We start from the raw sequence: 72,089 nt of genomic DNA, 5'->3' as shown, positions 1-72,089 counted from the left end.
GTGGAGTGGACGAGCAATTCAGCACAGTTGGTCATTAGTGATTCTCACTAATTGTGATATATTTTGAAAACCTGAGTTACTTTGAATTACTTTGAGCATGTTGTGCCCTGCTTTTATATGTATATGGCTTTCAATCATGCTGTACAGTATACCCAATAATGTAAAAGCCCAGAGAAACACCAAAGATCACTGCGAGAAGGCACTGTGTTGGACACATTCATTTTGTCTAGGTCTCAAGACAGAACCTTCAGGTGCCCCTAGAGTGTTTGGGTCGCTTTCCCAAGTCTCCAGTCTCTCTAGAATGTGGTCCTTTGAGGTTGGATGTTAGCTCCAGGGTCTCGACCTAAGTGCCTTCAGACTGCTTCTCATCAAGTGTCCATTTCCAGCCTTCTCAGTTCCTCTCTGCATGGAGAATCAGCCAATGCATGAGATCAATGTGTTACTCAGAAAATTCTGCATACAACTTAGCCTCATCCCTCCTGGCTACCTCAACAGCTTTCTGCTCCCTTCAAGAAGATTTTTTCAATTAAATTTAATTTAATTTTTGTTCTCAGCAAGGATAGTGGCTTGCTACAACTACTGCATCAGAACCAGAAGTGGAAGCCACATATGTTTTTGAGATTTGTATATATAGATCTAGGTCATTCTTTTTAACAGCTGAATAAAATTTATATATATAGTACAGTGTATTTATTTATAGGTGGACATTTGGGTGTTTTCCAATTTTTTAAATGTCAAAAACAATGCTGCAATGAATATCCCTGCACATGTTTTCTTGTGCACATCCTTGAGAATTCCTCTAGAATGTACATCTGGAAGTGGAATTCCAGATCCACAGAGGATAGTCATTTTTAATTTCGCTGTATGTTGCCAAATCACTTTCCAAAGTAGATGAAACACTTTTTATTTTCACCAGCAGCGTATGAATGTTTGTGTTTACTACTAATTTGATAATGTCTGATTGTGAGAATATTTAATTTTTGTCAAGTGGAAGTGAATGTGTATCTTATTTTGATTACAAGCAGGATTCCTAGGTTCATTGTATTTCAGGGCTCCTCTTCTGAAAAGTGCCTACTTGTATCTCTGGTCTATTTTTTGATTGGGTTTTTGTCTTTTCTTTATGAATTTATAATTTATGAGATTCCATTACCAATTAATTCTTAGCTTGCCATGTATGGGGTAATGTCGCGTCCCCCTTGCCCGCAAGGAAGACGCAACACCGGGAATCTTCTTCCAGTCGTTTATTCAGGTTCTCGAGATCTCTTACACTCTACTCTCTTCTTCATCTTCCTTCTCTCATCTTCCTCTTCATCTTCCTCCCCGAATGCTCCTACCAGCCTTAATAAAGCATCTCAAGCCCCAATGCGAAGCTGCCACGTGGAGCTTTCTCATAGGGTGTTAGAAAACCACGCACCAACTCTCCCAATTAAGGAGTTGTTTGTCACAAACCACAGTCGAGCCAGCGCCATCTTGTAATGGCGACCGCAGTCCGCAGAAACGGCTCACTACAGTTCCCCCTTTTGTTTTCTAAAAACAATACAGGCGAGAGTAGAGGTCCTATCCCACTGTGCAGAAGTGGCTGCATAGTATGGCTCAGCCCCAAGGAGGCGCCTTCCCCAGATCTGAGACCATATCAGCCGACGCTTTTCTCGTGGGACGGGGCATGGACGCGTCTAACCCGCATGCAATAGGACATGCTCTCCTTGAGGTCCACTTCAAGGATCACTCAAGTGCAGTGCCTTGCCTCGCATCCTGTATCGTGACGATGGTGGACGAAGGGGGATGGCTGAGGCTGAACTGTGGCTGTATAGAAATACAATGACAAACAAGTTGGTAACACCCTAAAAGAAAGGCACGGGTAATCTGTGCAAGCCAGACTTGAGGTGAAATGCCATTACTCATACTAAGCCTTCAACCAGGAACCTTATCAGACCCAAACAGGTCAGGACGTTCCCACATGATCGTTATTGGCTGAATACGAAAACAGACACCACAAATCTTTCAAGGCCTTGTGAGCTCCTTCAAGGTCTTGTGAGCTGGCCTCTTTGACATGCACAAAAATCAGGGCTGGATCCAAGCCCTGGGGGCCGGGGGGAATCCGTGCCAGCAGTTCCCCCCCTTTTGTTTGTTGCACGTCAAAGGGAATCAAGTAGCCCCTGTCTTAGGTCGTTCACTGCCCCTACACTGCTTACCCGTCTTTGGGGAGGCCCCATTCCCCTGTCTTAGGTTGCAGTGCAAGCGTGAAAGTTGCCCGTCTCTGGGTACTACAAGATCAGCTTGTTGTTACCAAGGCGTTCAGTGGTATCTATTCAGCCAGTCATTATTGGGTCTTTAATTGGTTCCGGTTCAACAAGGCATAGAGTAAAAATAAAGAAGAAAAAGGGGGCAAAAGGAGGAAGGCATGAAGCAGGGATCATTGTAGAAAAATCATCTTCGAATTGGTCGGAGACAAACTTCAGCAAGATCATCCTTGGTCTGCAGGCGTTGATAATGGATCTGTATTGGCTTAGAAGTCAGAATGTTAATTTGGTCTTTAATAAATTGTGTCATTCTCTTACCTAGGCAGGGGCCTACAGCAGCTATAAGGAGGAGACCGAAAAGCGGTCCCATTACAGTGGATATCAAAGGAGTTAATCATGGGGTATTTTTAAACCACTGTTCAAACCATCCTTGTTGTGCTTCAAACTCCTTTTGTCTTTTAGCCAATCTTTCCGTGACCTTTTCCATAGTTTCACGGATTACCCCAGTATGATCTACATAAAAACAACACTGTTCCTTTAAGGCTACACATAGTCCTCCTTCCCTTAGGAACAATAAATCTAGTCCCCTCTTATTTTGTAACACAACTTCTGAGAGGGAGGTGAGGGACTTTTCCAAAGCAGTAATTGACTTGGCCATGGCTGTTAAATCTTATAGCTGGGTAGAGAATAACATTTAGGATCTACAGTGGTATTAGAGGATAATTTAGACAGTATTACTACCCCTTCATAATAGGGCGGCCTGGAGGTCAAGCATAGCCAGCAATCTTGGGTCCTGTTAGGACTAGTGGCATTGAGAGCGAAAAAGGCTCCTTGGATCAAATCAAAAAGACGATCTCCAGTTCCAGGGTGTATGGGCCCAGGGGCACAATCAAAGGTTTGATAGCCCACAGTTATTGTTTGACCGCTGGGGGAAGATATTACTGCTGGGGCTATAGGCTGTTTGGGTCCAGATGGGGCCTTTTGATCTCCGAGCACCTGATTGGGTCCTATTAAACTTCCAGTAGGCTGTTCTGTGGTCAATTTAAGCCGAAAAAGCAGACCAGGATTGTACTGTCCGGGGGTGCAAACACCCAGCCCCCAGAGATATCCTTAAGTCCAATCTGGCTGCTGTTTTCCATTGGAAGTAAACTGAATAGTAATATCTGATTCTCCCTCTATTGTTTGCCAGAAGTGGGTAACATCAGTTTACCAGACATCATTGGTGTGTAAGCCTCTAGGATTAACACTTAGACTAGGGGAATGAATGAATGGAGCACACACTGGGCATAAGAAAACAATTTGTAGAGTCTGATCACGTGAGCACCCCGCACAGAAGCGTAAGGATTGTGCATTTAGATGGAATTTAGCATGGAGCTAAGGAGTTGATCCGTTTGTAATTGTTCCATGATAGTAAATTGTCTGCCAATATAAGGGGTTGCCTCAATAACTGAGGCTAAATTAGCAACATAGAGACTATCAGTATACACATCAAGTGGGATGGAATTGTATAGTTTAAGGGCCATAATTAGAGCCTCAACTTCTGATATTTGGGCAGACAGTCTAGGAACAGGGTGTCGAATTACTTGAGATCCATCAAAAACAACAGCAAACCCCCCTCTTGCTCCGTCTGTATAAACAGTCTGAGCTCCCGGGATAGATTCCCCTTTAATAATTTTAGGAGAAATAATAGGACATTTTTTAAGGTCTTCTAGAAGTTTATGTCGGGGAGAGTGATTATCAATTTGACCTTTGAAATTACAAGGGAAGAGACACCAAAGATCATGTTCTTATCATATCCTGGGTATAAGGTTGAATGAGAATGTCAAAAGTCTTTCCAAACAGTGCATCACCCAAATATTTGGCCTTCCAGATCAGATTCATCACCAGTTCATAAAAGGGAGTTATTACCCGAGAGTTAGAAGCAGGTAAATGGACCCAATAGATGGGACCTATTTGTCAAAACACTGTAGTAGGAGTTAATTTTGATGGCAGGATTATAAATGATAGGGGCATAGAATAGTTTATCTGGGTAACCTGCATATCTTGTAGGGCCTTCTCTATCAGTCTTAATGATTGTAGAGCCTCAGGTGTGGGATTCTCTTGTAGGGCCTTCTCTATCAGTCTTAATGATTGTAGAGCCTCAGGTGTGGGATTCCTGGCTGAGCTGGGGGAAGGGTCTCCTTGGAGGAGATCATACAGAGGCTTAAGTTCCTGGAAAGAGAGGAGTTGGCACTGTTGTCAAAGTTATAAACATACCTCTTAAGAGAGGGGGAAAAGGAGAAACCTTTAGCAACTTGACGTTTCTCCCAAGAATGATCCTGACAAGGCGTAAATGTTGGGGGGAAACCAAGATTAGGGGTACAGTAAGGAGAGGCTTTAAAATGAGTGGCATTATAAAGACTATTAGAAGAAGGAGGCACTGGGATTAGTACTTCGGAGATAATAGCCAAGGTAGTTATGTTTAAAGCAGAGCTATTTACGGGGGTTCCTGAGCCTGATTGTTCCCCTGAGGCTACTTAGCTCAATACAGCACTGAGAATGCTCCCTGAGACCTGACTGGACCGCAATGGGTCCTTCCAGTTAATCAAATTCTTGGTCTTAAGGCTAATACAATGAGCGTTCCCGAAGCCAAAACAAGAAACTCCTGTGAGATTAACTTGAGATTGATTAAAAATGCTTTCCACCTGAGTTAGTGTGAAGGCGGCATCCACTCCATAAGTGCGCAGAGACTCCGCCAGGGTCTTCAATTTATCATCTTATGAGTTTAACATAGAAACCTGTGGAATCAAATTTTGTCTGAAAAAGATATCTTCCGTTAGCATTTACAGGTAGGCATTTTTAAAAATACAGTTTCTGAGTAGCTCCGGTAGAAATCTGAAATGCAGCAGTACAGGTTAGTGGCTGGAAGGCGGGACTAGAAGTCCTGTCTGAGTGACTGTGGAAGAACCAATCGGTAGCCCCCAAGAGTGTGGGAGGTGGGACCAGGAAGCCGCTCTTCCGCCAGGCAGCCCATGGTTACCATGGTGATGCAAGCAACACGGAGTCCGTCGCTCACCCTCAGGGCAAAAGTTCCCCAAGATTTCCTAGCCGACCGCACCTTGCCTGATTTTGTTTGCATTTTTCCCCGCCTGGCCAAGCTCTTACTGCGGCAGCAGCCTGCTCTGTTTCTGGACCATCCCCGCACACTCCGGCTTCCGGGCCGGGGCGGGCTCCTGTTCCCTTTTCCCGGCTGCAGTGGGCGTCCCTGGGCATAGATCCCAGGGTCATAATTAATCTGCTGCTGCGGCACCCATGGCACAGCAACAGAAGGAACACAGAAAACGAAAGACACAGACGACAAAAAAAGAACACAGAAAACAAAAGTGAAAGTACACATAGCAGCTGCAATAAAATATGAGGCCTACGGGGTCCCGCTCTCGGGGACGAGGAGTCCGCTCCGCTCAGGGACGAGGGGTCCGCTCAGGGACGAGGGGTCCGCTCAGGGACGAGGGGTCCGCTCAGGGACGAGGGGTCCGCTCACGGACGAGGGGTCCACTCAGGGACGAGGGGTCCGCTCACGGACGAGGGGTCCACTCAGGGACGAGGGGTCCGCTCACGGACGAGGGGTCCGCTCAGGGACGAGGGGTCCGCTCACGGACGAGGGGTCCGCTCAGGGACGAGGGGTCCGCTCACGGACGAGGGGTCCGCTCAGGGACGAGGGGTCCGCTCACGGGACGAGGGGTCCACTCACGGGACGAGGGGTCCACTCACGGGACGAGGGGTGCACCACTCCTGACGACTGAAAGCTCCGATTTTCCCGGGTTTCGGCACCATTTGTCGCGTCCCCCTTGCCCGCAAGGAAGACGCAACACCGGGAATCTTCTTCCAGTCGTTTATTCAGGTTCTCGAGATCTCTTACACTCTACTCTCTTCTTCATCTTCCTTCTCTCATCTTCCTCTTCATCTTCCTCCCCGAATGCTCCTACCAGCCTTAATAAAGCATCTCAAGCCCCAATGCGAAGCTGCCACGTGGAGCTTTCTCATAGGGTGTTAGAAAACCACGCACCAACTCTCCCAATTAAGGAGTTGTTTGTCACAAACCACAGTCGAGCCAGCGCCATCTTGTAATGGCGACCGCAGTCCGCAGAAACGGCTCACTACAGGGTAAGTCAATCCACAAGTAACACTGGGGACATGGGGATGAGAGAGCCAGGTCCCCAGTTCACAAAAATCATAGCAGATCAGAAGAAATGCTAAAAAATTAAGCAGGAAAATGGAATTATGCATGTAGGAAGTAGTGCTTTAGCTTGGAAAGGTACATAGAGCTTCAGGAAGAGGCTTGGAGAAGAAGAAGATGGGAAGAGAATGCTTCCCCACAGGGATGAGAATCAGCACAAGGCCTTAAGGGCACCCAGAGGAACATTCTGAGTTTTCTTTGCTGTGTGCTCCTCCTCCTAAGGCCAGGACTTTCCCTAATGGGTGCATTACCATGGTTGCTATCAAGGACACGATGATTATTGCTGGTCTGAATCTGGATTGTGGTGGGAAAAGTGTAGATTCACTGGCAAGCAGACCCTAGTCCGTCAACTCAAGTATCTGGGTAGTGGTAACAGCTGAGGAGGAACCCATCTTCCATAAAGCACAGATCATGCTGCCTGGAGAGAATCCCAATTCCAGGAGAGAGCGTTCACACATATGTTCTTCCATTCTATCAGCTGTCAGACCCGAGAGAAAGTTCTCCACATTTTCTGGGCTTCATTTTCTTCTGCTGTGCAATGGAGATCCCTTAGAACGTGTGATCTTGTACAGGCTCCATGACATCTCTAAGCCTGTTTCCTCACCTATGCTGTGAGCATGGCAATACCAACAGAGAGGATTGTTGTTAAGATTAAGTGAGGTAATATCTACACTGTTAGCAGAATGCCTAACCTGATATTCACTAAAACATGTTAGCTGTTTTTATTGTTATCCTGACTTTGTATTTCCTCCCACCCTGGTGGAATGCAAGGCACCTGATTTGAACTCCACGGATGCTTTCTTGGCCTTGACTCTGGGGAGGCCTCTTGGGAGCTGATGTTCACTTTCTTACATTACTTCCTGCTCATTTGCTCTTCAGGTCTTCCCACCCTTACATCTGGACTACAGTGTGCCTGTTAGAGAGTTTGTATCTGGAATGATTCCCAAAGGCTCAGGTGTTGAAGGCTTGCTCCTCGGTGAGGCAAATGTTTAGAGATGGGGCTTCTGGGAAAAAAAAAAAAACCAACAACAAAACTACATCATGAAGCTCTGAACTCACAATGGATTAACCCACTGATGGGTTCATGATGGAATAGACTCTTGAGAAATGGTGGACACTGGAGGAAGTGGGTCCTATTTGGAGGAATGAAATCCCTGGGATCATGCCCTAGAAGGGTGTACCTTGTCCCTGGACTTTCTTCCCACTCCCTCTCTGATTCCTGACTACTAGGAGTGAGTAGCTTTACTCTGCCACACCCTTCTGCCACGATGTTCTGCTTTGCCCCGGGGCTAACCACAGGGAGACAAGATGATTACAGACTGAAACCTCTGAAACTTTGAGCCAGTATAAATCTTTCCTCCTCTAAGTTGATTTTTCAGGTATTGTTTCATAGCAACAGAAAGCTAACACAATGGCCTACCTATTGGCAGTGCCATGGCAGGGAATGGGAAGCATGTTTCTGGTGGTGCTTACAGGTCTCGGGAAATACATGAAACTCATTTAATAGGTTCAAAAAGACAAATAGTCTCACTGCCTGGTTTCCCATATGGAATCCTTTCTATCTCATGGACCCCAGCCTCTGAATGGCCCACTTGGTTGCTGTTCCAACTGAGCCAAGTCTATGAAGCATTTTTTTCTCTCTTTTTTTTTAAATCCAGGTGGTAACCTTTCCAAAGTCCAAAGCCTCCCTGAGATTATTTGCTTTGTAACAGTAAGAATCCCATATATTTGTAGAGCAATTTACAATACACAAGGTACTCACACTTCTATGATGTTGTGCAGTCTCCAGCATAATGCTGGAAGATAGTCAGGGGTTGTTAACCCCGTTTCACAGATGACTTGGAGAGGGGAGAAATTGTCCAAGCTCATAAAGATGAGAAGGGACAGGACTGGGCTTGAATACAGGTCCTTTGCCTCTAAATAAATACTGACATGGTTAATATTCAGAGTTCTTATCTGTGCCAAGGCCCTACATTGAGTGTTTTTCACATTATCCCATGTTTACTCGTTTTGCATGCTGATGTGATAAGCTCAGGGAGATTTGTAACTTGGCTGGGAGCCCACAGCAAGGGGAAAGCAGAGCTGAGATTGGAACCCGGGTCTCTGGATCCACACCCTCTGCTTTTACACGAGTCATGCAGTTCTCAATCCAAAGACACTGAGCTTGCTCACACTGTGTTGGTAATGAGGCTCTGGTGAGGAGAGGGGCACTATTCCTTTGCCCTGACCACCTTGTTCACCCACTTCATGCCTTTGCCTAAATGTCCCTTCTTAATGACTCCTGTGAAATCATTGCTATTCCTGACCACACTCTCCCCCAATTTTCCTAACCGCCTTCTTATTATATAATTGATTTATTAGTTTTATTCTTTATTGATGTCCTCTTTACTAGAATTCAAGCTTATATATGGATGCAGGTATTTGTTTTGGTCAATAATAGACCCCAAGGACCTAGCATAGTGCTTAGTGTTTGGTAAGTGCTCAATAAATTACAGTTGGGTAAAGCCACAGCCACTCCCAGCTTTACTCTTCTCTGAATGGGAATAAAAGGAGTCCTGCGATGGCGGCACAGAGGTGGAGCAGTTCTGGAGGCTGGATGTCTGAGGTCCAGGTGATGCAGTTTTGTTCCTTCTGAGCTTCTTTCCTGGTCTTGCAGATAGCCATCTTCTCCCGGCGCCCTCGGTGGGTGTTTTCCTCTCTCATGTGCATCCTTGGTGTCTCTCTGTTCCAAATATCTTCTTCTCTGAAGGACACCAGTCAGATTGGATTAGGGCCCGTCCTACAGGCCTCACTTTCGTTTATTGACTTTTATTTTCAAATGCCACAGAGTGAAGTACTGGGGGTTAAGTTTTCAACCTGTGCATTTGGGGAGGGAACTATTCATCCCATAACTGCTATTTCCTTCATGTTTCCTCCAAAAAGTTCCTTTAGGTCACTTTGAAGCTGCTCAACAAATGTTTGATGAACAAAGGATTAAAATATAATGAGTGTAAGGAAAACATCACGTGACCTCTGGGGAAGCAGACCCTTCCTTTGTGCCAAATCATTAGTCTGGGCTTTCTTCTGGTAAGCCTGGGAGGACCCAAGGAGCTAGCTTAAGTCCTCCAGGAAAAGATTCTCTTTGAGGTTTCTAGAGTTCCTTCAGCCCTGATCAGGGTGGGGCAGGACCTCTCTCTCTCTCTCTCTCTCTCTCTCTATATATATATATATATATATATATATATATATATATGCAGTCATATATTCCAAAGATCAAGAAACAGACCCACAGACCCATCTGTCACCTGATCAAGACTCTGCCTTGGCCTAAACTCTTCCCACAGCCTGCAGTCCTCACTTTCCCCAAGCAACTGTGCTACACAGGCCAATTCCAAATCACATGCTTAAAGCTTCTCTAACTACTGCGTTAATTTGTCCTTTGAGCTCTTGTCCTTAGGCTCTTTCACTTTGTAATATAGATTTTTGGATGCAAGCATTTATCTACAACTGCTAGACTGTGAGTATATTGATGGAAAAAAGTCAATTTTATTCATCAATATATTACCAACACCTGGCAAGTTCCCTACACATAGATCCTTCAAAACAATTGCTATTATTCTGGTTACTTAGAATGCGCCAGGCATGAGACAGACACAACATAACCACAACTTGCAGGAGTGTGCTAAGGCTCAGATGGAGTTGCTGGGGATGGAATTCCTGTGGCCATGGCCTGTGATCTGGGGCTTATCACCTGGGTCACAGGAAATAAAAATTCTTGCTGCACAGATAAAGACAAGAGGAAACATTCTCATGGGAATAAATGGCTCAACTGAAGGAAAATGAGGAGCAACCAAGAAAAAGGCTTTAAGAGTAGCAAGTGGCTGAAGTTAGGTGAGAAGAATCGTGGACTGACAGTCTTCATGCTGAAGTAAAGGACCTTGGCTTGCAACACAGGTCACCTGTTTCCATGAACTTCCAGAGAGCAGAATGAAAAGTGAGAGCCCACATATGGGATGACTTAAATTGGTGCGAGGGAATGTGTGTGTCACTCTGATCGGGGGTGGTACGTGCTGCATTATTAGGCCCAGCCTGAGGCCACGGTACAGTCATAAATCAAGAAGCGGGTGTTTAAAAAACGGTGGAAGTGTTAAGGAAACATGAAGTGGCTGACCTGTGGGGCTGGGCTGTTACTCCCTACAAGAATTTCGATGACTAATGGTGTGGATAAATAAGTGCTTAGCTTTCTCATAACCACACGTGTAATTTATTTAATTCTGGAGGTATAACGCAGTTCTGGAAGCCCCTGAAGATGATGGTGATCAGTGGGAAAAGGTTTCCAAGTACTCAGAAGGGGCTGGAGCCTTGTTCTCCTCAACAAGATCTTTTTTTTTTTTCTCTGATAACTGGGACTTATGTACAGAAAGGTGGGATTTAGGATAGCCATCCCCCTTTCTAGTGTAATTTATCTTTTTTGGGGAGGAGTACTGGGAATTGAACCCAGGAGCACTCTACCACTGAGCCACATCCCCAGCCCTATTTTGTATTTTCTTTTGAGACAGGGTCTCTTTGAGTTGCTGAGGCTGGCTTTGAACTAGAGATCCTCCTGCATCAGCCTCCTGAGCCAATGGGATTACAGGCCTCCACCACTAAGCCTAGCCTAATTTATCCTTCTTGTCATTCTACCAGAAAATAATCATTTCACTGGCATTTTATGATCCTTTAAAAAGAAAATCAAAATTACCTGGAAGGTTCTGGGTCCTACCTTAGGATTTATTGAAACCCATTGTTGGTGAGGGAAAGACCTAAAGGCTTGTGAGTTCGAAGAACGACAGTGATGAGAGCAACCTCCTGCAGCCCCTGGTCAGCTCCCACCCTTCCATTTGAGCCTCACTTTCTTCGTCTCTATGATACATACTTCACATGAGCTAAAGACGACCAAAGGACAAGGTTAGATGCCTATTTCCCAACAGGATGTGCTTCTTAGATGTGTGTGAAAATCAAACATATAAAGTGAATAAGAAATACAGATATAAGTGAGGGCTTAACTATAAATTACAAAATCTTTAATCATACTTTATTATTTGAGTGCAATCTTCCATCTTAGAAGAAGTACTTTTGCACTTTATTTCTGTTCTTTAATAGTTCAAATTTTCTTTTTTCTTTTATGTTTGAATACAGCAATAATGAGCTAAAGCCCAATGAGTTCTGGGGTTCACTGAGATAACAGATTGTTTTCAGTACACTGGATTCATCCCATGTATTCATTTATCCAATCATTCAACAAAAACAACAGAAGTGAGTATCCATTACTTGACAATTTATTCTCAAATGGGTTACAATTATGGGACTTACATTGATTGATCTATCTTATTCTCTTTTCAAAAAGTTTAACTTATTTTAAATATTGATAAATGCAGCCAATATATAAGGAAAGACATGAGCATTGCAGATTATGGATGATAGAACCTTTGGCTGCGGCAGAACAGGAGGGGTTTCCACAAGCCATGGTGAAAGTCTAAGTTTAGCATAGACATGAGTTTAAAGGGGACCCATATAAAATACAGAAAATGGAAAAGGTAAAGACCATCAGTAAAGGTTTTAAAATGTTTTGGTTCAATCTTAAGAAATCTTAGAAATGGGGCATCAGAAGATGGTGCCAGAGTGAGAAAAGAAAGCAAGAAAAGCCAAGTGCACATGCAGGAAGTGGAATTCCTGTTCAAAGATGACGTGCTTCTCTTGAGAGCCAGCTTAGTTCCACAGGAGCACACCTGCTTGCTCCATGATAGATCTTTCTTTTCTTTGTTGCTCGGGGTAGCATCCTTAACCCAGTACTTTTGAATCATGGCCACATCTTCAAGACACTTAACATTCTTTTAAAAAATGCCAGTTCCTGGGACCTGTCCACAGTTGATTAAATCATAATTTCTGGGTTGACATTATAGGCATGAATTTGTGCCCAGGCTTTCCCAGTTGCTAACAATATGTGTCGGATGAATGAATCCACTTCTGTATAGCAGACTGGATGTTAAAATGGCTACTGATTCCTATACAGAGGTAAGCTCTCTAGGTTTACGCCTGATACACAGAAATTACTCAGAATATGCTAACTTCCTTGCTAATAGGAGACACTGCCAAAACACCAAGACAGAGCATTTTTGAAACCTTATAATATCATTGAAAGATGCAGGCTGGAAGGAGGAGGGGATGCAGATTCCAGAAGGGATCAGGGAAAATACCATGCACCTACAGGAAATCAGGCCACTCACAAAGCCCCTGTCTTGCTCCTCATCCTTGATCATAGCACCAGCATGGCCCTTCATCCCTGTCCCTTGAATGTTTACCTTTCCCAGTCAACGGAAAAAGACAGCTTGCTGGTCAGAGACGATGGGACAGTCAGCATCCCAGAGCACCTCTCAGGGCAGAGAAATTGAACCAAACTATTTTTAGCAGCTTTTCCTAGTCCTCTGAATATTTGATTGGATTACTTCTTATAATAAAAGGTCACACAACTTTTGAAATAGAAATGTCACTCTAAAATCAAGCTTTTAATTTTGAGATAATGGTAGATTATACTTGCAATATGTAATGCAGAGATATTCTATGTATACTTTACTAATTTTCCCAAATGGCAATATCTAAAATGTGAAATGATAAACCCAATATTAACTCTGGCATAATTAAGTGATAGAACAGAGTGATCCTTAACATTGCCCTTTGTATAGCCACATCCCTCTACAAGAAATTCTCAATTATCTTGAAAATAATTATTAAATAAAAACAATAATATCCACCAATTTTTAGAGGTCTTAGTCACTATTTTTATAAAACAATTACTGAGGAGTGAAATGTGTCTGCCCTATCGCCCATGTTTTTGAATCAGTTCTGTTGTCATTACTAGAAACTTACTATGTGAAAATAAAGTAAAATAATAAATATATTGCGGTAGATTCTGTGATGTGCTTCCTAAAGTCCCCTTTTCTTGGTCTGGGCATTCATTCCCCATTCCCACTTACTTTGTGAATTATTCTGTTTGCTGATACTTTACAGCTGAGTCCTTCTCCAGGAATTCCTCTGGTTTGAAGGCCTTGCCCACCCCAAGGTTAAGCTACCTCCCAGGGAATGGTTATGCTAAGTAGATGCAAGGCCCAACTCCCTGGTGTTAGTCAACAGCACATCTGAAGGGTCACCTCAGGGAGAACCCATGGGACTGACTGAGGCCTCTCTCGTTTCTGTGTCCTTTCCCCCTGCTGCCTCTTTTTCCCCTTCCCTACTGTGTTGTTCTTGAGAACAGTTAAACCACCTGTTTGTAGACTTTTGCCTCAGACTCTATTTTTCAGGTGTCTCTTCTTAAGACAGTTGATGCCAGAGTGGTTCAAGGAAGTAGACTTGAAAATGGGATTTTGGAAATGGAATACTGACCAGCCAGAGGCCAATGAATGTGCCACTCATCACTGGAAGCAGGTGGAGGATGGCTAGCTTGGGGCGTACTGTGCGGTGCCCTTGTGAGTACTTCACTGGGAGGGGCCACTGGGCAGTAAATGCACTGATGAGAGCAACATCTTACACATCAGGGGTTTGAGAATTTTGGAGAAAGTTATTATAAACTCGGTGGAATCACATGGCTTTTGCTGAGTGCCATAGACGCACTGAAGAAAGAGAATGAAAGACTTCGCATGGTTAATTTCCAACTTTATGTAAAGTGTGAAAGTCAGAGGGATTCTCTGACAGCATACAAATAAACCGTAATTTCTGGCAAACAGGGCCTTGGGTCGTGTGAGGAGGGTAGGGGAGTGAGATTCAGGATATAAGGGTCGGAGAGCCCCAGAGAAGACTGCGTGTACAACCTTGCAACCCTGCCATGCTACACTCAGGGAATTTGATCAGAAGGAGTGGTTCATGGAGAGAAGGAAAGAAAGATTTCACTGAGTCAGTGAAATCAAAACTTGTAAGCCTCCAGGTCCCCTTGCAGTCTCTGACTCTATAGTAGTATATCTGGTTATCAGCAGTATAGAAAGAAAAACACCAAGGTAAGAATATGTATGATTCATAAAGAGAAATAAACAGCGTCTTTATTTGGTTAGGCATGATAATATGGCAAAGAAGCCTTCAAAGAGACCCACAGTAATGGGTGCAAATTGTAAAGATCTTTGAATTACAGGTTGATTCTCACTAGTAAACATCTGCTCTGAGTCACTGAACAATCAAGTAAATAGAATGGCAGAGAGTCCATGTAAGCTAGTCTCTCACTGGCCACCGGCACAATGGGCACATGGCTGGCGTGCCCCTGCCAGCAGTGATGGAGGATAGAATGAACCCAGCTGCTTAGGTGAATTTCTTCTGTGGTGAAAACCATTTATCTTGACCAGAATAATCATCACAATGCAGTTTTGGTTGCTTACTATTATTTGTCTTTAGGGAGTCTGTAGGTAACTCATTTCATCTCCAAACATGCTACTAAAATTTCTCAGTTAAATTTGAATAATGAAATTATTTTACTTCAAGTACAGTTAAGTTAGGAAAAAGGTGTATTCTAGGATACAAATGTGATGGCTCAGTAATATTGTTGTCAAAACATAAGAAAACTAACTTTAGTTCTAAATTCAATTACTTTTCTTTTTTGCATTTTTATTTTAAAATAATATACATTAAAAAAATCAAAGCACATATGCAAATAGTTTAAAGTACTTTTACCCAGCCACTCAGGTTAAGAGGCAACATTTGCAACACCCCCAAGGTCTCCTTCCTAATCGACACCCATCTCCTTCCCTCCTGTGTTATTGAAAATCCTCAGAAATTTCCTCATCTCCCCATTTCCCCACTTTGCAGTGCTGTTCTACCACCCATGTACATGTGGCAAATTGCAGATGATCACAAATTATTTGAAAGTCTTCTCTCAGAGACCCAGGGTCCTCTCTAATGACCTTCACCTTGACTCTGGATGGGCTGTGACTCGCTTCTCCAAGGAATCTGTCAACAGTGATGCCGCAGCTTTCCAGGCCTAGACTGAGGAAACAGGCAGCTGCCACTTAAAACCTTGCTCTGGAAACTCAGATGCCACACCTGAGAAGTCCAAGCCACCTCATGCCAAAGCCCACAGGGGGAGTGAGCAAGGCCCCAGGCAACTAACTGTTCGTGGAAGCCAAGGGCATGTAAATGAACCACCCTGCAAAGTAGACCTTCTGCCCATCAAGCCACCCTGGGTGGGGCTGGCTATGAAATTGGTGGGACCAGCAGAAAATGAAAATTCAGAGATCTGTGTTCTTAAAGTAGGAGAAAAGCTTTTGTCTTTTCTTCTGTGATCTCAAATGATCTGTCATGGGGCTTTTTTATGTAATTAAAAAAAAATATAATGTGTGCTCCCTTGTGCACAGGGATTCATGCCAGATGAGTGTGTTGGTCTCTGCAAAAGTAAGGATGGTTGAGGTGGCTGCCTGGTAGAGGCAGGAATCAGGCTGCTACCATCTTCATCTCATCCTAAGGGGTCTGGGAAGCAGTGGATGGCTGAACTACATGTGAGCCTAAATTTTAAGCCCTCACTGCATGCTACATTATCCCATGAACTTCTCTTAAAGCACAAATTAAAATTTGAAAACAAAGACTGCAGAACATTAAAAACCCAAGCGTAGGAGGTTGAGGCAGGAGGACTGAAAGTTCAAAGCCAGCCTTAGCAACAGCAAGGCGCTAAGCAACTCAGTGAGATCCTATCTCTAAATAAAATACAAAATAGGGCTGGGGATGTGGCTCAGTAGTTGAGTGCCCCTGAGTTCAATCCCCAGTACCCCCCCCCGGCCCCCCCCCAAAATTAAAAACATCCACTCTGATTTCTTAATTGACCCATTGATGATTTAGAAGGATATTTCTTGATTTTCAAATGTGGGAATTGCCAATTATTCCTTAGTTACTGTGTTTACCTCAGCTGAATTGTGTATTCTCAAATCCATAATATAAAGTCACTTTTTGAAATTCTTCTGCAGATGTTAAAAGTTGATGTATTCCATAGTCAAGGAGTTCAGTATTCTATTTCTAGCCATTAAATTAATTTTGTTAGTCAAATTGCTTTAATCTTCTATAGGGTCATTGACATTTGGTCACCTCAATCAATTACTGAGATGTTATTTTAAAAAAATCATGTACAGAGGTTGCCCAGCTCTCTGAAGATTTGGATCTTTTCCTGCTACTCATGTAGGGTACCACCTTCCCTATTAGCCTGTCTCGAATTTCCCTGGTGAAATCAATTCATACATCTGCTGGGAGAAATAGTACTTAGTTTATACCTTTCCAGAGATGAATATTTCTTTTTTTCTTTATATGTTCTCTTATTTGCTTGGTATTAAGGGAATGTCTCTATGCATGGAAAGCTGGAGCATAATAATGTTAATTCATGCACACTCTTACCTTGAGCATTCAGTGCTTCAGAATGCAGTTTAATGAGAACTGGTGTGGGTGACTTCCAACAACACCCTGTCCCTTGCTTTTGTGGTTCTGTGCAAATTTTTACTTCTATTGTTCTTCATGTGCTAGCCAGTCAAAACAGCAGTTCATATTCATTGTTGTTTCTCCTAGGAAAACAAATGCCTTCTGAACAAGAGTAATTGTATTCTCTCTGAATTGGTGTGTTCTTGCCTTCATGATGGCCTGATTTTGATTAGAAAATTTCTCACTGGCTTGTAGCATTTTGTTGTTTTCAAGAAGATATTTTTTAAAAAATTTCATTCAGAATTTTTATTTATTCTCAAACAATGTTTGATCTAACTTAGCTTGTTGTGTTCAAAAGTCAACCATCCTTCAAATATTTTGTTTTTAAACACAAAGAAATATTTTCTCGGTCACTTCTCATTTATTTAGCAGCTTTTACATGAAATAATATTGATATGCCTAGTGTGTTATCAGTTGCATAGTAGGAAACTATTATAAATATTTGGAGTCCTTAATTAGTGGGGTTTCACTAATTGGATGTGTCTAATCTCTTTCAATTCTCAGCATATGCTGGTGAGTTATAATTGTTGCATTTCAAAAGAAATGAATGTATTTACTATAAAGTACTATAATATGGTTCTTTTGATCATTGTATTATGATTTAACTCAGACATCTTTATTGTTTGTGCAATTTCTCCAAACCCATGAAAGATGATATATAGCCCTCTGGCAGGAAACCAACATGCTGGGTTGGGCGCTGGGTTATTTAACCACCCTGATAAATAATTTACACTTGGGGATATTATACAGAAACCTTTTCAATTAACTTCTGTTGACAGAAAAACTAAATATAGTATAGTCAGTGAAAGAAATTTAACACATTCTTGTCCTATTAGGTAGAAATAACCTTATTTAAAATAATATCTCCTTTAGGAAATAAATATATTTAAGGCAAAAATTGAAAATAGTAATTATAGACATAAGAATTACATATTTACTATTGTTTTGGTTTTAGAGAAATTTTTAACATTTTGAATATACTTTTAGTTTACTAAAAGTACCTGCTAGTAGAGCAAAATAATTAAAGGCTCTAAATTCTGAAATATTCTGGCTCAAATCCTAGGCCCATAAGGCTTTGGACAAGTCACTTAACTTTTCTGAAGCCCCTTCTCACTACAATTTAAGAATAAGGATACCTTGAGGTGTTCCTACAAGGATTACCAGTAATATATGTAAAATATCTCTCATGAATAATGATTATTATTCTAGAAAGAACTTTCCCTAGCGAGTTTAATCACATGTTCCATTTAGTCCTGTTAATTGGTGATCTGCGGTCTTAGAGATTAATTTAAAAAGAAAATAAGCTGTCTTAAGCTTTTTCACTTATACATAAACTTAATTAAGAGTCAGAAAATACTGAGTATTGCAGAAATAATTACATTGGCTTTTGCAAGTCATATTTAATCAACTGAAGGTATGCTGCTTATTGGAATATGCAGGATCTCCAGAAAGACCTGGAAGGTAGGAGACAAATACAATTCGACTGAACTATACAGAAGTGTCCAGGGGAATTTGTGACAGGATTTGATTTTTTGTCAGTCTGTGTACTTCTTTGTAGACATTCCAGCTTTCTTCATATGAATTCCCAATAACCAGTGCGTGTATTTGTCAAGAGTGAGAAAACACGTACTCACAGGTTCTGTTATATTTCCCATTCCTGCTGCTGAAGGAGAGTGTGCAGGAGAACCCTGCAGTGCCTTCACCAGTCAGAAGGGCTCTCCTCTCCTTGTGAAGACTGAACACTTTGCTAGGGCACAAAAGTGTCCTTCTATCAGAGCAGCTAAATTAGCTCCATCTACTAGGACCATCAATGGAGTGGTAGGCATTTCAGCTTTCAGGCTATTAATTAACTAATTAATTAGTTGATTAGCCTATCATTTTGTGAGTAATTGACACATGACAGCTTCATGCCAGATGTTAGTGTGTAGAGAAGGTTGAAACACACTCCTGCCTCAGTGGTCACAGTCTGGTACTTGAGAACTCACACTAGCCTTTGACTCCCTTCTTGCCTCTACTTTTCTGGTTTGATTTGCAGCCAAGAAGTAGAAATAAACATTCCTAAATATTCCAGTGATTCTGTTATGAATGTCTTTCTAATCCATTCATGCCACCCAAAGCCCTTATGCAGGATTCTCCATCACCAGTTATTCTGCAATCTTATCACATTGCTTGCTAAAGGAAGCCCAGTATTTATTACATTTGTCCCAGATGGAAAACAGCTGTGATAAATTAATCCAGAAATCTCACACTGTGAAAAGTTATATAGATATTCTCTCAACTGTCAGTCTTTCTAAATATGAATAATGCATTCCCTATCCCTACCTATTTTGGAGTGTGGCTGGTTCAGTCACTTCTGTTTCTCTCTGAGATACAGTAGAGATAAAATGTTTCTTAAGCCAGTCTTGCAATATTTAAATGATGGTGGAACGTGATGGACATTATTATCCAAAGTACGTGTATAAGAAGACACAAATTGGTGTGAACATACTTTGTATACAACCAGAGATATGAAAAATTGTGCTCTGTATATGTAATAAGAATTGTAATGTAAGAATTGTAAACTTATCTATCATATATAATTTTTTTAAAAGCTAATTAAAAATTTAAAATGTCACACCTAAGGCAAATAAGTTCAGCAAAACAAAAGTACATAATTACAAGGTCTACCTTACGAGTCACTTCAGGAGTATAAATTCTGTTCAAGGATTCATCTACTACAAATATTCCTGGTAATGTCCCCAAACATTCAATCTCAAAATTAACTTCTTCTCCTCCAATTAATACCTAATCAAGGTTCTGGTTATCATTTGGCTCTCCAAATAAATTTCTTTACTCGGATACAATTTATTACTAAAGGAAAGAGGTTTTCTGCTCCTTTGTTGATGTTATTCTTCATTATGGACAATTATTTCAACAAATTTAAATATATGAGGCTAAAGCTTATACTTTGTACAACTGAATCTCCACAAAAGAAATGCCATGCTGGCCACCTTTCTCATTGTCTCTTGGCCCTCCACCTTTTCAAGCTGCAATACTTAGTTTCTTTGCCCATGTCTTCCATATGTACCTTGGCTTGGTCATTGGCAAAGTGGCTTTTATTTGCACATTTATGTTTTTCCTCTCTGGTCAGTAATCCCAGTAGTTTGTTTTCTTTGTAAGAAACAGAATCCATCACAGATATTTTAAGGGCAGAAGGATAGACTATAAAAAGTAGGTGCCTACAAAATAATGGGAAGGGTTAGAAGAATGAGATTAATTATGAAACAGGAACAACTCCAAAAATAGTGAAGAACTGACCTCTGGGGGAAGTTCCTGCTTTTGGCTATGATCTGGAAGGTAGGAAACCTGGAGTTTCAACACAGCACCACAGGAAATGATCTTGGGATCAGGAAACTGGGATCAGGATGCCTCCACAACCACTGCAGCCTTGTCTCCACTAAGAGGTGAGCCATCACAGAATCATCAACAGTTTGCCCCTGTTGCCTTCTGTCATCAAAACAAACAAAATAAAACACAAAAAGAAAATCTGAATGAAAAGAGGTGGCTGACTCCATGACCGTTCTTTCCAGTAGAAAATGGCCAGAACCACTAGGAAGAAGGCTTCTTTCTCAATTCTTCTTGCAAAATCTCACCCTAGGGGCATCCGCCTGGTGGAAAATGGTTTTCCACCACAATGCAGGCAATGCAGTTTGTGTTTTGCTTTTGTTTGTAAACTTTCTACCCTAAGCAAGATGAAAAGGACACTTTTAGATACGAAAGAAAATTGAACAACAATCTACCATATCCAAATGTTTCACATCCTATCCATCTCACAATATTTCTATAAACTTAATATAAATTTATGCGAGGTGGCCCATCTGGCACACACTGTTTTCATGTAATCTCTGAATGCTTATGTATGTATTCATTGTGGATATTATAAAAATAGTGCCCTAGAGTTGATTGTAAGTTATACTTCGTGTAATTACTGCTGGAGATTTGGTTTACTACGATCCCCTGAGGATATTGTACTAATGATTAGGTATTTAAAAAGCATATCAATAAACCTACCTGTATCATATGAACAATGAAAAACAATAGCAAGACAAATCCCTGCTGAAAAGAAGAGCACACTCATTTGGGTTCCTACCTCTCACATTTACTTTAATGGAGATGGAGAACCCCAAATCAGTATTCCTTTTATTTCTAGTTTGCTACATATTTTTCTTAGTAAAATATTGCCACTTTTGTAGTATTCAATTTTTTTCCAAAATGTCCCAAAATACAGCCGTCTTATTTTTTTCTATTTCACTAAAAAAAAAAAAAAAAAAAAAAAAAGCATTCAGAGAGGAATAAAAAAATACACATCCACACCTTCTCCAAAAAGGCCTCAGTGACTTTTGCAACATCCCCAACTTCATTTATCTATAGGATGGCTCTTGACAGCTTTGTGCGAACCTTTTAAAGTTCAGCCAAGCCAGCTGCATGATCAACACAAAGACAATAGCTCCCACACAGGGGGTTACATGGATTAAAGAACCCGATCCATCAGTAAATCTGCCAGATGGCAGTGGAAGAAAGCTTGTAACTCTCTCACTTTCATTTCAACAGCAGCAAACAATGTTCAATGTTTAAAATAAACTCTTCCAGATGAGCTAAAGATAAACTCTGAGGTGGGTGGACTTGGGCTTGCTGGGCTGCAGCTCTGAAGTGTGTGATTACATTAAGGCAAAACCCCCGGGTAGGACCCGCTTCTGTCAACAGATTGCTTAGACTTGGACACTTACTACGTGAAGCCATTTCCTGTGCTTTCATGGGTTGGTGGCAGAAACTTGCTTTGTTTTTTTTCACAAACTAATAATCATTATACTTTCCTGGGCTCAGCATTTCCTCAAGCCATGTGGACATCTTCAAAATATACCTAAAATGCCACCATGTATGTAGGTCCATTCAGATAACATCTTGAGTTTATTTGCAACTTAACATTTGACTTATTCATCTCACTATTTTTGTACTAGTGAAAGAGGGAGTTATTGGAAGGGTTTAACATCAATTTACTCTGCCAATACCTGAATACCTACCTAGATCTATAGGATGTATCAAAATAGAGAAAGTTACCAGTACTTTCTTGGGTCTGAATTTATAAAGAAAGTTAGGAACACATTTTTGTGATTGTTTTATAATACACTCAAATACCCCAAAAAAGTAAGGGCAGGTTGTAATATATCATATATAACATGGCAACTTCTAAAGAGATACATTGAAAAAAAACTATTAAATATTCAGAAACTCACTTATCTAACAAAACCAGTAAAAACTTTTTTTAAATGGAGAAACAAGGCTGATAATAATGAAATTCAATTTTAAGAACCAACTATGAAAACACTTTAGGACCATATATATAAAATAATCATTTCAGTACATTGGTATATTTTTTAAAATACAATAATTCCCAAATTTAATTTAGAAGTCTTTGGAGAAATATGATTCACTGCACAGAAAATATTTGTCTCCAATTCTTCCAAATTGAAACTAGACTGAAATGCAAATGATAGCTCTATTTTATACAATAGAAGCCCTCTTATTTGAAATTGGTTGGTTACGTGAAAAAGTTGATCAAAGAATGTAATTAGAAAGGATGAAACATGCATCACAAAAATGCTATTTGAACTTGAAAAGTATAGATTGTTCATTCATTTGCCTGTCTGCTGATCTAAAGCTAAGGGTTTATTTGCCATCTTTGGTTGTTTTTTCTGAGCATAGATTTAGTTGGAATTCCATCTTCTTACACTATACTCTTAATAGTACAATCTATGATTTCCAGGTATTATGTTTTTTAAATAAGCTTGAAGTTGTTTGTGAAGGATGAAATGCTGATCTCTTTTATATTTTTATGATACTTATTTTTAGTATATGAAGGTTAGAAACTTTTTTCACAATAAATTTCTAGAAATGTGCCTTCGTTTATATGTGGCAGAACACTTAGCTTACTTTTCAGACATTCTTTTTGTTTGGATTCATATTTCATTGGTTTGTACTGATTACTAACTTGTGTGATGATAAATAACAAGCACAGCTATTACATACCCATGTTGGTCTGAGTTCCTGTTTTGTCTCCTGTATCCTCAGACATTAGGATAATGCCTGGTATATAACAGGTATTCTAATATTTGTTAAAGGAATAAATGAATGGTACACAGCTTATTCTTCCTAAGTACATTAATAGATTAGGAGGATGCACAGAGGTGGGCATGTCATAGAGAAGAGCCCATCAGCCTAGAATATTCATATGTTATAGGACAACAGTCAATATATTTGTCAAAAAGAATGGAGAATCAGTTATTACCGCATGTTTGTTAGATGGAGATCGCTTGTGTGATTTTACTATACTTTGACTAAACATCTGGCTTAGCAAAATATCTTCCTTACTGTCTGCATAAAACTGAGTACACCTTCTAAATTTCCTCTAGAAATTAAATACCTTCCTCCCTGTTAACCTGTAACTAATTTAACTCCCCATCATCTGTAGTTTTGTGAAACATCTGAAGCTCTCTTTAGGGGCAAAGCTCTTAGAGGGTGATTAGTAACATGTTCTCTCTTCAGTGTTCCTTAAGACATTTGGAATCAATTAAATATTTAAATACAGATTTTCTCAGATCTCTGGCCAGGCCCAGCAGGTTTGTCAGGAGAGGGAGTTGGAGGCAGATAACTGCTATTCCTCACACCAGAATGTATATCTGGAGATATATTTAAAAATACAGACTTCCTGGTCTGCAAGCAAACAGTCGTACAAGATTAGAAATAAGGAAAAAGAACAGCAGCATTACAGAGTCAGAGGAGTTGCTATACACACAACAACTACTACCACACACCGTTCTTGAGGACAAACAAAAAGTGAAAGCACTGAGTTGGAAGACTACTAGTTGCATAAGTACAATGGGACAGCCTAGACTAGCTCCGAATGGATTTTACATTCTCAAAATATTGTAAAAAAACAAAAAACAAAAGCAGAACAATATGTAAGAATGTCACACAGACTCTGTCTGACCCACAGAACCTTAAATATTTACAACCTGGCTTTTGACAAAAAAAAATATATATATATATGCATATATATATATATATATATATATATGCATATATATATATATATATATATGCATATATATATATATATGCATATATATATATATATATATATATATATATATGCATACACACACACACACACACATATATATATATATATATATATATATATATATATATATATATAGGCTGGATCTTCCGTTAAGAGTTTTGTTTCTATCTCGAGTACTCATCTAACCATCACTATTGCAAATTACTATGAACAGTAATGATCAGGTGCAGGAGGAAAGAAGAAATGAATATGCCATAGGAGCCAAACACTTTTTCTAAATGCTTTAAGTTCTCTGTCATTTTCATTCACGGAGTAATCCTTTAAAGTAAGCATTTCGTAGTTCAGTGATAGAGCCAAGAAAAAAAAAGTGCTCAGAAATGAAGTAACTTGCCAAGGTCACTAGGGGAGTTCAGTTGGGGAGCTGTCAATTAAGCCCAATGGGTTTTTTGCATGTACAAATTGGTCACAATGAACTCTACTATTATGTATAATTAATTATAATACACCAGTAAAAATACATAAGTGAAACCTATTTTCTAATTAAATGCTACTTAGAACACCACTATGTAACATAATTCCTCTGCATGAAGTTGAGGCAGAAGCTCAGCAGAACAAGCTGCTTGCAATAGAAGTCAGTTTTTCAAAAAATGAAGCCAAGAATCAGCATGAAAAATAGGTTTTCAATTCTATTTCTTCAATTATCTGACAACATACAGGGAATACTTTGCCGAGGGTCAGAGTAAGTAAGTATTAAAGTAAAGAGCTCTTTCCTATTTCTTTCCTTAGTGAAATGGTTAGAAGTGAGTCAGTGTAAGGGAGAAAGCAGAGAAGCAAAGGTCTGGAAGTCTTTGAAATCTAACTAGTCAGACTGGCGCTATTTGTCCTGGATTCCTATGGACCCAGTGGTGGGAAGGACATCTTCCTAACGGCAGCTCATTTTACCTTAATAGTTGGTGTTCCCAGACAAGTTTTTATTTTCCATCATGATAAATTAATATATCCTATTTTATTGTGGTGCCACAAACAAGCCCTCTGAAAGACTCAAAAGGCCCAAATCCCCTGAAAAGCATCAGGTATCAAACTGCAGCCAGAAAAGATGGTATTAAATGAAAAAAAGAGGCTCCTTTTTAATGAAGTAGAGGTGTAGGACAGATTTATTAGCTTCCATTTTTCCAAGTTGCATTGTGTGTATTTCCTGCCCACATTTCCAAGTTCAGCAGGTCTCTTTGTAGAATTACTTTTTAAAATAGTGTTTTAAAGAACATGATGCAGCTACACCTGCAGAGACACACCTGTGATGATAGAAACAGTTTCTTGTATTCATAGCATAATGCTCTAACAGAAAACAGACTTTCTGTGTGATCTGCCAAGATCTTGCCATTCTTGAAAATAACTGATACTGGTAACTATGTATTAGAAATGGCCTTAAAAATAATAACCAGTCAAGGATTAGTCCAAGCCAAATGGTCATTAAAAATCAATGGAGCTCCTTATCTATGTCATAATTCCTTTTTCTAACATCAGGAGATGACAAGACAACTGAAATTATAGTCCATACTTGTGATGCTATAACACAGATGCCTACAATATTCCTATTTGGGCTCAGCTACTTTTATGCACACTCATCATCTTTTTTCTTACTCCCTATTAGATACTATCCTATGATTCTTCAAGGGGGGAAAGCTAATAACAAAATAAATCTTCCTTTGGAGAATTCTTATTCTAAATGTCTAACTGGATTTATGAATGAATACTTAGTGCACTTTAAGCAAAGGTACAAACACTAAAGGAAACAAAGTGGGAAGAGAATTGTTTCTGCCTACAGGGACCAGAGAAAGCATACTTGAGATGCACCTAAGGGTTAAGTAGTAGTAGTCCCAAGGAAAAAGAGAGGGTATTCCAGCATGAAAGAACATAATGAAAGGCCCAGAGGCAAGAGACTATTCTATATTCAGGACTGAGTTATCCAATGGAATGACTAAGATATTCTGTTCAAAACAATAGTCACTAGAAATGTACCTGTGTAAATAAACATTAAGATCAAAAATTCAGTTCTCAATTACACTTCAAGTACTCAGTACCCCACATCTTTTGTCTATCCTCTTGAACTGTACAGAACCTTTCCATTATTATTGCAGTAAGTTCCATTATATATGGCAAGTCTGTCCCTAGTTCACGGAGACTCTCAAATGTATACTAAAGAATTAAATAAGATTATATAAACTGCTATATTTAATAAAGGCCCTTTTGGAATAGCCTTGGAGGACAATATCCTGCAACTTTACTATAGCTTGTTTGATCCTCCCAATTTCTTGAGTAAAATTCTTTTGAAGAAAGAATTCTATAGTTAAAACCAAACAAACAAAAAGACCCCCAAAACGAAAAGAAAATCATCATAGGTCTTGAAGCAGGGATGTGAAGCCATGACAGATTTGAGTTTTACAAATATCACTTCTGCGAGCAGGGTGCAAGGTATGCTAAAAGGAGACTGGATTTAACAAGACCAGATAAGCTAACAAGGACAGGACAAAGAACCGCATTCAGTGTCACTTATAAAGAAATACAAGTGAAAAATCTGCATCAGTAAGTTTATTTATGTGTACACACCAGGCATATTATTGCCACACAAAAGCCATAGTAGTGAACACTTTTAACTCTTTAGCCATGAAGCACAAAAATATTTGAAATACATCTTAAGATAGCTATTTTAAGTAACCAATTCTTAAGCAGTTGTAAAATCTGCTTGTCCAATTATAATTTTTAAAATATAATTGCATTCATTATACTCATACATTTAAAACATGTTTGCTCAAAATTTGATACCCGAAAATAACCTTTTCAGTACCTTAAAAATATTCCCATGTATTTTCTTAGCAGTACTATTGTAAACCAAAATTGTTTTTCCCAAGTAGCAAGAGCTCAAGCCACACCATTCCTAATCACAGATATAACTGATATATTTCATAAACAGCTCTTTCACTCCTTGTTCCTATTTTAATATGCCAACCATCACTTCACTGATATCCCAGAGTTTTCTTGCTACAGAGTCATCCATTGCTTTGGGCAACAGTTCTTCCTCCTTACAATCCCCAAAGTACCTTCCCGACACACCTTCCACCTCTGGTGAAGAGGCTAAGTAGATGGAAGTCTGGGCACCTTCTAGCGGCGTTTTGAAGAAAGCCCATGACACCAAATTGAAAAGTGGTTTTACCAGCAGCGGAATGTGAATGTGCCTCCCCAGATTAGTCCGCACGATGCCGGGATGCAATACGTTGACAGTAACATTTGTGCCTTCTAAGCGCCGAGCTAATTCTCTGGTAAAAAGAATGTTAGCCAGTTTGCTCCGGCTATAACAGAAGCTTTTATTGTAGCTCTGCTCGCTGTTCAAGTCTTCAAAGTTGATTTCTCCATATTTATAAAGTTTAGAAGAAACGACCACAATCCTGCTGGGAGCTGAACTCTTGAGGAGTCCCAGGAGCAGGCTGGTGAGCAGGAAGTGCCCCAGGTGGTTCACCCCGAACTGCATCTCAAACCCATCCTCTGTCTTGGTGTAAGGGCACTGGAAGACACCGGCATTGTTGATCAAGACGTCCAGTCTAGGCTCTTCCTTCACATATAAAAAGAGAATGGCAGAATTATGAACATAGGCTTCCAGTTGCTCCTCCTGTTCACGATAAATATGTTTTAATAAAAAAAGAACTTGAGACTAAAAACACATCCGTTTCCGGGCTACGGATCAGAGAGCTAGTTGAATACTGACAATTTTGTTTTTCATGGCGGGAGGGTTTCCTCTGGAGGAATTTCCTCAATTCAATACTGATATTCATAATCTCACCCCACAACTTCTTTTTCTCATTTAAATAATATGAAAATACTTATTCATAGTAATCTGTCAGTAAGAGAAAATCTGTAGAAACTAAATCTAAGACTGAATTTCTGGTCTTATGCTTTTATAACAATAATACACACACACACACACACACACACACACACACACTTTGGTTTCATTAGAAAGTTGATTATCTGATCCATACCAATGTCTTTCTTAAAAACAGAAATATATTTGGAGATTAGATACTCCTGTGATTCCAGATTTCTTCCCTTAATTTCAGTTTAACTAAGAAAATATCAATTTGGGAGTTAGCATGTTAATGCTGAGTTCATATCAAAATCACAGTAAGTGTACCTATGATAAAATTTTTAAAAATTCTTGGAAAATATTAAAAATTCCATAAAATTTTTCTATGAATGTCTAACCACTGAAAGAGAAATGGAAATAAAATTATTTTCATCCTTAGTGGGGCCTTGCTTTCAGCGTTTCATATGAAACCTCATCTTCTTTTTATAACCCTATAAGCAAACTGATGCACAGATGCTGGATGACTTATCTAGTGTCACAGAGTTCACAAGCAACAAAACCAAGAATCACACCTGAAGATAAAATCTTTTGATGGTAAAGTCCCTTCTCTTAATTATTAAAGTAGTTTGGCTTTCTAATTGGGATTTTTGAAGCACAGCTACAGTGAGTAAACTAGAGATAGTCAGCAGTTTATCCCCAGACCTACTGGACATTAGGAGCTAAGTTCAGATGTGTTACACTGTATTTCTCTAAGTGTAAATGGCATCATGGGAACAGAATGACCTCAAGGCATTTCCTTAAAACTAGGACAAGCAACAGAGGTCAGGGATGGAAACTTAACACCTGACAGAATGTCATGAATAAATCAAAGAGTAAGAACAAAAATTAAGCAGGTAATATAAAAATATATAACACAGTGACTCATAAGTACAAGTCTCACAACAGTGAAGGAGACAAAAGGGTGGGGGCCATAGGATCAACAAACACCTTTAACCTCCAACATGACTGTGGAATTCAGTTCTTTTTTTCCTTATATAAGTACTTTTTTTAAGCATCAAGAAGCCCCTAATTTAGGAGATCTGAATAGTCAGAATTCTGTACCTTGACCATATTTTCTAGAAACTGCATTTTTACAAAGACCTAAAATTTAGACTGTTCTCATAAGAAGTCTTTTCATTTCCTAAACCATTTAAGATGGTCTATTCTTGCTTTTCTAGAGTTCTTTCTTTTGCTGGACAGAGAAAAAAGAAATGCACAACATGTTCCAGGTGTAAAGACAAACGGATGACCCATGCTAAAATTAATTCTAGGTCAAATTTCATGTTTCATTGGCTTTTTTACCACGTTTAAGTGAAAAGAAAAATGTGTTAAATTTCACAAGTGTTATCAAAGCCTACCTGTCAGAGGATTAACTATTTCTCATTCTAACCTAAGAATCTTTTCATTTTCCAATAGTCAACTTCAAAAACAAGGCAAGAGTTCACCCATGGGGGAAAGAAAGGAATGTTCTTTTTCACTAATCCTTTGGAAAGATTTCCTGAATTAATCATTTCCGAGCCATCCTTCTTTGCTGAGATAGTGTTATTTTAGGACTTCATCATTTACTATTTTTTTTTTAGTTCGAGGAGATAAATGAGATAAATACCAAGAATACCAACCAACCTGTGGGAAGCCTACAATTCCACTTTTTATTATAGTCACCAGACTTCCTTCAGAAGCAGGCAGAAAGGTAAATGCTTAGAAGCAAGGATGACGACTTTGTCATCTCCTTATCCTTACCTTTAAACTGGTTCTGCCTCAAGATGTCAAAATAACAGAGGTATTAGGAATGAATGAGTGTGTGTGTGTGTGTATCAATCACCAATCCCATTTACATTTATAATGCTTTCAAAATTTCTTAGATGGTGATTACTTCTTATCTAGAATATTATGATGAAATACTAGCAATAATACAACAAACAAAAAACCTAACTCCTGGGAGAAACAGTTCCCACACTGCAACAAGATGATCTTAGAGCATGGGGGGTACAAACCCACAGGATGTGCTGTGGAATATTTTAAATTTTTGAAAGAAGCAATGCTACTCTGCTCAATACCTAAAAGCTAGTTACTACAGGTAGTTAAGGTTTCAACATTATATTGTATTCTACTCCTTTGAGGAGATCGTTTCTTGCTCTAAAAACTCAGCTCCACAAGAAACGATCTCCTCAATTTATTAGAGAAGCTTAAATTGCAAGTGCAAGGCTAAAAATTTATGTAGAACAGGAAACAAGGGTAGCTGTATCCAATCTGATCCCAAAGTTGGAGAAATTGGTGTAGTGATCAACAGACACACACTTTCCACTAAAGACTGTGGCTAAAAATGAAATATTTTTCTTTGAATTGTGTAGATTACATTTTAAACAGTTACTGAACTGCTAGGACATAAATATTTATTAGGTTGTCTGGATCTAACTACATCCCCCATGACCTTGTAGACATTTCTCTGGCTTAAGGGCATCTTGAAAAATTTATTACACTTAGGAACCTCTGCTTTAGCCTCAAAGACTCATTTCATACAGGGCCATTTCTGTGACAGCAACCTTTAAATCCTCCCTTTTGAATGCCTTCTGGCAGATCACCTCTGCAACAGTCTCAGTCTCATCAGAAGGTTCCACTTTAGTGGAACATTTACCACCTGCCCAAAGATAGCTTCATCCCTCACTGTCCAGCAGGCAAGAGTATACAATAGGTGATCAAGTATAGGCTATGAAGACAGACCACTGGTTAAGCTACATTACCTTTCTATGTCTTAATTTTTCACATACAATAGAGATAATTCCTGTGTCACAGGGTTGCTGTGAAGATTCAATGACAATAGCCAAAGGCATTTTATTTTCTCTTAACAGTTTTTTTTTTTTTGAAAGTACATAAAATGCTTGGTACTTATGCTGGCATACAATTAACTTCAATAATGCAAGATGTATTATTCTTAGTTTCTATTCCTGTTTGAAGTACCATCGCTAGGATTCCAAGCTCCATTCTATTTGAAAAGCATGCCAGAGTCTGGTTAGGGAAGGCATTAATGAGTTCATCGGTGGCAACAAATGACATTCCCTTAGATAGCAGGAAAAAAAAAAAAAAAAGGGTGTGGAAAATAAGCATTGGTCTAAGCCCCTTGGCTAGCAACCCTCTTCCAGTGCTCTCAGGCTCTGTGTAACAGAAGGCATGGTTTGGCACACATTCACTTATGACGCAGGAAAAACAATTCAGATGACTCCTGGGCCATCCTCACATAATAAAATGAAATGTTCAGAAACTGGCTTATGTACGGTTTTCCTCCGGGGCCCATTTCTTAACATCCTCAGCAGGCAGTTCCCCTTCTTTCTCAAGCCTGCCCCTCCTCACTGGTGGCTCAGTGGCTGCTCCTGCCAGGAACCTCAGCCATCCCCAAGGTCACACCCCGGACTCCAGCCAGCTCCTCGGCGCCGGCCCCTCGGCCCCGCCCCGTCCCGCCCCGCGCGGCTCGGCCTGCCTTCCGCCCGGGCGGCGCGACTCCGCGAGACCCACACCTGGAGCAGCTCCTGGCAGAAGGTGCGCACTGAGCGCAGCGAGGCGAGGTCCAACTCCTTGACGACCAGCTCGCCCGCTCCACCGACGTCGGGGCTCGGCCCAGGACCCTCGGCCTCGCAGAGCTCGCGGCGGAGCTGGCCGGCCGCCTCCTCGGCGCGAGCGCGGTCCCGGCAGCCCATGATCACCCGCGCCCCCAAGCGCAGCAGCTCGGCCGCCGTGGCGCGGCCCAGGCCGCTGTTAGCCCCGGTGATCAGCACGGTCTTCCCGTGCATGAGGCCGGGGTCCCCGCCACCGTGCAGCCGGTGGACCCTGGAGCCCACGAACCGCCGGGCCGCCAGCCACAGTGCCCCGCCCAGTGCGGCCAACAGGGCTGTCGCAGTAGCCACCCCCATAGCCTTCCGGACGGAGGGCTCTCGGGTCCCTACGCTGAGGTTCCGGAGTCAAGCCTGCCACCTGGCGCGAGGAACTCTGGGGCAAAGCCAGGAGTCTCCTGACAGTGCGCGTGTGGCATGCTGGGACTTGTAGTTTTTCTCCCGAGGGCACCTGATTGGTAGAGAATTCCAGCGGGCTCTCCCTCGCGTGCCCTCCTTAGACCCTGCTCCCAGCCTAATGGCGGAGGCCGGCACGTGGGCCGGTGTTGAGGAAGCTGGGTTTATAGCTCCTGAAATCCAAGAATGGGGGCCTTTCCTGGGGTAATGCCTAATGAATTCTTTATGTCTGTATAGGATGAGAGCATATGCCCCACTCTTAGAGGTATTTATCGTGTTTTCCATTAAGGCCTCCCGGAACTTGTAAACTCAGTTGTTTACTTTCACCCTCTGGAGAAGGAATGGGCCATGCCAGTTGAATTCTGAGGAACAGCATTTCTGAATTTAACCACATAAATCTGTTGGAAATAGAACAGGCCATTGGGTCTCAGACTTTGCATCAGAATCCCCTGGAGAGCTTGCCAGGAAATTTAAAGGAAAACAAAGTTCCGGGCTTCAGTACCAGAGTTCTTAATTCATGAGGTCTAGGATGGGGCCTAGGAATGTGCACTTCTGACAAGCTCCCAAGTAATGCACATGCCAGAGCTGAACTGGGGTCCTCATTTTGAGAACCACTGAAGAAGGTCCTTTTGTTAGCTTTTTTTATGGCTGTGACCAAAGTTCCTGACAAGAATAACTTGGAGGAAAGGTGTGTTTTGGTGCACGGTTTCAGTTCATGATTGGCTGACTCCATTGCTCTGGGCTTGAGATGAGGCATCATGTCACATAAGAACTTGGCAAAAGACGTTACTCTGCTCATGGCAGCCAGGAAGCATTGTCTCAACATGAGCTTTTGGGAGACACCTCATATCCAATTCTTATCTTGGTGCCTGAAGAAAAAGTCACCCTTGAATGATCTTATCTGACACTAGTAGAGGTACAGTGGGAGAATATTGAGCAGACCCACTCAAAAATGCTTCCCTGCTGCCTCCACAGGAGGAGGGCAGAGTGTTTTGTACACTGTAAAATGCTCCAAAAATGTCAGGGGTTAGTTCCATAGAGACCCATCTTTAGTTGTTATTGTTTCTGACTTTAGACCTGGCAACACTTACAGGCTTCATACATTAATCTCCTCACCTACCCAATAATGTGGAGGTCCTGCCTGTGCCCTGTGAAACCCACAGAGAAACAAGACACCATTTTTGTCTGCAGGGTGTTTTCTAGCTGGTACAGTCATCTCTCACCCTCCTGATCCATTCAAGATTCTCCAGGAGAAGGAAAAAACAACCTGTGTAGTTTGAAATAACCTCCCTAGCTGATTTTAATAAGCCAACCATCATTCACTTACATTTGGAAAGGATATCACATGCATCTAATAGTCATAATACAAAGAGAACATAGATAAATTCCAGGAGAAGGTGACTTTCTACATACTGAGACTGGAACTCAAGAGGTGGGAAGGCTTGGTGGTGGGATTCTTCCCACTATCGCTGGGGATTATCGAAGGCATCTGGAACAGGAATCAGGAGAGGTGGCCCCTTCTTCTTCCCAATATGAAGCTGTCACTTAAATGCCCAGCCCCAAGCTCATCTGTTTTCTCTTTCTGTTCCTTTTTGCCTGTCCACATCTTGCCCATCCTTCAAAGTCCATTTCAGGTCTGTTCTTCCTGACCAGTTCCAGGTTCTATGGATCTCTGCTTCCTCAATTTCATGTGTGACCCTCATTGGCACTAAGGACAAACAGCCTTCTTGTATTGGCTGTTTGAGTTCCCACATTGGACTTCCTCTACAATACTGTTAATGTTTTCAGTTTCCTAAAGGATATAAGTACTCAAAATGTGTCACAACTAATATACTTTGTACTGGTTTTCAACAAATTAGGGAGAAGATTAAAAGATGTGTGCCACCTGTGGTGTTTCTCAACTAGAGCCAGGGTGGAATCTTTATGTGAAGGAAGAGTAGAGATGGAGGTAGGCATAGAGAGAGCAGGAAAGAGTATGAAGACAAGAGGAAGAAAATAATCCTTAGATTTGTTATGTAACTGCTGTGTGGCTTATGCCTGGAACTTAATAGAGTGACTAATCCAAAGGCAATGGAAGTAATAACTCTTTTTGAATAATGTGTAACAGAGAAGAAAGAAACACATGACTTAAATATCTGAATTTGAATTTTGGTCCTACCACTTATTAGCTTCACATCCTTGGACAAGCTACTTATTATTTTTGAATTTTAAGTTCTTCATTGAAAGAAAAGGAAGGTAATAATACTATGTCACAAACATTTAATTTGATAAGAAAATGAGATAATACAAAAAACACTAGCTCACTATCCCTAACATATGGTATATTATGGTTACTAACCAATCAAATGTTAATGAAAGTAAGACAAAAATTATAACAGAATGGCAGAGGCCATGATACAACATGTCATGACACATTTTGAAGTGGTGGCCAATTCCCCCCCCCACACACACACACGAATATAGGCCCAACTTGCCTAGTCCAAAGCAGGAGTCTTTGAATATGAAGTTTTATAGTTCAGAGGCAATTAACTCACCAAGAAAGTTTCAAAGAACCCTTCTCAGTAGGCTGTGTCTAGAACTTGTCTTACAAAGTGCCCTATCTTACAAAGCTTATATAGTCAGCTGTTTTATTTCCAAATGAAGTGTCAAAACTGGTAAACTCACGCATGTAGAGAGTAACATTTTCATTTCGACTTGTTTTTCAAGAGCATACTTAAAACAGATTCCACCTTTGAAAACCACTAATCTAAGATGATGATGGGTAACAATTCATTCTATGTACCCAATTCCAAAAATGAAAGAAAAGGAAGGTAATAATACTATGTCACAGAACAAAAATGAGCATTGTTCTGTGAAACTAAGAAAGTTTCTGAAACAGCCCCTTAGTCATTCAAGTATTCAAATTCAAAATTTATCCTAAAGAGTCATCATGATTTACACAAAGGCAGGTGCAATGGCATTCAACAGCATTGATAAAGAGAAGTAGCTTGAAGGTTACTTGATAGTTGAAAATGTTGCCCCAGAACATGAAGAGGAAACTTCCAAAAGGAGCTAGTTTTTAGGTCCAAGCTTCTAAAATACCTGATTACTCTAAACATCCAAAGGAAGTTTCCTCTGTAATACTAGAATGTCACTGTTCTTTTTCTTGTCCTCATCGCTAAGTGTGGTATTTTTGGCCAACTCCATAAGGTACATGAGCTGTGATAGTGCCTAATTTCTTTGCCCCTTCAATGTGGAACATCTGGTCATCAAAGAAGATGTGGGGCCGGATCTTCACCAAGATGGGACCTTTAGGGGCTCCCGCAAGAAAAAGAGCTTCGTCTATCTCTAGACCCCAGCGGCGAAGAGTCTTCAGCACCCGGGCACCTGAGCTGGCTGCACTTCGGGCTGTAACCAGGTAGGTCCTGATAGGACAAAGTAACCGTTCATCTTTGGCATAAAACTTCTTTTGCAGTCTGCCTAAGTCTTCCAGAAAGCCTTTCAAGGGACCCTGTGAAAGGAACATATGTCACAGCTGTAAACTAGTGAACCAAAGGAAGTCATCACTGAAATAGCAGAGGCTTATAAGAGCTTATACAAAGATCTAATCTAATAGTACATGACATACAGTGTTACTAGGCTGAAGGAATAATGCTAAAAACTCACTTTATTTATGTAAATATATATCCTTATATGCAACCATATTTGCATTCCTGGAATTAAGATAGGATGACCATATGATTTATCATCTAAGTCAAGCTATTTTAGGGCTAGGGCTGTGGCTCAGCAGTAGTGCACTTGCTTGGCATGTGTGAGGCACTGGGTTTGGTTCCCAACACAGCATATAAATAAATAAAATAAAGGTCTATCAACAACTAAAAAAATTTAAAAAAGATATTTTAACATGTGAAAGAAACATTTCATAATAATTAAACCAGGACAATAGACATAAACTATTTGTGGCAAAGAGTTATAGATGATCACACTCTAAATTAACTTTAGTTGGTTGCCAAAAGCACTGATTTAAATTTTTCAGAATTGCGTATTTTAAAAGTATACTCACTTGTCTAGTATAATGTTGTTTTTAAAAAAAATCTTGGCCTGAATCCAACCTTGTCTTATAGTTTATTTGTATATTTTCATACCTACATTTATTTCCACCTTTCTGAATAGTTTTGGCTATATTTCTTGAATAGAGAATAGAACTGAATTTTGCTATGTGATCAAATCTGGAAGTCTTTTTTTTTTAACAATAGATGAGTTTTAATCCCTTTACATTTATTCATATTAGAAATATGCTTTATATGGGTTCTATTTTGTAATTTTGCTACATTTTCTAAGTCTGAAAATTTTAAAAGATTATTCATTAAATGTCTTTATCCTTTGTATGTATATATGTATGGTTTCTCTAACATTAGAAGCTTTGAATTATCTTCTACTGGTCACATTTGTAACTATAGCATTTTAGGACGCTCAGTCCTCTATTTTTTAAAATCCTTGGTTTATTATACTTTATTATGAGAAATAAAGAAATTAGAGTATTTTTTTCAATATTTATCTCATCCTCTACTTATCCATCATATAATTTTTAGTCATTTAATTAATCTTTCTCAGTGTTTACATTTACATTATCAAATATTCCTTTATTTTTAGCAACTTCACATTTTTATTCTTTGATTACTATAGATGAAAACATCAGAATACTTAATATTCTGTAGACTTTCTTTTTGCCATATATTTTTCTATTTCTCATTGGTTATATAATTACAGCATTGTTAGGACACATAATATTAGCCCCCCCCCCCCACATACCTTTTTTGCCATTACTCTAGTCCCTGCAGACCTTTAAATCTATGGTTAAATATATTCTATGCCCATTTGTGCTTTACTCCATCCAGTCATCCACATGTTGGAAAAAGTTTGTCCTACTCTACTAGTTTTCTCCAGAAAAATCTCATGGAAATAATCCTTGAGAATTTAGTGTGTTTTCAACTGTTTGGTGGTTTGCTCTGCACTTCAGCTTTTGACTAGATGTAGAATCCATGATTTATATTTTCTCTCCATAAGACCTTTTTTTAAATTTTTAAAATTTTTTATTTTATTTATTCTAATTTGTAATATGTGACAGCAGAATGCAACTCAATTCATATTACACACATAGAGCAGAATTTTTCATGTCTCTGGTTGAACACAAGGTAGAGTCACACCCTTCGTGTTTTCAAACATGTACTTAGGGTAATGATGTCTGTCTCATTTCACCATCTTGCCTATCTCCATGCTCCCCCATCTCCTCCCTCACCTTTGCCTTATCTAAAGTTCATCTATTCCTCCCATGCTCCCTCCCTCAATCCCCATTATGAATCAGCATCCTTATATCAGAGAAGACATTCAGTATTTGTTTTTTGGGGATTGACTTACTTCATTTAGCATTATATTCTCCAACTCAATCCATTTACCTGCAAATGCTATAATTTTATTCTCTTTTTAATGCTGAATAATATTCCATTGTGTATATATAAGATCTTATAAGTAGTTTTTTTTCTATGGAGTGTGGCTGTTGAAAAGTCTGAGGGAAGCTTAATAACTACCCCCTACTCACCCACCACTTATGTGGATTGGTCTGTCTGTGGGCAGACAGCCCAAATAATTATTATTCTTTGAAATCAAATAATTTAATTTGGCTATCTCAGTGATGCTCTATTTCCCTATCAGAAAACATGGACTTATATCTCTAATAATTTAATAATTAATGTATGTTTTAAAATCTGATAACACAAGAATGTTTTCTTGATTTGTATTTTATATAAAATTTGATCTTTACTTAACCACACCTCACTCAGTAATTTCAATGTTTTACTTCAGGGATTCCACTTATGCATATGTTGGACTTTCTTTCCCTGGGATCTTTTTCTGCCATTTTTCTCTCTAAAATATTTTCAATTCTACTCACATTGGCACATTTTGGCACTCTACATTTCACATTTTATCATCTATTTCCCTGATTATTTCATTTCATTTATATTTTATGATTCTGCTTTATATTAAAGTTTTTGTTGTGGCAAATTCTATCTTCACCTGAACCATGGGAACTTTTCCTAGTGAAAATTCTTCATCCACTATTATTAAATGATGTTATTTTTTCATCTACCTTTTTCTCCTGGCATCTTTGCCTGTATTCTCTTTTTATTACTTATACCAAAGTAGATGGGTTTTTCTTGGAACTGTTGGTGGTTTGGGGAGACTCACTTTTTAACAATTCAAAGGTTTCCTTCTCTGTTTTTAGGAAACCAAATGTTATCTGGAAACAAGACCTCTTATATTAATATTTGCTTGGTTCTACCTTCCTCTGAGGCTGCATATATCAGAATAAGCAAGTAAATTTAACTTCTAAAGGTTAGAAGCATAAGTGGAAAAACTGTGACTCTTTTTCCTTTTATTTGGGAAATACAGTAAAATTGGTGGAGCCACTGTGGTCACAGTTTGTCTTTGATACTCAGAAGGACACTATTCTTGTTACACTGAATACTTTCCAAAGGAATGAAATAGGAATATTGAATTTGTGTAACCATATTCAAACCAGTTATCTACTCATTCTCTTTTACTTCTATTTTTGTGTATGTTTTATAATCTATATATTTGTTCACTACTAAAAGCATATAATTTATGAATAAAATGTGAGACTATTAGGCAAAGTTATTAAAAATACTTTTTTGAGGAGATGTATGATTTAAAACATTTGGGAATCTACCTAAGATGTAGAAAGCCAAAAGGACTATTCCTACTTTAAGAAAAACACCTGACAATCTGAAAGTATTATAACTTTTCTTCAGTTCATAAGAGAGCTAATATTAAACGGCAACCAACTACCATGGAATCTAAGGAAAAACGGGTGTCTTACCAAGTAAAGATGGGATGAAAGAACTGCTACACCCATGGCAGAGCATTGAGGGAAGAAATAGCAGACACTGTATAAGCAAGAATGAAAAATTCAGGTGATTTAGAAAACACATTAATAAAGGATGGAATCATGAGTACAGACGCTGTGTGATGCACAGACACCAGTACACACTTTATCAAGGCTTTACTTCCTGGACTTGCCTAGGTGTTTATGAGAAAGATTTCAGGCAGAGTAGGAGACAGAAGAAAGCCATCCTTGGTGGTACAGCCTTGGAAGAGCAGAGCAGCCACTTTGAGAAATGACTGAAATACTACCTAGTGCCTATATCCCAAGGACTAAGAGGCTTCACTACTAGAAAGACTTTAAACATGTTAGCCTCCAGGGCACAAGTAAAGATCTACTATGACTGGGAAAGGGTAAAGGAAAAATCTTCTACTCCTGGGGGAGGCAGAAGAATTTATCATAGACCCAGACCATTAGGCATCTTCCTTTACTGGGGGAAAGGCAAAGTCCTTGTCCTTAGAGTCCTAGGAGAGACAGAGCAGGCAGAGAGACAAAGAAGCAACAGCTGGGAATGTAGATTCATCTGAGGCACAGACTTATAGAGAAGGCCTAAAGCTGAAAGTACAGCAGAAAACCCTCAGGGCAAACCTAGCTGCATCTTTAGAATACATTTAATACTAGAAAAATTTGAAGCCTGTAATGCAGTGAAGAAAATCATAGCACAATATCTAAAACCAGCTTAACTCTTGATTACATTGATTCAATATATCATAATAGTTTCTAGTAGAAGAGGAAGAATAACTGTTACAAGGCAAAAATGTTATTCATAAAAGTCTTCACATTCATACACTACAATTAGTAATATCAAATTTTATGAGACCACAAAAAATTGAACAAAACGAAAGTGCAATTCTCTTTCAAGAGAAATAAAAAAAGGTTAGACTTGGTGATGACCCAAATGTCATAAATATAACAGAAGCAACTGAAGGAGACTATAATTAATATCTCAGCATCTACTTTAAAGTAGATAACATGCATGAGGAAAAGAGAGTGTTGAAGGGAAATTCTAGAAAAATGATTTCACAGAAATGAATACTTTCAATGAATATACTAGTAGACTCATCATGGCTAAGAAAAGAATGAATAAACTTGAAAAAATAGATGAATAGAAATTACCCAGACTTAAAAAAAATGAATAAAAGGGTGGAGAGAAAGAGAGCAAAACACTGAAATTCTGTGGGACACACACACACACACACACAGTATTTAAACCGCCTAAATAAAAAATACACAGAAAATCTTGAAGGCAGCCAGGGAGAAATGGATACATACAGAGGACCACAGATAGAAATTTCAGAAAATTTGTTATCAGAACCTATATAGAATGACATTAGAAGACAATGGAAAGACATATTCAAAGTGCTGAAAGAAAAAATACAGTAAACCCAGAATGCTAAATCCTGTGAAAATAAAATATGTTATTAAAAATAAGGAGAAATGACTTTTAAGGCAAAGAAAAACAAAATTCATTACCAGCAGATTTTTCTTACATGAAATATGAAAAGGTGATCATGCAAATATTTAAAATAATATGAATATAAAAGACATATTTTGTCTTATCCTTATTCACTCAAAGATATTTGATTACCAGAATAAAAAGTAGCTAACAGGGTTTTGAGAGTTTATAGATAAAATGTATGAAATCAATGCTACAAAATATGCTAGAGTGTTAGATAGTGTTTTGGGGGTACATTGTCATCTTATACAAAGATGATATGGAATCTTATAGAAAGATGATATGTATCATATTGCTCGAGAGTGTATTGTGCATAATCTACCAATATTTGGAAAAACTCAGAATATTTGACAATTAATTTACTTCTAAATAGCTAAAGGATAAGAGTGGAAGACATAAATTAAAAAAATATTTTGAACTGAATGAAAATTATACCACTTACTAATATTTAGGGAATGTAACTACAGCAGTGTATAGAGGAAACTTCATAAGAAATGAAATGAGGTCTCAAATCAGTGACCTCAGCTTCCACATTAAAAATCTTAGAAACATCTGGTTCATTTTAAAAGATAAATAAAATTAATAAATCTCTGGTGAGAGTGACCAAATAAATCAACAAATAAATGAAGATACTAATTATTAATATCAGAAATGAGAGAGGGGACACGTCACTAAAGATCCTGTACATAATTAAAGAAAATATAAAAAACCGTTATGTTCATAAAAACAACTTAAGTGAAACTGATGAATTCCTTAAAAGACACAAATTCATAAACACAGAGAAGAAGGGAAATGAAAATATGAATAATAGTTCTGTAGCTATTAAGAAAAGTCCAGGTCCAGATGGCTTCTCTAGAAAGATCTACCAAACATTTAAAATAGTTTGCATTATTTTTATGAGATCAGCATTTCTCTTTGACCAAAATTAGTTCAAGATATTTTAAGAAAACTATAGAACTATATTGTTCATGAACATGAAGGCAAAGAAAAATCTAAATTTTAGCAAGTTGGATCCAGCAGTATATAAAAAGGGATATCATATGACAACCTGAGTTTATACCAACAGAGCAAAACTGCTTTAACATTTAACATGCACCAATGTAATTTATATATCCACAAACTAGAGAAACCACATGATTTTCTCAATACATACAAAAATCCAACATCCACTTACAAAAAATTTAAAAAAAAAACTAGCAATCGAAGGCAATTCTCTCAAGTTGACAAAGGGATCTAAAAAGAACCTATAGCTAACATGCTTAAGAGTTAAAGATGTTCCCCTAAGGTCAGGTCAAGGAGTTCCATTCTCATCACTATCATTAAACATTGTACTGGATGGACTAGCAAGGTAATTAGGCAGAAGAGATAAAGAAAAAACATACAATATAGAAAGATAGAAACAACATTGTCTTCATTCATAGTCACCATTGTTGCCTACTTAGAAAACCTCAAATAAGGGGCTGGGGATGTGGCTCAAGTGGTAGCGTGCTCGCCTGGCATGCGGGTGGCCCGGGTTCGATCCTCAGCACCACATACAAACAAAGATGTTGTGTCCACTGAAAACTAAAAAATAAATATTAAAATTCTCTTTCTCTCTCTTTTAAAAAAAGAAAACCTCAAATAATCTACAAAAATGTTATGATTAAAAAGGCAATTTAACAGGACTGCAGGTTACAAGGTCAGCATACAAAAATCTATTGTGTCTTTGCAATAAATTATTGGACATTAAAGATTTTTAAAGTACCAATTTATAGTATGATCAAAACATAAAATGTATAGGTATGAACTAACAAAATATGCAAAATCTGTATTCTGGAACCTATAAAACACTATGAAATAAAGAAATTTATAAATTCTAAATGATTGAAGAGATATACCACATCCATGAACCAAAATACTCAATATTTTTGAAGTATTTGTTCTCCCCATATTTAGCTATAAATTCAATACAAACCCAATGAAAGTTGCAGCAGTACTTCTCCTCCACCCCAAGATAGATAAGAGCTTTTAAAATCTGTATGAATATGCAAGGAGTCAGTCTATCAAAAACAGTTTTGGAAAAATAAGTCAGAGAACTCATACCAACTGAGTTTAAGACTTACTCTAAAACTATGATAATCAAGACAGTATAGTATTGATGAAAAGATGAATACTTATATCAAAGGAACAGACCAGAAAGCCTTTTCACCAAATAGTGCTAGAACAATCAGTGTATCCATAAGCAGAGAAAATAAACTACAGGCAATACTTTATTTCAACACAATATTAGCTCAAAAGAGATCATGATTGTAAGACCTAAAACTATAAAACTTCTGTACATCAACAGAGAAGACAAAGCTTTGTGACCTGGATTTTAGGCAAACATTTCTTAGATAACACATTGAAAGCGAAATTTGTGAGAACAAATTGATAAAACTGACTTCATCATAATTTAAATATCACTTCCCTAGTGTGAGGTTATGAAATAGTAAAACTTTTCAGTTTTTGAATAGTACATTCATAGTTTTATTCATGAAAGCCAAAATAATAATATTTAAGATTATTAAGGTTCAAAGAGAACTGAGGGAAAAAAAAAGAAAACTGAATGACTGAAGAATCCTAGCATGAAACTGAATGATTTGATGTTTCAATTTCCTTTGGTTCAGAAGTTGTAGGTTTTTTCATTTCGTATATTGATTTTAACACTTCAGTTCATGGATGGGTTCTTGAAATGTAAATATTTACTTTCAGTTTGATTAAGTATTCACAATTTGCACTTTTTGAGATTCATATTTGATTCAGTTCAAACTCTTAGTCTTGCTATTTTCTCAATTAAGTGATGTCTTTTTTTGAGAGAAACAAGTGTTTACTGATCTAGTAGAAATTATCTTAATATTTTGAGAACCTATTATGTGGAAATGGTGTATTGGTGGGTGGTGTTTCCTCTGTCACTCATAATTTGGAGGGGGTGAACTCATTATCATGGGATGATCACAGAAGTATTTATAAAAGATAGTTAAAAGACTCTTAAATTTAAAAAAAAATGTCAGCAGTGGATACTTCAAAGTGAGGAATTCCCAAATGAAAAGAGAAAACTGCAAGGATGAAACAGGGAAAAAGGGACTGCCAAAAATAATTTAAAAAGCTATCATAATGAACAAATATTTATATCCTTATGTTGGAAAATCAGTACATCAAAATTAATCAGAGCTCATGTACCTACCTGAGCAAGCGGCTTATTTTCAAATAGTGTTTCATGTTGAAAGAATTTGTCCAGCCCGTGCTCTTTGGCAATTTGTTCAGACTCATCAGAGAAGAGGACAGCATCCCCATCAAAGGCCACACGGAGCTGTGTGTCACAGTAAGACATATCTTTGGCTCCATCAAACATTGTTGCAGAGGCAATACCTGACAGATCATGGGGATCTATTAATACTCTGTAGGGTCATGAGTTTTAGTTTCTTCCACCAACCAAAAACAAACCCCAAACCAAACCAAAACAAAACAAAAACAAATGCCCTCCCAACCTCATTTCCTCTCTAGCTATTATCTGATGAGACAATTCCTCTCTACCCACACACCTCTCAGAACAGAGGCCTATCATTACCTGTTTCAATAGGAGTGGGAAGTACAAAATAGATTGTGGGTCAGTCACTAAGGAGGTCCCCCCCCCCACCTCCAGGAAAGTCAGAGCTCTAAAGGACAAGCATAAGGGCTTCCAAGTGTGAAAACGCCTTAGAAGACCCAAGACATAAGCCACATCATCCTATGTGAATCATCAGTGCAGAGCTCTTTACTAACTAGAGGGTTAAAATACCTTCTTGTATTGCTTCTTGGACTTTTTCAGAATCCGCTGAAAGATACAAGTTGGTAAGATATGCCTTCAAATAGCCAATGGGACTTTTTCCACCAGTCAAACAGAAGCGGTCAATTAGTAGGCCTATTATTAGGCAAGAAAAACTTTGTTATGACCCAGACTAAAGACCATTCACTGTAAATCAATAAAAGTTACCTTACGAATAACTGAGTTTATTTTTAAATCCAAGTGAGTTCATTTGTACATCTTAATGAAAATTACTATGGAAATAATTAAAGTTTAAATTTACTTTCATAGCATCAATATTGAAAATTTTTCTCAGGTATTTTATAAAATAGGGAATGTTTTTTGATGTATTATAGTTTTTAAAAGCATTTTCATATAGAACATGCTGGTTTATTCTCACAACAGCATGCCAGATATTATCCTTATCACAGAAAAGGATAATGAGACAAAAAGACCTGTCTAACCCACCCATTCACTTGCATAGGGCAGACTTGAGGTATTTGCCTCTTGTTTAGACTACAGCAGTGTGCTCTTTTTGTTGCATTGTGACCTCCTTACTTGATAAAAAGGGGTCATCAAGTATGGCTCTATTTTAAGTACCATTCTTCAGTAGCAATACAATAGTAATAATAAATAATGCTAGGATTTAAACTGTTTTCCAAGAACAATAAAATATTTGAAATTGTCACTCTTTTCTGACTTGAAGCTTTTAATGAAATTATTAGTAGACTCAACATTTATATACTATTAAATGCCTTTCATATCAACAATTAAAAATACACTGGCTATTTGTGATAGGTTTGTAAAATAGACATCTAGCCACTAATACTGTGGATCAAAGAATAAATTGGTTAATTTTTCTAGAAAGTTAATTTGACAATACCTATTAAGAGCTTTTAGAAGTCTGAAATACTACCTAGGATTCCTTTCTTTCAGGGGTTTATCCTAAGGAAATAATATGAAATACTGATAAAAAATTTATATTAAAAGATCTTAAGTCAGGGTTATTCATTTTTGTTCTTTGTGATACTGGGTATTGAACCCAGCCTTGGAGCATGCTAGGCAAGTGCTCTGCCACTGAGCTATATTCCCTACTTAGCTCAGGGTTATATATGAAAGCAAAACATGTTCAATAATGTGAGTATAGTTAGGTGAAGTATAATATCATGCATATAATAAAATATTATATATCTATTCAGAGTCTTTTGTAGATCTATGAGAAGCTGGGTAGATGCATGCAATATAAAGTAAGCTATCAGTTGAGTCAGCTGTTTGACACTGTAGGGTCAAAGGGAGTGGATGGGACCCATCAACAGTAGAGGTGAAGTATGGCTGCTTTCATGCTAAGAAAATACTTTTACTTTTAAACATGAACTAATGTTGGGTATAAGTGACACAAAAGTGGACCCTACAAATCTGTAAACTATTAATTTAATGATCCAGAAAATATTTGGTGACACTAGGTTTTCAGAAATGATTAAAATATTGTTCCCTTTCAAAAGGAGATCACAGTTTCCTGAGGAGCTGGGTATGTAAAAAGTTATAACAAAGACCACAGCAGAGAAAGTACTAACTAACTCTGGAGAAAAACTGTTAGTTTACCAATGAGTTTCATGAAAAAGTTGTGCACAATTGGCTCATTGGGGGATTTCATATTTAAATAACTGATTCCTTATGCTTCCAAATTCAGCAGACTCAATGTGGTGAGGAATGGATAAACCTATATCACCTACTAAATCAAATAAGACCACGTGTCTTAAAAATAGTAGTTTTTCATTTTTTGAATGATTACTGTATGCCACTCATTTATGCTAAATCTTTTATATACATTTTCTCTTTTCATTCTTAATTCTATGAAGGCTGCATTTTTTAAAAGGCAAAATTTTAAAACTATGTCTCAGTAAGATAGCAATCTTATAATTAGGGTAATATAAAATAAAACACAATAACTTAAACCCAGTAATGAACCCAAAATATATTTTGATTATTTATAAATATGCCCGATCTAAACCTAAAATTTAAGAGTGTACAATTTAAACCTGATTTTGACTTAATATGCCAACAAGACTGGATCTATCCCTTAGAAAAATGAATAGTGGTACACCAAATAAAAAGTCAGATAATTTCAAAGTAAGGAAAATGGAAACTTTAGGAAAAAGTGATACACTGATGGAAATGCTCTGGAGACTAGAGCCAATCAAATTTTCCATGTAAAGGAATCAAGACACTTTTACTGGCATGAGTATGGATTTGATGTATGGAAGAGAGAGCAGTCAGGAGAATCAGATTTTTAAGAGGAAAGGAGAGGTGAAAACCTTTAAACCCTTAACATGGATATGTGGTGAACAAGAAGTTTGATCAGGCAGAGAAAGCTTTTGGGTTGATGGCCCCTTGAAGTCAAGTTCAGAAGTGAAAAACATAAAACAGAAATATATTGCAGGACCTGGGATTAAGACTTTGAAATTCACACTTGACAAGTTAAGTCCAGAGCTTTGAGCCCAACTCTGTGCTGAAGTTAAAAATGAACATGGCCTTTCTGCTTCTGACATAGGCAAATAAACATTCCTCACTCAGGAGGGGGTGTCGGTATCAAAGATACTGCATCTGTTAGGCCACAGTTTAGCAAAATAACATGGCTTCTCTCTTCCAAAGCTATGAGCTGGTCTTCCACATGGTATTTATTTTACTTACCATAGTGATTGACGCTGTTTATAAGCCGCACTCCCACTTGGGCATGGTTATTAGTCATCAGTACAATATCAAATAATTCCTGATCATCAGGATACAGATCTCGGAGTCTAGCATTGACATGCTGCAGTGCCTGCAGGTTATAAACAAGGATGTAAGTAAAGAGGCACAGGCAAGGTGGGCCTTGGGAGGCTGGAGAGGAAGCACCTCATCAGGATCAGATTCAAGCTCTGAAGAGTCTTTACTAAGAGATTATGGCTCCTTCATGTCAAGTTTATACCATTCATTTCTGTATTTTCCACCTCCCATACATAGGACCACTGTTAATGTTCACATTTAATGTGTTCAAACATCACACATTTAGTTTATTAGAATTATCTCTGGGGGATAGATAGAAGGATCAGGCTAACCTTTTTTATGCTTTGTTTGTTTTAATCTGTAAAATCTGCCCTTATGATAATCTAACCATCATTTTTTTTTACTGTGAAAAATGCGGAACACTTTAGGAATTTATACATCATTTTGTACAGAGGCCACAATGATCATCTCTGTGTGTTCCAATTTTACCATACCTACTGCAAGGGAATATTATTTTTAAAACATGAGTCTTTAGGTTTGGGATTTCCTCTCATGCTTCTACTGGGGTTCCATAAGTTCTTTCTACCTACAACTCCTAGAGGTGTCATTTGTTTTCGAATGGCTATGTTACACAGAGGATCTGTTATGAGTGCTATATATTCAGTGCATATTCATGCCCCTCAGTACCAGAAACATCTTCATTTTCTTATTTTTTATTTTTGTGGCCAGAGCAGCCAAAGTGACTTTCATCCCATTTTAATAAGATGTTTTATTTCTACTCAGGATTATAAACTCATTATTGCTTCTTAATAGGAAAGGTAACGTCCCACATCTAGGACTATGGGCTAAAGTCCCATAAGTGAAAACCTAAGGTGAACTGGGGCAATAATCATAGGTAAGGCACATTAAAAATTTTTATAATGTTCAATTTACTAGAATTATCTCTGGGGGTAGGTAGAGAGAAGGACCTAGGAACGTGACAAAAATCATCCAGAAAATTTAGGGGGAACTGGTAGAGTTCCCAAAGGTGGGCCCTGGTCCTTCTCTCGCAGTCCAAGGTCCTGGCAGAGCCGGACATCTTGTGGATACCTTGACAAAGCGGAACGCGGGCCCGGGAGTCAGGATGACGTTCTCATTGGTGAGCTGATATTCCATGTACTTTTCCAGACCTTCTTCCTCATAGATTCTCCTGTCATCCACCATGTTGAAGAGTGCCCGAGATGACACAGCGATGGTGATGGCGTTCTTGGGTTTGGGCTGCAAAGAAGGGCAAGGACAGGAGGAGATATCAACAGACAGAGGGATTGCACAGGAGCCGGTGGGGCGGGAAGAACCTGAACTGACTTGGCTATGCAATGGACTAGAGGGACATTGTGGGGCTGGAGGAGGCACTCCTGGGGTACCTGCACTGGGGGCCTGCTCACCGGCCGTGGGCGCGAGGAACTGGGGATTTTCTCGTACAGCAGCTTCACGGATGCCCAGTAGGCCTCATCTATCTCGTCTTCCTCCTGCAGCTTCTGCTGTTGCATTTCCGACATACAGTCGAGATCCATCTGGATGGAGGTAGGGTAGTGCGGGTGACGCTGGGAATAGGCCTTCCACTCAGTGGGAGTCAGGCGCGAATATTCCCGCGGCTGCATGTGCGAGTCTCTTGAATCGCTGCGTGTGTCCCGCGCCACAGAGTTCCGGTTATCGCGGACATCACGCCCAAGGCTTTGAGCCCAGGCTTCTGGAGGCTCATACTTCTTGCGCCTGATGCTGGACTCTGGCTCTGGGAGTGCGGGAGCATCGTATTTCTTGCGCCTGCTGGCCTCAGACCCTGGGGGCGTGGGGCCATCGTACTTCTTGCGCCTCTGGCTGGACTCTGGTTCGGGGGGCGTGGGAGGCTGCGATTCGAGAGGCATTTCTGGCTCTGGCTGCGTTTTGGGCATTGGTGGAGAGGGTTCTGGTGAAGCCTGTGGTGGTGGAGAGTCCTCCTGGCTGGGGGAAGTAGATGAAGTTCGGGAGGTTGTGGAGCTGTTTTGGAGCTAGAGCAAGAAAATTGGTGCCTGGATTCAAGGTTTGATCCAGATCCTTATCCCCATCTCAGCCCAACTCTGATAAAGGAAAGCTGTCTATTTTGTCTGGACTGGTCCAAGAGGGATCATGGTTCATCTAAGCTCCTTTAAATAGACCCTAAAGGGGTCAGGCATTTCTAGTCATTAGGAATTTCATATTTCTGTTAAATATACACACACTGCTTTCATTGTCCCCTAGCTTCCCCATCAGCACCTCACAGATGCATCTGGCAGCATCACCTTTTTTGGTTGTAAGTAGTTAAGATATAGGTCCTTTTCCTCACCCTCAGGCAGGTGGCACCCAGTTTGCAAGGTTCTGCCCTTGCCTGCCATGTACCTGCCTAGACAGAGGCCTCTGAAAGACCTTGAGTAACAGATCTTGCTTGGCCAGGACCTCACTGTGTGGCCTCTAGTTATCTCCATGTGCAAGCTGGGCCAGACCTTCCTACCAGAACTCTCCACCTGGCATAGAGAGGGCCTGTCTCCCTATTTGCCATGTGAATAATGCTAAGACTGGGGAAGCAAATACCTTTCACTGCCTTTACAGTAACCTGCAGCAGCTCAGTAGCAGAAAACCCTTTTCCTCAATAGGTAGGAACCATTCTTGAGAAGGGTCTTTTCTACTAAGGTGTGTAAGAAATTATTACACATCCATATATTTTACAGTTTTTATGATTGTTTCACATGTAACTCAAAGGGAAGTTCTTGATGAGATTGTTGAGCCCAGCCTGACAGAGATAGATAAATGAATACATGTGTGAATACATATTCTTCCAGTGACTAGATCTTTATTTTCTCTGCATCTGAAAAAAAAATTCTATATATATACATATATGTGTGTGTATGTATGTATACACACACACACACACACACACACACATATACATGTATATACATATACTTTTACTTATGTGGTCAGGCCTAGTTAAGGGGCCAAAGCACACACAATCCAATGGGATTAATTTTTTGTCTTTTAACCTTTCTATATCCTCTTCTGAGAGCCAAGGGTACTCAATGAATTTTTGTTGAATGGATGAAGAAAGGTAAGAGAAAATGTGCAGGCTCTAGACATAGAAACTCCTGAGTTGTAATCTGACCTCTACCACTTAGTTACTATGAAACCTTCAGCAAGTTGATTCCTCAATTTCCTCAGTGATAAAATGGGAGCTTATGAGAGAGTTTTTGTTATAGTTAAATTAACTAAAAAAACATAAAGTATAGAGGGATAGGGCCTGGCATGTAGAAAGCTTCAATAGATGTAAACCATTATTGTTTTTAATCTGCTTCCCCCCACCCTTTCATCTCTAGTTTTACCTTAAGACTGGTGTTCCTGCTTCTTGATTCCTCTACTGATGGAGGCTTGGTGGATGGGCTCCGAGATGTCCTAGACCACTGACTTCGTACAACACTTGCTCGAGAGTCTGGCTTCTGCAATGATTCTTGGGATCCCTAAAGGAGACAAGAGAGCCAGGATGTGTTTCCCCACCACTTGTTGCTTCTGTGTGCATAACTACAGAATAGTTATATCAGGCTAAAAATAGCAGCAACCATTGAAAAGGCCCCTGGCCTCTGTGACCTTTTATTCAACCTAAGTCCTGTGCACTGTTGTAGCTCTGGCTCAACCCTAACTTCTGTATGAAGCTTGAGTTACCAAGGCTCCAAGTCTGATAGCCTCCTATTTTTTCAACCATGATTCTCCTTTTATAATACTTAGTACAGCTGAACATCTTTCCTCCATTTCCCCCATTTCCTCTCTTAAGGATAATATATTAGTCCATACTAGAAAAATTACCTGATGGGTTTGCCTGAGGATAGCCGGTGTTTGTCTGCAGCAGGGTTCTAAAGTAACCGCCTACAGGGGCATAAAGCCCCCTGGCCTTCCTGTGGGCGGAGTCCATGGAGAGACAAGTGGAAGAGTTTCTGTTCCCCACATCCTTCCCCTTCCCAGATTGCCTGGGACTCCCCTCCCAAATCAGGTCATGCAATCTCTGCTCACCCTCATCATGGTGATCTGCCGGCCCTGCTCCCACAACAGGCACACGTGAATATAAATACGTATTGTGCGGCAGGGGCTAGTTCCCTCAACTGCACAAAGGCAGCGTCTACACGACGGGTGACCCCGCATGGGGCAACATCTCAGCGGGTGATTCGGATAGACTGCATGCCTCATCTGAAAGATTGTGCAGAAAACGATCAATGTGATGGCCAGACTCCCATTCCCTCCCTGATCTGACAGAGGCCAGTCTCCTGTCTGCTGAGTGGAGGAGGCTGCTGTAGTTTTTACACCACATATTCTGCATAAACTGCCGGATGTGGACGCTAGGGGAAGATGAGGTCCGCGTCTCCTAAGTTTGTTCTTAGCTTTCTCATGAGGACATTACTTATCCCTTACTACAGATATCAGCAGCTCAGTTTTCTCTCCAGGAATTCCCCTGCCTCTTGGAATTTGCCATTGCGCCTTCTGCTCCTTGTTTTCCTCAAAGGCGCAGAGTTCAGCTCACCTGATTGCTTAGCCGAACTCCCGACTTTTCAGTTTCCTTTCTTTTTTCTCCTTCTAGACTCTCTTTTGATTGCCTCATCCCATTCTCATTCTTAATATAAAAACAAAAAAATACTTATTAATTTTTAAGCTCAGGGGCATTAGAAACTTTGGGTTTGGGAATAAAAGGATAACTAAAACAGAATTTTTCTCCTTGCTAATATAAAAGTATGAACTTTAGACCTTATATTTTCCCCATTCTAACAAGCCTGGATAAACATAACACATTTTATAAATATGAAATACACAAATCATTTTTATAAAAATTTGTTGGTTCATAGGTTTGAAATATTGATGCATTTATCACTTAATTATTCTTATGGGAAATGCTATGGGAGGATTTTCCAGGGTTCAGCAGAGGTTGGATTTAAATATGACCTTGTTTGTACAGAACTGTTTTTCCCCCTTCATTTCCTCTGAAAGTTGCTACTTATGGAACTTTTCACTTTGCCATATAGAATTGAAAATATCCATGTTCATTTTCCTTTTTTTAATGGTAAAATTCTCTTTAATTTCCTTGAATATATTAATAACAGCTATTTTTTGTGCATTGTAATTTTACATAATAGTGGGATACATTATGGCATTCGTATATGCACATAGCATAATTTAATAATTCTCACTCCCTAACATTTTCCCTATTTGTTTTCTTAATTAAGTGCCAGGGTTCTGGGTATCTGAGCCTCAACAATATTATTATGAGTCTTAATAATGAGAACTTTCATTCTGTAAAGATTTATTACAGACATTTTCTGTTCTTACTGTCAAATTACTTTCAGCATCTAGAGCATTTCCTTATTAAAAAATTAATAAGGAAAACCACATGGGAGAAAAGAAGATAACTCACTCTACAGAAACCTATTCAAACATTCATGTCTTAATTTTCCATTGGGAGAGAAACTTAGCAACTGTTTACATTGTTTCAAGTAATTCAATACCATTGATGTGACCAAGATTAGTGTCATTTATCTGTTTAAGGAGCTTAAATAGACCAAGGTCCTTCAGAAGCCATCTCTGTTCATCCATTTATGCTGTATGCCTTGGACCAGGAATGTGTCATCAGTGTTAATTGAATAAGAATATGATCCCAGAGAATGACTTAGCTACATGGCTCTCAAACTAATTCTAAAATTTTTCATCACCACTGCCATATCAGTCACCATAATATCCTATCATTTCTAACTCCAAAAGATATTTTAAGTCCCATTCTCTCTCTTTACTATTACTTTATTGCAGGCTTTATCATAGTTCTTAGATTATGGCCTTTGAACGGATTTCATGGCTTCAAATCCTTCCCACTTATAAATCTGTCAAGCTTATTATAAAATGTAAATCTGATTATGCTTCATTCCTGATAAACTATTTACTTGGTTAGACAGATCAGGAGCCTTGTAATGCACTCCTGTCCATCTCCAACTTGTACAACTCTTTCAGGTTCTACAGATGCCAAATGACTTGTATTTGCCCACATGCCACCCTGGACTCCTTGTAATGCCCTCTACCTTTAGTCATTTTGAAATTCAGCTTAGTGTTGCCTGGGGGCAGATCACAGAGGTAAACATTGTCTGTACTGTAAAGTTTGTACTGTCTGTGTCTTTTGTCCAAACTTTGCTGAGCACTGAATTTTGTTTTATGTGTTTCTTCTTGGTCTTTCTATTCTGTGCATTCTTCAGAGACAGACATTGGGTGTTTACTTCTTACCATTTAAGATCATGTGCTCAAGAAACTCTGACTTACTGAATTGAGTTAGTCTGTAAATGTTAATCTATTGTTTTCCTGTCATAGTTTCCTTTTCTTCTACCTCAGCTTTCCTCTACATAGAGCCATTATTTGAAATTATTTGTTTTCTGCAGGGCATTCCCTGAGGTGAAGGGTAGATTAACATTTACATTTCCTCAGCTTATTGGTAAGAGTCTAGGCATTTGGTTCACTCACTTTCTTTTTCTGTTTCAAAGATGTTTGACTCATTTCTTTAACTTGAAATTTTCTTGTTGTTACGCAGGATTTTGTCTCTTCAGCTCCATTTCCTATTGCTTCCCATGCTCGGTCTGGCTCTGCATTTAGAATGTCAAATTTGTGACATCACATGTGGTTCCATAGTAACAAACTGTGCAGACATAACTAGACTTAAAAAAAAAAAGTGCAGTGATGTTTCTTTATATTTGAGTACATCCAGTCATAACCATTGTCTGTGTTTTTAGAAATTGATTTCTAAACATTGTTAAAATGTTTAATAGTTAACATTATCAACTCTAATCAATAATGCAGATATGGAGGCTATTTTTAACAGCTGATATTTTGTTCTAGATGTGGTTTAGAAGTGAACCCAGCTTTAGTGTTTGGAGTTTCTTTTGCCTGTTGAGGAAGTCACTGTCAAAACTTTCATATGTCTGGACACAGATTAGGACGTTGCCTGTGCTGTCTTCCCTTATGTTTGTCCCTTGCAACACTTTTGTTCCTACTATGCACACATAGAATATGTCAGTGGCAGCTCCCAGTTCTGTTTACAGAGTCCCGTGGTATTCTGCATTTTTACCTTTCTGATTTTATCTTCACCCAAACTTTCAATAAGATATATGTTCTATGCCAAGTGAGCTATTGAAACTGTCAAGGACTAAGGGAGATTCTGACCTTCTTAATGGGTGTTGTTGATAAATAAGTGTGAATATCCTAAGTTCTCCAAGGGGTTTTTTGTTAGAGAAACGTGTAGACTCTAGATTAGACTAGTTGAGTTTGAATCCTTTCCCATATCACACCCTAGCCCCTTATCTCTCTGAGATCCTTGGCAAGATGATCAATTTTCTTACATCTCAATTTCCTCAACTGTAAAATGGAGATAATAATGGCATAAACATCAAAAGGTTGTTTTGATGGTTGAAATATAAAGTACTCAAGACAGTAACTGGCATTCATAGGTAATTAATAAACATTAGCCACTTTGTCAGTTTTGTTAACAGCTCTACAACAGTGTTCAAATAAAAGGTCTTTAATATTATAATCCCCACTGTAACACAGTTTTAAGAACAAAAGTTTAAAAATACTTGTTGTTAATAGAAATTTATGAACAATCGAATGTCCGTTTGATGCTTCTTCCCATGTCCTAAACTCTAGCCTCAGTGGTGCAGAGAGAGCAGGGTACCCAGGTAGGAAGCGAGAAAAGCACTGGTACAGCAGTTAGGAACCCAAAGTGAAGAGCTTTCAGACGTGCCTTCTACAAAATAAAGGCAGAGGATTTTGCATAGATGAGGGCTTAGAAAAGACTGTAACTTCAGAATGGTCCTTCTAAACAACATTGAAGATTGGCTTTTGCTTTTGGTCTCTTCTACTACTCTGCCAAGTAATTTAGCATTCATAGGTTCAGTAAGTTTCTTGATTATTGGTCCTTTCCACAGCCTAGGAAAGGATAGAGCCTAATGAGCATTTTGAATTATTTTATGAATTGAAATGTAAATATATAACTATGCTGTTTTGTTCTGAGTGCTGAAGGTAAAATTAAGGAATTATTGTAAGACATTTTTCATATTTTCTAATTTGTTTTCCTTTATTATCTTCTAATTCTTAACTTTGTTGTTGAGCATGGAAAACTCTGGATCCATGTAGGCAGAGTAGTTTTGGTTTGGTTTGCTTTGGATTCTTTTCTCCAAGAGTTCAACCTTGGCAATAAGGGCAAGGAACTGCATTGTAATAACATTGTTGTGTATCCCTCCCAGATCCCACTAATGTGGCTTTTATAATTTTATTATCATTGTTACACTTGTGAAAAAATTTTTAAAGAATCCATGAAGAGGATTTTAAAGACATATTAGAAAACCAAAAACACAAAGAGTTCTACTTTGGCATTCTTGCCAAATCTTTTTGTTTAAAACTTTTTTGATTCTTGCTGTGGTTAATGAGAGGATGTACCCATTCCTTTAACAGTGCTGAGAGGGTACTACAAAATGATTCTGGACATGATTTCCACTTCCCTTATTTCTTATTTTTCTAGGGAAGAGTGACATTATTCAAATTTTCCAGAGATGCTAGATACCTTTAACCTGCAAACTTTTCAAAACTTGGGACACAGCTTGAATAATAAAACTTGGTGTCAGTACCCTGAGAAGACCTGAAAGGATCTTTTTCTTTACCATGGCCACCTGATCTCTCCTGATTTGTAGAAATAAATAATGTGGAATGTGGCTCTACTGCCTTCACAGATTTTCTATCTGAGGCTACTCCATCTATTGAGTCTAAGTATATAAAAGTTACTATGTCAGATTGTTGACCATATGTATTACTATTTTAAAATGTTTATAGACATGTGGATAGAAACTTAGTAAAAATTAGAGTCAGAAAAAAAGGAAGTGTCTGTGAATTCATTATACTAACAGAGTCATTATTAGAATTATAATCTTCCAATTATTTTTATTCATTTATCTAAAGTTTAACTTCTTTGTAAATATTGATAAAAATATTGATAAAATTATGTTACCATTGATAAAATTATATCATTTATACATTTCAGTATCCTGATTTTTAGTATGTTGTTTCTTGCCTTGAGTATTCATAATTTTTAATGACTCCATAATGTTAAGGAGTGGGTACATAATAATTTGCAAAAGGATTTTCTTATGATAATAATTTATGTAAGCATTGTTTATAATTTACATAAGCATTTCCCTGAATCTTTGGAGTATCCCCAATTTTTTACTATTATAAATAATACTTTTCTCCTTTCTTTAGCCTGAGTGTACCTTCCTTAGCATAAAATCTATTTCCACATTAGCTACCACATTTAAGCATGTAGTTGGATGAGCTCCAATTTGGTTTATCCAGTTCTGCACTCTTAATTTCAACCTTCCCAACCTATTTTTAATTTCAATAAATGATATCTATTCTCCCATTTTTAAAAAAATATCCATTTTAGAGTTATAACATGTTAAATTATTCTTATTTTCTCACGCCCTATATTCACTCCTTGGGCTGCTCATGTATGCTCAATCTCCAGAAGATTACAGTTTTAAGGCACCCAGCATGGTACAAACCACTGTCAACCCTGTCCTACTCACCACCAACTCTCATTGGACAGCTGCAGTAGGCAGCTAGCTGCTCTTCCTTGTCCAGTGTTTCCTAGTCTATGCACAACAACAAAAGCAATCCTGTAAAAATGTGAATCAAAACATACTTAAATCCCTCCTATTTCTCCAAATGTTCATAAGCAAAGCTAAATAAAATCCAGAGTCCTTCTCATGTGATTCCTGATCTCATCTGCTGCTACTGATCCTTTCCTCTCTATCCAGGGAAATAGGCTAAAATGTTTTCATCTCAAGACTTACAAACTTGCTGTTCCATCTGCTAAAGTTTCTTGTACATAGTCACTTCATTTGACTGATCTCATGGCATCTCCTCACAGAGGCCTTCTCCAACTGCTATCAGAATTGGTACCCTCAATTCCTTCATTCTCTAAACTTTCCTTAGCTTTATCTGTATTCATAGCATTTTTTTTGGACCTGACTTCATTTGTAAGATTTTGTTTATTGTCTTCCCCGACCCTACTGGAGTGAAAACCACTTTTGAGCAGGTACCTTTTCCACTGTTGTATTCCCATTTCCTAGAGTGGTTGTCAAAATGTACTTCAATAAATATTTCTTAATAATTCAATTTTCTTAGTAGTAATCAGGAATTTCTTATGTTAATAGTAATGGTGGAAATGGAAAAAAAGTCATTTTCCTATGCCTTTAGAAGATCTATGAGATCAGTGAATGGGAATAAAATAAGAACAGTGCCATTTCTTCTCAGTCTTTCAGAGCTCTTTGTCTAAACATCAGTGGTGGTCAACCTTGAGAATACATCAAAATTACCTGGAGAGCTTGTTAAATGAGATTGCAACAGGCCAATGGTTAAGCAAATTATGACATATCCACACATGGAATATTAGTTGATAATGCTCAGGAACATATTTGTAATACACAATAATCTAGATGAGCCATATGCTTCCTTAAAAAAAGCCAATTCTCAAAAGTTATATTCTATATGATTTCTTTTGTATAACATTCTTGAAATGACAACATTGTAAAAATGTAGAACAAGTTTGTGGTTGCTGGGGTTAAGGAGTAGGTGAGGGCAAGTGGAAGTAGCTACAAAAAGAAATGTGAATGATCATTGTGGTGACAGAAATGTTCTGCATTTGTAGCTTGATTATATCAATGTCATGAACCTGAATGTGATATTGCACTATAGTTTTACAAGACTTTACCAATGTGGAAAATTGAGCAAAGGCTAATAGGATCAGTCTGTACTATTTCTTATAATTTTTTTTCTGGATTTGAAGTTATTTAAAAAATGTTTTAAAAGCTTAATTAGTTGATTAAAAATATAATTAATAAGTGAAATAATCCCACATGTACTCCCAGATTGTTGGCCCTTATCCTCAGAGTTTGTAGTTCTGTATTTTGGAATGAATCTGAATGTCTGACAAAACCCGAATATCAAACAAGTTCCCAGATTAAGCTGATATTGCTAGTCTGAAAATTTATGGGGATGAGATGTCCTAGATCAATTAGGTTTGACATTAACAAATAACATCAACCAAAATGCACCCACTATTATGACTAGAGAAGGTTTTAGGAAAGGAAAAAGATTAGAAAAATAAGAACAAGGTATAGCAGCACCAATACAAATAGATCAAGGAACGGACAGACATGGGTTGGATTTTCAGAAAGGGCCACTGAGACAATAAAAATTACTTGGAAATCAGAAAGACCAGTAGGGGTTCCTCAGTGGCTCCTGACTAAAGAAAAGATACAAGCAGCCCATGACCTGGTCAAACAACAATTAGTGGAAGGACATATACAACCTTCTGTATCTCCCCATGATACTCCCATTTTTGTCATCAAAAAGAAATCTGGTAAATGGAGATTATTGCAAGATTTAAGAGCCATTAATAATGAGATGGTTATTATGAGACCTGCTCAATTGGGGATTCCTCAATTGTCTTCTTTGCCAAAAACCTGGTATGTTTTAGTTACAGATATTAAAGATTGTTTTTTTTTTCAATTCCAATTCATCCTGAGGATAGTCCACGTTTTGCATTTACTATCCCTGCACTGAATCATGAAGGTCCTGATCAGAGATATGAATGGAAAGTACTCCCTCAAGGGATGGCTAACAGCCCAACTATGTGTCAAATTTATGTTAACAAAGTAATCCAGCCACTTAGAAATCAAAATCCTGAACTACAAATATTTCACTATATGGATGATATATTATTAGCACACAAAGATAAAAACACATTGCTAGAATGTTATGTCACACTTACAAACTTATTAAAAAATTATAATCTAGAGATAGCAATAGATAAAGTATAATTAAAATTTCCAATTAATTATTTAGGAGTTCTATTATCCTCAACCATGGACCATCCACCAAAAATTCAAATACGAATAGATCAACTCAAATCACTTAACGACTTTCAAAAGTTATTAGGAGACATAAATTGGATAAGGCCTTATCTAGGTATACCAACAGGAGAGTTGGGACCTTTATTTGATATCCTAAAAGGTCCATCAGATCCAAATTCACCCCGCATGTTAACACCTGAAGCAAGAAAGGCATTAAAAATCATTGAAACATATATGGAAAATATGCATTTGGATAGAATTGATACAAGTTTGCCTTTATTATTTATTGTACTACCAACAAAAATATTCCTACAGGAGTATTTTGGCAAGAAGGTCCATTATTATGGATACATTTATCTTATTCTCCTAACACTATTCTTATTAGGTATCCTGAGGCTGTAGGATAATTAATACTCAAGGGAATAAAAGCAGCAAAGGGAGTGTTTGGAATTTCTCCCAATAAAATTATTACTCCATATACTATGAATCAAATTGATGAGTTAGCTAATGAGTTAAATACTTGGGCAATAATCATGGGCAAATCTAATGTTTCATTTGATAACCACTTACCATCTAATCCTTTATTGTCTTTTTGGTCATTGCATCCTGTAATTTTTCCAAAAATGACAAGAAAAACACCTATCATGAATGCTCCAAATATACTCACTGATGGGTCAAATAATGGCACAGCAGCAATAGTTACACCTGATCAAACTTTTACATTTTTAGTACCCAAACAATCAGCTCAAAAGGTAGAGCTTATTTCAGTATTACAAGCTTTTGTGATGTTTAAAGATTCTGTATTTAATTTATTTTCCGAAAGTCAGTATATAGTTAATGCTATAGTATCCCTTGAAGATGCTGGTAGGATTTCCCCTTCCTCTGCTGTTTTCTCTTTGCTTTCCACTATACAAAGTCTAATCTAGGACAGAAAAGATCCATTCTTTATAGGTCATATCAGGGCACATACAGGATTGCCTGGAGCCCTTAGTTTGGGCCATGATTTAGCAGATAAAACTACATATGACATACATATTTTCTCTACACTAGAAGAAGCTACACATTTTCATAAAAAGTTCCATGTCAACGCTAATACTTTACAAAAGCGTTTTAAAATAACTAAGGAACAAGCTAGACAAATAATAAAACAATGTCAAAATTGTGTGACCTTTTTACCACAAGTTAATCTTGGAATCAATCCTAGAGGACTGATACCTAACCATATTTGGCAGATGGACGTCACACACTTGCCAGAATTTGGAAAATTAAAATATTTGCATGTTACCGTTGATACTTCTTCTGGATTTTTGATGGGCTCCCTTCATGCCGGAGAAAAAACTAAAGATATTATAGCTCATTGCTTACAAAATTTTGCCACTGTGGGCGTTCCAAAACAGTTAAAAACAGATAATTCCCCTGGTTATACTTCTACCTCTTTTAAACAATTTTGCTCATCATTTGGCATTACTCATATAACAGGAATCCCATACAATCCACAGGGACAAGGCATAGTTGAAAGAGCTCATCAACCTATTAAAATGTACTTATTAAAGCAAAAAGAGGGAATTGGGAAGGGGTATATATTCCCCAAAGATAAACTTAAAATAACCCTTTTTACTCTAAACTTTTAAAATTTGGATTCATCAGGGCTTAGTGCTGCGGAAAGGCATATGTGTCCAAAAAATGTACATAAGCCCAAGGTACTTTAGAAGGTTATTCTAACAGGACAATGGAAAGGTCCTGACCCAGTGATTGTCTGGAGTTGGGGGTCTGTTTGTGTGTTTCCACAGGGAGAACAGCAGCCGATTTGGATTCCAGAGAGATTAACTAAAGCGATTTCTACAGACCAAAAAGAAGATGATTTGGGTCAAATCCATAACAGCTGATATCCAAAACTCCAGTTTGGCTATCCTTACATCTTCAACAGAACCAGGATGCTTTTTTCAATATCTATTTTATTTATTATTACCCTTTCCCACATCATGAAGTTCTATTTTGTTTTTTGAGTTCATACAGACCTAGGTTAATGTTTTGCTGATTAGTTCTATTTTTTGACTATAGAGTTTTTAAACATTGCAATGGAGATTTCACCTGTAAAAAGTTATAAGGCCTTTATTATTATGTTATGTGTTGTACGTATTATATTATGTGTGCACACTTGTGTTTTATATTGTATGTTTGTATGTACGTATGTCCATATATCATATATGATAAGCGCTCATGAAAAAATGGATCCAAATATTTTTTTTTATTCATGTGATTTAAATGGTTTAATTTAAATTGGGTAAACAGCTGTTGCGGATTGTATTAATATGTGAACAAAAAAGGAGGTTAACAGATCTGTTTGTTTACTTTCACCTTTCCTTTTCATTATATTTAATAATTCTGTTCAAGATAATGTAAATTGTTAAGAAAATTGTTTTCTTTTAGTGCCTTCTGGAATGTTACATAATTTTTTCTTTAGCCATTATTGCCAGAATTCCTATCTTCATCCCAGTGCCAGTGAAGACAATATAAATTGTTAAGAAAATTGTTTTCTTTTAGTGCCTTCTGGAATGTTACATAATTTTTTCTTTAGCCATTATCGCCAGAATTTCTATCTTCATCCCAGTGTCGGTGAAGACATCAGTGAACTGCTTGCAGAACTTGCCTGGACTATGTATCACTTGTATGCATTGTGAACTCACTTGTATGCATTGTGAACTATCTGTTGGTGCAGCGACTTGTGGTAGTGTTGGGGTATTTTTGCTGATGGTGTCATTGGTGGTACAATTTTTCCAAAAGGAGCCGTCAATTGGCTTGGTGTATCTTCCTCCCTTCTGCTTGTCATAGTCGTTCAGCTAAAATTTGGGGGCCAACAGTGGTGAGGCAAAGAACCTCACTCCCCACTGCTGGTACAAAGACCTATCCACGGGTATGGCTGTATACTGGACCGGTAGTCAATGACAGGTAAGATCCAATTGCAATGGTGTCAACCTAAGACAGGAGGCTGACGCCTTGAGGTCAGCTCATCTGATAATGGGTAAGGACCATATGTACTATTGGACAACCTAAGGCAGGCAGGGTCCCTAAGCCACATGCTTGTTGTTTAAACAGAGAGGGGGAGATGTTGAGAGCCACAGCCGAAGGGGCCCCAGCAAACTTCCAGCTGCCAGCAAACTTCCAGCTGCCAGCTGATGATTGGCTCATAGCGGCCCCAGCAAACTTCTAGCTGCCAACTGATTGGCTCCTCTGCGGTGATGCTCATTGGGCTGTTTCCCCGCCCTTTCAGACCACAGAGCTGCTCATTGGGGGACTTTTTTTGGCTCTGCCCACACGACCCAGCCAATCAGCCTCAAGAGCAGGAGGAGTGGGGGAGGTGGAGAGGCTTGTGGGAAGCCTGTGGTGGCAGTTGGGCTCTGAAGGTTTTTCCTGAGGAGCTGTGTGGTTTGGCGTGTGTGGTTCTAAAAATAAAGTTCGTTTCTTTTGACAAGTGGCTCCTGAATTGTGCCCAGCCAGACTAGCAATATCAGCATGTCTGAAAAGTACATGCTGACAATCACTGAACTATCAGGAGTGGGAATTCTATTAGTGATTAGGAATTCTTCATATCCACAGTTAATCTTTAGATGGATCATTGGTTCTACTGGTACAATTTCAAAGTATCTTCTCTGCATCTTAAGTATCATCAATTGTGATAAAGCCCATTGTCAGTGAAACTACCACTGGATGGGTCATCAGACTCTGGTGTTCAGGATGGAGTCGAGGGTTTTTTTTTTTTTTTCTCCTTAACAAGGCCATGTGTGGCTGGGCTATAAGCAGTGGGCTGGCAACAATAGCACTCTCTGATTACCTGATAGAAAGGAACTGTCCAAGCTACAGGTTCACATGCTTGACTGCACATTAAAATTACCTGAGACCTTTGCTAGAAACTTATTGTAAGTATGTAAGTGATAGAATAGTCATTTATTAAATATTTAAAATATAAAAAAAATTAAATAAAATTATCTGAGAGTCTCTGAAAATCTCAATGCCCACATGGATTTAATCAGAGTCTCTGGGTGTCAGACCCAAGTTAGTATCAGTTATGTTTGGCTGGAGGTAGGCTCTAGGTAGAATGTCTAATGTATTTAACTTCCTTTCTTTACCCCATTGCCTAGGGTTCAGTTCACAATTTTCCACAAAGGGCCTGACAATCCCTCTTCAAGAAGCTAGATTCCAAGCTCAAATCCCCAGTCTTCTTTTACTCTGTTTTCTCCTTTATCTTAGGATCTTATAAGCTGCTTCTCTTTCCTCTTAGTAGTGTTTCTCAAACACTAAGTACATCCATTACATTAGACTTAGTTCAGATCTTCATCTTTTAGTGACCTAAATAAGCAAAAGCCTCTCATCAACCTCCTCATCCATATGCTTATCTAAAATCCATCCTTATAAAACCCAGTAGAAGGATCTTTATAAAGCATGAATAGGATCCCTCATTCTTCTTTTGAAACTATTTGTAGGCAGCCATTGTTTTTCATGGAACATATTCCAGACAAATTAGTCCAATAGGCAAGTCTCTTCAGGACTTTGCCTCATCCCCATTCTTTACCTGCTTTTGAAGCTTTAGATATATGTACTTTTAAAAACCCTACTCACTACCCTTTTAAAAACTGTTTGACTGAGATACAATTAGCATAATATATAATTCAACTATTTAAAGAGTATAACTTAATGATTTTTAGTATATTTGCAAAGGTGAACAACCATATCCATAGTCAATTGTGAAATATTCTTATAATTGCAAAAGAAATACAGTACATTTTAGATATCAACCCTTATTTGCCCATCCACCAACCAGACCTAAGCGATCACTAATGTACTTTTCTCACATCCCATTTTAAAGACCTATGTACTGACACCCAATAGGATTCTGAACTTTGGAGTAGGATTGACCTAGGTTCAAATCTTAACATCTGCTAGTCAACAAGTTTAGACTACTTGCTCTATCCACATGTCAATTTCATTGCCCTCAAAATTTGAATAGTTATATATACTTCTCAGGGAAGGTGTGAGGACTATTGATAGTATAATAAGGTGCCTAACAATAACAGGTAGATGTTAACCATCATTTTGTCTTAGCAAATTTTGAGCACAAAATTTAGAACCAATAACTTGCCAACTATTACCCCGTTGTAGCAGTAACCACATACTCTCTGATTGTAATTGGACTGTTGAAGCTAATGTGATATTTCACAACAAAACCATCTTTGTAAATTTAGTGTGCACTCATTCCATGCCACAGAGTGGCTAGTTTGGGGAATATCAGGTTTAGGATTAGTTAATATAGGTATACCTTTCTTGAGGTTCACAGGGTAGGCTTTGGAAGAGAATCCTGTTTTCTTATTGTCTCCATAAACCACTTAGCCTGGATAACTATATTATTTTTCTATTTCTATAGAACAAAACACCTCTAACTCACTTATAATCTCTCAGTCCTATTAGGTCAGAAGACTGAGTGGGCTCATTGGGGTTCTCTGCATAGAATATTCTAGAGCTAAAATCAAGGACTTACCCAGGCTGGGTCCTCAGGGCTCTGTGGAAGAATCTGCTTCAATGCTCAATCATGCTCATCAGTCATCTCCAGTTGTGGGACTGAGGTCCAAGTTGCTGAATGTCAGTTGAGGAATCATAAGCTCTTGGAAAGCACTCTCACGTCTTTGTTTCATGGCCCTGTTCTCTCTCCATTGTTAATGGAGAATCATCCTTATGTTGAATCTCTCTCAGACATATGGATTTCTCCAACTTTTTCTTCTTGTACCATCCAGAGAAAATCTCTGCTTTTCAAGGGCTCAAATAACTAGGTTATGTCCCCCTGGATAGTCTATTTTTTGATTAGGTCAAACTCAATTGATGAATAAGCTCAATTATATCTAAGAATCCCCCTTTTCCATGTGTAATAACATAATCCTGGGTGTGATGGTCGATTGTATTCCCAGGGGAGGAAATCATACAAGGGAAGGGTCTTTGAAGGGATCACCTAAAATTTTTTTTTTACACATTCATTTAATTGATTTTACCTGGTTGAAATTTTACCTGGTTCAAAGTATGCAATTAAATAATAAAATCCAGTCTTGCAGTGATCACCATTATTCATTTCAGTGGATATAGGCTAACCAAGGGTAGCCTAGGAACTTGATTTTAAGATATGTTCTGATTTTTAAGAGTTCAGAGCAGGAAAGGAAATATGTGTGGTGATGTCTGAGCCCATTACAAAGTTATTCAAATTCTTGCATTTAGATATTTTCAGAGGACTAATCTACTTCTCCCTATATGTTCTGAAGTCTGTGATTGTCCATGTGGAATGGAACAGACCTAAGGACATCTTGACATCTAAAAGACACTTTACATATTCAAGATATTTTCTTTGGAATGGTCTTAAAATTAAAAATAAGGATACAATTCCTTATGATTCCTTTCTGTAAAGATGAAGGCATGTCTACTGATTGGCCTCCCCAAAATATCTGAGGTAATAATATTCATTTTAAGTTAAAAAAAGAAAACCCAAACCCCTGCTGCTACCTCCTTCCATAGCCTCACTCTTATTTTATATGTTCATAAAATAGACATTAGGATACCTTGTTGGGGAATTTCTAGGGAAAACACATGAATGGTACATGTTAATGTGCTTGGCATAAAGCACTGGTTAATGGTAAGAGTCTATGGATCGTGCACAGTATTTTGCATCTGTTCCCAACAGTAGGTGGAGTCGATTTCCAACCTTCAAATCTGGGCCTGCTTTGTGATTGGTTCAACCAGTACAATCCTGGGAAGTACCATTCTGTGCATTCTAGAACCCAGAGCTTTGAAGATTTGCAGAGACTGTCATTATCCTTCTGAAATGCTGCTACCCTGAGGATGGGTTGAAAACTTCATAGCTGACAAAATATGGACAATAAAAATGAATAATTTTGAGAATATGCTAGGTACATTATAAAGTTCATAGTATTTTCTACTTTTTAACTAATAAGTAATATAAAGTGACACAACTTGTTCAAAGTTGCAAAGGTATAATTAGTGGAACCAACATTCTAATTCAATTCTGCATACCTTTGACACTTACGATAATTTGTCTTTGAGCCACAATTCCTTGTTTTCAGTCTTCTATGTTCATCACAATAATAGGTCAATCTGGCAACCTATGCAATTAATCAGAGAGTGTAATGAATTGGATCAGATAAGTTTTCAGAGTTTCTAAATATGAGCTCTATTCAGTGAAAGTGTATCCCTACAAGTCTCAGACTATGATTAAGGAGCTTATTCTTGTCTTGACCCTGTTCATAGTGCATTTTCTTGCCTAAACTGATAATGGAAATTCCTTGTTCAAAATAATAGAGGCTAATGTTGTCTAACCAGGCTTTTCTCAGATAGTTGCTACATCAACATTGTTTATGTACACCAAGGCTGTAAAGTACAAGTTTGGGGAAGTTTATCCAAAGAGGAGAGCATGCCATTCAGAATTCCAGTGAAGAATACGTTGCCATGGAAGTTCATATTTCTTGACTGCATTCATATTTGTTATCCACGTGATCCAGGGGTTACCATGCATTCAGAGGGCCAGAGAACTCTTTTCTTTGGACACTGTGATACAATATCTTTGATGGATTAGGAAAGAATTTTTAAAAATGTGAAACACTTAGATAATCTAGAAAATAATTTTTAAAATTTATTCTGGTAATGGAAGCCTCAAATGTAGAGATGTTCTAGAAGAAATAGGCCTTGGAAAATAAAAGTGTCATTTGCTTGTTATGTCCATTACAGTTGTGAACTTTAATCTTCTCATCTGTAAAATAGAAGTTAAATGCACATACTCATTTCACAATCTTGTAAAACTTATATGTAGTAGGGCAAATAAAAGCACATAAGAAGATCTTTTTTCTTTTTCTTTTTTTTTTTTTTTTTTGGTGGTATGAATTGAACCCTGGGTCTTGCACATGCTAAGTCAGTGCTCTGTCACTGAGCTACATCATCAGCCCATAGATTTTTAATAACACACACCTCAAAGACAATGATGTTTTAAAAAGTCAGCATGTTGATCAGGGAGAAAAGGTCAATTGGAAGATGACCAGAAAGCTTGGAAATTGGGCTAGAAGTACAAATTGGTGACCTGTTTCTCACAAAGGCAAGGGAACTTGGTGCTAACGTAAAATTAGTGTCTTGTTCTTTTTAAGAAAATCATGAGGAGTTTTTTCCACTTTTTATTTGGCTTAGCCAAAATGGCCCATGTTCACCTTTCTCCCTCCATCCTGCCTTCAACACTCACTTTCATAAGTAAAATTAACAAATGATCCCATTTCTCCCATTAGTAACAGCCATTAGCAGGAATGTTTAGCACTCACCAGCATTAACCAAACCCTAATTAGCCAAGTAGAGCCTGCCACCTCCTCCTTACAATGCACACCTTTCTTCCCCCAGGCCTGCTATAGCTCTCCTGAAGGAAATATGAGTAGGACTCCCCTCCTTGGCCCACTCTGCCTCACATCATTAATCAACTTGCTATGCCTCATCCAAAGGGGGGAAAAATCCTGTTTCCTGCTTCATGCCAGCCAACTGAACAAGTGTTAAGTAGGACTTAAATATGAACCCACCATGCCACATCAGTGGCTGCACCTGGGACCTCAGTGTGTTCAAGAGGACATGTCTCACAGAAACTGTCTGTAAGCTTCTGTGTGCTGCCCTGATGCTTCCTACACCCAGAATTCCCAGGTGGTGTGCTCACCTCCTTGCGACTAGCAATATTTTGCTGAGAAAAGCAATAGCTTTGTAGATAGTCCGAGCTTTACGAATTCGTGCTACCTCTTCTAACGTGTCTCTGCAAGATGCATAACCTCACATGCTGTATCCTTATTGGTAAAATATGAATGATAATAACAGCAGCTTCATGGGGAGAGAGGACACAAGGAACGTGAAGGCTCAAGTACAATGTTCTGTGCCTGGCACAGAACAGGCACTTAGTAACCGTCCTCTTCCCAGTCCCCTGCTTCCAGACTCACCTGCATAAACATATTCCAGGGACTGTGGGCAGGGTTTTCTCTGGACCCCAGGGCCACCTAGGGAGGGCCCTGCCCTGAACTCCAGTGCTTCTTGGACAAGAGACTGTGAGTCTTGTCTCTTTATTTTCTTTTGGCCTGTTTTTTATTTTGGGTCTGCGTGATTTCCTGGCAACAGCCCGGTTGGTGGTTAGAAAATATGTGTGTTAGCTATTTGAGGAGTGAGCAGCTTGTTCCTTGAGGTCCCCTCCCCTGCCTTTTGATACCATGGAAAACATAGGTCAGTGATGAATGTCTCTCAAGTTGGCATGTCTCAGAATAGAATCCTTGGATTCTGCATTTTTGGTGATGCAAATGGTCAAAATTGGCGTTAGTGACATTGTCCAGATTTTTGAAATTTAGTCTTGAGATTAATGGCCTTCCCTTTCTTTTCCAGTTAGTCCACTTTGCTACTTACTTTCTTCTCCTCAGTGAAGCAAGAAAGGGTGGCTTTACTCCTGTGTTTCTGTGGATGATACCACTATCCTCCCATTAGATCAGGTACAATGCCAGGGTCAATTCTAGAGCCTTCAGTCTTTCTCACCATCGCATCCCCTTACTTATTAGCATCTTTTGGCTTGATTTTCTGAATATAATTTGAAACTAGCCATGCTCCCTCATCATATGCCCACTGCCATACCACAATTCCCCTCCATGGCTACCAGTGCATTCTCCATTCTAAGCACTAAGCATGCTGGATTATAGCCATTTGTTCCCATATTTTCCCCACTAGTCTGTGTCAGGCTTGGAGAACATGCATTATTCATGGGTGCATCACCAGTGCCTAGTTCAGTGTTTGAAGTAAATGTTTGCTGGAGGAATAAAACAATAAGTGTCAAATGTTGTGCCCTTTGGCAATGTTTCAATATAATGCTCTTTGTAGTTATATTCTCTGTTCAGGATTAAATCCAGGATCACAAGTTGCATTTCGTTGTCACGTCTCTCTAGTCTTCTATCTCTGGAGTAGTTCTTCAGCTTTTTTCTTTTTTTTAAAGTTTTTTTTTTTTACATTTTGAAAATTATAAGCCAAATTGTTTTAGTATGTCTTTTTTTTGGGGGGGGGTTGTCTGATACTTCCTTATCATTAAATTCAGTCTATAAGTTTTAGGTAGTAAATGCCACTGAACTGATGTTGTGTACTTTTTTTTTTATGGAGAACCATGATGTTACTTTTTCCTCATGATTTTGATGACTTGGTTGAGATTTTGTCACTAGTTGTCTCTGTGTAAGTAATATGGCATCATTATAGACTGTAAATATTCAATTCTCATCAAATTTTCACTCTCCTTTTAGCTCCCATTGATGATTTTATAAATTCATTATTATTCCTTCTGTTTTCTAGGTGGCATTCTACTTTACTAAAAGTACTTTCTCTTCATCACTATTTATTTATTTTGGTAAGTGTGGACTCATATTATTTAGTGGATAAAACTCATTGTTATCAGTATTTATTTCAATGCTCAACTTGTCCCAGATTTGGCCAGTGGAAGCTCTTTCAAGTGAGTTCTTGTGTGCTTTTGAAATTCCCCCATGATTCTTTCAGCACTTTGTTATTTTCTAGATCAAAAAACTTCTCTGGACTTATCTTTCCCTTTCTCTCTTCCACTCCTGGAATCAGTTGTTTCTCCAGAGATCTATTTCCTTTTAGTGAGCAACAATATCTAGAAATTAATATATAAGTCTAAGTGTTCTCATTCCTTCTAGCATCTTGTTTCTAGGTCCTCTCATTGGCTGGAAAACACACGCGCGCGCGCGCACACACACACACACACACACACACACATACACACACACTTATTTCCATGTCTCCATACTACTTACTGCCTATAGTATTAAAAACCAGGAGTTTATGTGGGTATCTCCAGTTGCAACCTGACTATGCAGGGTTTATTTAAATGTTCTCCCTTTCTGTAATTTTAATTCCCTCTGAGTTTGCTCAGTGTGTTTATTCCAAACTTTAAAGTATATGTAAGATAATTTTACAATAGCTATCCCATAACACTGCACACTATAGTTTTGCTAAACAGAAACTTCTTCCTTATCTCTCTGCCTCTAATTCATATTGCCCCAATTTCTTACCTCCACATATCTATCAGACCAAATTTTAAGAACTGGACACTGCAGACCCCCTATTTAAAAATACTTTGTGGTCTCTCATCACGTGGGTGTGCCTAACTAACCCTACCTATCTTTCTGCTCTCTCCTTCCTTTTGCCTCTGCTTCAGCCACACCAGACTTCTCACATTCTTCAATGGTCAACACACATTTTGTGTGCCTGTGCTCTTTTGTATTTTCTTCTCTCCACATGAATCATTCTCCTTTCCTCTTTTTGTCAACTTTCCAGAGATAACCTTTGCTCTTTTATACCTGGTCTTCCCTACTTGTTCCTCAGATTGCAGCTCAGTTGTCATCTACCCTGTGAATTCACCTGCACTTTCTAAGAAGATTTAAATCTTGCCCTCTTTTGGTTACCTCATCCATTCCTGCTTGCATTATTTATCTTACTGCATTTTAATGATCTTTAACTCATCCTTCTCCTCCCAGACAAGAACAAAGGTTTATAGGTGGCCAAACTTGTATCTTCTCATTGAACTTGGTGCATTAAATTCCTGTTACTGTGAATATCAGCATATCTTGTTATTGAATATATTTTAAACTTAACTACATGGCTAACAAATATATATATGATTTTGCTCTTTTCAAGTAAAATTATAGACTTTTGAGAATCTGCATTTTCCTGAATTTCCCAGAGTGCTTAACACATTATGGACCCATAATTTCTTTTTTTTAGAGCACATAATTTAGAAATTTAAGACTGAAAGCTCTGCTCCTTATTGACATACAAACTATAAAAGTATATATTAGCATGCACTGTCTCTTTCTCTTAGACAATAGATGGGCTTCTCCCAGAGTGCAGACAGAGATTAGGACACACTGGCCCATGAGCACAGCCCTTCATATTTTGTGTGCCTTGTCACTGTGCATATGTTCTGAGGCTTAGTGTCACATTCTACAGTTCCCACTGAAAAATAGTGCCCAGAGAATGGACAGGAATAATTCTGAAGAGGAATAAATTGTCCAGATGTTAGTCGCCCATAATGCTTTAATTTAGAGCAGTGTTTTCGCCCAACGCCATCACCAAAGGTTTGTCTTTGGTTTATTTGTGTTATCACAACAGTGACGATGGAGTTAAAGGCAGCCTTTGAAAGGGGATTTTTGCTTGTTTCATTTATATTCTACTGTTCTTTCATGAAACATTTCTAAATATCCATGGGGCCCCAATTCTTATAAAAATAAATCGGATAAACCTAGGGCTCTTGCCAAGTCAAATATCTACAGTTTCTGGCAATTATGTAATTTCCAACTCTGCTGCAGGGACTATTGCTGATAAGTCAATCGTCATGAAGAGAAATGTTCCAGACCAATCTTTATTAGTATGTCCTTCACTGATATATGCAAAGTCTTTTTTTAAAAGCAGAGTTGTAACTTTTATTTTGTTCCCTAGTGAATGGCTTCTCATCATAACAATTTATATCTGGATAATGTCATAGTAAAATGTGAAAATGGTAAATTAAAACCAATGAAATTAGGTTCTGCTGTTATTAATAAAAACTGCTCTGGTTTTCACCATTTTGTTATGATGGTACTGTCTTATAGTGCAACTTTGCAGTAATGTCTTTCTGGCATGACTAGTTGATTTGGCCCAGACAAAAGCAATATTTGGAAGATTACTCTGTGGAACTTCTCTGTGAAGAAAGAACTGAGAATCATGTGCTAATTTAAATACCTCCTTAAAGCTGAGGCTAAACACATTGACTTGAAAAAGGCTTTTATGAAGAGAGGAACTCTGCTATATTTAAAGAGTGGTATAGAATAAACAAACTGAAACAACCAACATGCTTCTTTCTCTTCAGAGTCACATATCTGTTTGGTTCCCAAATACATTGTTAAACTGCCTGTATTAAAATAAAGGCATTACTTTCAAGTCATAATTTTTGCTCATGGGTTTAGAAGAGTTCTCTTAGAGTGACATTCCTTTGTACCTATAGTTCATGAAGAGAAGAGCTTCATTATTAGGGTTGTTAGACTTTGTACAGTATCTTTGTCACATTGAATCATTCATTTCCTATAGTATGCCTAGGAGGCAGGCAGGTTTAATTCCTGTTCTGTAAATGA

At 38.5% G+C, this 72,089-nt stretch overlaps 2 protein-coding genes across 2 annotated transcripts; both read right to left on the bottom strand.

Annotated features, from left to right (window-relative positions):
- Positions 1–26,605: 26,605 nt before the first annotated feature.
- LOC308633090 (retinol dehydrogenase 14) lies at positions 26,606–31,908 on the bottom strand. The gene is made up of 2 exons (XM_081265586.1): positions 31,442–31,908; positions 26,606–27,638 (listed from the first exon to the last, which is right to left on the bottom strand). The coding sequence occupies exons 1-2, from the start codon at positions 31,832–31,834 to the stop codon at positions 27,021–27,023; spliced, it is 1,011 nt and encodes a 336-aa protein (XP_081121712.1). The 5' UTR covers positions 31,835–31,908; the 3' UTR covers positions 26,606–27,020.
- A 3,179-nt stretch (positions 31,909–35,087) lies between these two features.
- Positions 35,088–53,458, bottom strand: NT5C1B (5'-nucleotidase, cytosolic IB; the record flags this gene model as incomplete). The annotated part of the gene is made up of 10 exons (XM_081265170.1): positions 35,088–35,420; positions 43,529–43,713; positions 44,123–44,245; positions 46,820–46,949; positions 47,984–48,151; positions 48,319–48,921; positions 50,266–50,400; positions 50,948–51,121; positions 51,453–51,542; positions 53,426–53,458. The coding sequence occupies 10 exons, from the start codon at positions 53,456–53,458 to the stop codon at positions 35,088–35,090; spliced, it is 1,974 nt and encodes a 657-aa protein (XP_081121296.1).
- Between the last annotated feature and the right edge of the window lie 18,631 nt (positions 53,459–72,089).

This window comes from Spermophilus citellus (assembly GCF_964194105.1).
Source record: "Spermophilus citellus genome assembly, chromosome: 13".
Lineage (NCBI taxonomy): Eukaryota > Metazoa > Chordata > Mammalia > Rodentia > Sciuridae > Spermophilus > Spermophilus citellus.
The sequence above is the reverse complement of the archived record's forward strand: the minus strand, read 5'-3'. Positions and strand labels throughout refer to the sequence as shown.

What these genes read in the sequence shown, in the direction of transcription:
- LOC308633090 (XM_081265586.1), bottom strand. Translation starts at nt 31,834, where the DNA reads ATGGGGGTGGCTACTGCGACAGCCCTGTTGGCCGCACTGGGCGGGGCA. An exon ending in TCTGCCAGGAGCTGCTCCAG is followed by an intron (nt 27,639 to 31,441) that starts GTGTGGGTCTCG and finishes TTATATGTGAAG; the next exon opens with GAAGAGCCTAGACTGGACGT.